The sequence below is a fragment of the Lacerta agilis genome, chromosome 8 (assembly GCF_009819535.1).
Source record: "Lacerta agilis isolate rLacAgi1 chromosome 8, rLacAgi1.pri, whole genome shotgun sequence".
NCBI classification, from domain to species: domain Eukaryota; kingdom Metazoa; phylum Chordata; class Lepidosauria; order Squamata; family Lacertidae; genus Lacerta; species Lacerta agilis.
Genome location: NC_046319.1, coordinates 70319355 through 70390382, shown reverse-complemented (window position 1 = coordinate 70390382; position 71028 = coordinate 70319355). Strand labels below are relative to the sequence as shown.

General features: G+C 45.4%; 3 protein-coding genes and 1 long non-coding RNA gene across 4 annotated transcripts; all 4 read right to left on the bottom strand.

The window, feature by feature from the left end:
- Positions 1–7580: 7580 nt before the first annotated feature.
- LOC117052354 lies at positions 7581–10221 on the bottom strand. Its single transcript, XR_004427250.1, has 3 exons — positions 10094–10221; positions 8393–8539; positions 7581–7753 (listed from the first exon to the last, which is right to left on the bottom strand). It is a non-coding gene; the product is annotated as an uncharacterized LOC117052354 (long non-coding RNA).
- A 12757-nt stretch (positions 10222–22978) lies between these two features.
- On the bottom strand, positions 22979–28528 carry LOC117052005 (protein NKG7-like). The gene is made up of 4 exons (XM_033158732.1): positions 28304–28528; positions 26144–26290; positions 24471–24587; positions 22979–23073 (listed from the first exon to the last, which is right to left on the bottom strand). The coding sequence occupies exons 1-4, from the start codon at positions 28482–28484 to the stop codon at positions 22979–22981; spliced, it is 540 nt and encodes a 179-aa protein (XP_033014623.1). The 5' UTR covers positions 28485–28528.
- Positions 28529–38993: 10465 nt separating this feature from the next.
- LOC117052353 (protein NKG7-like) lies at positions 38994–47113 on the bottom strand. Its single transcript, XM_033159207.1, has 5 exons — positions 47007–47113; positions 45630–45859; positions 42870–43019; positions 41290–41424; positions 38994–39240 (listed from the first exon to the last, which is right to left on the bottom strand). Exons 1-5 carry the CDS (start codon positions 47015–47017, stop codon positions 39200–39202), a joined length of 567 nt encoding a protein of 188 aa, XP_033015098.1. The 5' UTR covers positions 47018–47113; the 3' UTR covers positions 38994–39199.
- Positions 47114–50336: 3223 nt separating this feature from the next.
- Positions 50337–69754, bottom strand: LOC117052004. Its single transcript, XM_033158731.1, has 7 exons — positions 69667–69754; positions 67009–68340; positions 61058–61186; positions 59444–59643; positions 58054–58203; positions 51317–51451; positions 50337–50473 (listed from the first exon to the last, which is right to left on the bottom strand). The coding sequence occupies exons 2-7, from the start codon at positions 68292–68294 to the stop codon at positions 50412–50414; spliced, it is 1962 nt and encodes a 653-aa protein (XP_033014622.1). The 5' UTR covers positions 68295–68340; positions 69667–69754; the 3' UTR covers positions 50337–50411.
- Positions 69755–71028: the final 1274 nt, after the last annotated feature.

The window sequence follows — 71028 nt, the reverse complement described above, 5'->3', positions numbered from 1 at the left end:
GATGAAATTTTAGATTTAATCTCTAAACTAAAAATTGGTAAAGCACCCGGACCCGACCTAGTCCCGGCAGAAGCCATAAAATTGCACCCGGATTGGTGGGCAAAAATTCTAGCCACTCCTTTTGATGCCATTAATGCCACTGGTCTGGTACCGAAAACGTGGAAGGATGCAATCATTATTCCAATTTACAAAAAAGGGTCCCCAGATGATTTGGGGAACTACAGAAATATCAGCCTTTTGTCAATTACTGGGAAAATATATGCCCGTTTCTTGATAACCAGACTTGCTCAGTGGTCCGATGAAAAACAGCTGATTGGCCCTGAACAAGCTGGATTTAGACCAAACCATTCAACCACGGATCATGCAATAGTTTTGTATCATTTAGCCCGGAAATACTCAGCCCCAACCCAAGGCCAACTCTGTGCGGCCTTCATAGACTTGAAGGCCGTGTTCGATAGCATACCTAGAAGGCTATTATGGGAAAAACTGGCACATTGGGGAATTGATAGGAGACTTCTGTGGTTGATGATTCAACTTCATGAGGGGTCGGCTGCCAGGGTGAGGATAACTCCTGCCGGAGACCTTACAAACTCTGTACCTATCAACAGAGGAGTCCGCCAGGGGTGTATTTTAGCCCCTTTTCTTTTTAATTTATTTATCAGTGATATGAGGACACCTCTAGCTGAATCCCAACTTGTCATTCACGCCCCCCCCCCCCGCCTCACAAATTATAGATGCCCATTGCTGCTGTATGCGGAAGACGCGACGATCCTCTCCTTTTCGAGAGTTGGACTTAGGAGAGCTCTTAAAATTTTTGCTTCATATTGCAAATCTAACTTTCTTACTATAAATCAATTTAAACCCAAGGTCTTAATTTTTTCAAGATGTCGGAAAATATACAAGTGGGAATTAGACGGGAAACCTATTGAACAGGTCTATAAATTCCAATATTTGGGTGTCTACTTCCAATACAACATGGGCTGGAAAGCACATATCGCGTACATCCTAAATAAGGCCAAAGCTCTTTCGTTCGCACTTTTGCGCTTTTTCTTTTCTGAAGGAGCACTTCATGTTCCATCTGCCTTAAAGGTGTTTAAAGCTAAAGTGATCGCGACAATGGCATATGCTGCCCCGTTATGGGGAGCTTCCGTAAACCTGACTCCCTTGGCGATAGTCCAGAACCAATTCCTGAGCCCTATGTTAAAACTGCTGCAGTGTGTAAGCAATTCAGCCATCAGTTTAGAATTAAAAATCCCTTCCCTAGAAAACGACCTATGGAGGCGTATTTTTCACTATTGGTTGTCCTTGTGGCACAGGCTTCCAAATCTTTATCTTATCCAATGTCTTTGGCGAGACGAATTTGTTAATCCATGGGTAGAGAAAATCCATACAAAAATTGTGTTCTATGGATTGTCCCCATCGGACCTACTGAAATTAGATCTTGCCTCGGCCAAAAGAATTTTAACTCAAAAAATGGATGATTTTGATCGCCAGCAAAATACCATAATGGGAAATGGTACATGTTCACCGCTGAATCTTGGGTTATGTCTTACACCGCAGATTCCAGCTTACCTGTCATCTCTAACAGTCGCGGCCCATAGATTTGCTTTTACTAAAGCTCGATTTAACGTCTTTCCATCTAACGTCATGGGCAATAGGTTTACTAAAGGACAAATTTCAGTACTATGTGCATGTGACAACAAAACTATAGAATCTCTCCATCATATATTATTCTGTTGTCCCTTGCACATGGATGCCCGGACCAGATTTTTACTCCCTTTAATATCAGAAACTTTGGATGAGACCCCGGAGACTCAATTAATACACCTGCTACAAGACAATGTTCCGAACAGAACACTGCTCTTAGCAAGATATTTGATTACAGTTCTTTCGTATAAAAGGAAAAATGGTTTACTTTATGATTATTGACATCTTAATTTACTACCTGATTTATAGTAGAGATCTCCTGAATTAAACGTACTGTCACATTTATTTTAGCTAAGGAATTTATATAAATTATAATTGTATATATGTATTGAATTATTTTAGTTATTTTATCTACATATTTTGGCTTCGTTTCATTTATTTTACTCTGTTTCACTTAGTGTTGATGTATATTGTTTTGTATATGGCTTTATATTGTGGACTTTTGGTCGTAAATAAATTATCTATCTTGCTTTGAGTACTTTGTCCCTTCTCATTAATCTCCTATATGTCTAATAATTCTTTTCCTATATTATTTACTGTTTAACTATTATTGAAGATCCTCATATCTAACCTTCATCTTCTGGCTTCCTTATAATCTTTCTTTATTTTTAATACCATATTAACCAATGGTTATTACCTTTATTATTCCAATTTCCATATTCATTATTTTAGGCATTAAGTTTTTTAAAACAAAGTTATAATCGATCCTTGAATTGATCTTATGCATTGGTGAAGAAAAATTATTGCCCCCCCATCAGTCTCCAAACATCTTTCATACCTTTTTTCATAATTTTAGCTAATGCTGTAGTGTTATTACCTCTTTCCTCTGGGGTAGGATTTAACTTATCTAATACCATATTGAAATCTCCTGCCATAATCATATAGCTTTTTTTAAAAATTTCCTTAAACACTTTATCAAAAAATTCCACCTGATTTTCATTTGTTGTTGTTGTTGTTGTTCAGTTGTTCAGTCGTGTCCGACTCTTTGTCACCCCGTGGACCAAAGCACGCCAGGCACGCCTATCTTTCACTGCCTCCCGCAGTTTGGCCAAACTCATACTAGTCACTTCAAGAACACTGTCCAACCATCTCATCCTCTGTTGTCCCCTTCTCATTGTGCCCTCCATCTTTCCCAACATCAGGGTCTTTTCTAGTCTTCTCTTCTCATGAGGTGGCCAAAGTACTCATTAGTAGCTTAAATATTAATCATAGTGTATTCTTCCCCTACCACTGTTCCCTGGATTATAATGTATCTTCCCTCAGGATCTTTCTTCATTTTCAATATACTAAACCCACATCTCTTTGAAATTGTAGTTGCTACCCCTCTTGATTTTGAAGTACCATATGTTTTCTCATAATTATTTATACCTCTCAGTTTGGGTTCATTAACCCCCTCTTTTGTATGATGCGTTTCCTGGAAAAATATTATAGCTACTTTATCTTTATTCAGAAAATGACATTTTCTAACATCAGTAGGCTAAGCATAGGTGAAGGCAACCAGGATAAGCCCCTTTTCCAGGCAACATATCAACTTACCCCACGTCAGATCTCCAGAGAGATGTTCCTGCACACCGAAAGTCTCCAGCTCACAGATCAGTCCTTCAGCATTAGCAAGAGGAAATGAAATAACCTGCCTGGATGACGGTTACATTCATAGTTCAACATCAAGGCAAAAAGAGGGGAAACGAACAAAGGTTAATTCTACTGTCAGATAAGCAGACTACTTTTCACATACACTCGCGTTACCTCTCTATCCAGGCAAGCAAAGAGCATGATGGGAGAAATGTGGCTCAGAAAGTGTCCTGAGTGCCAAAGAGATGCCTCTGTCTGAGGTTCCCTGTTTCTGCTTTGTGTAGTGGATTAGGGACACATGACTCGACTGCCTGTGTCCAGGCACTGCGGTAGTCTGCAAGAGATTCCCACAGGGTGGGATTCCCTCATGAGAGGACTTAGGCTTATCCAGACGCGCTTCTGCCTGGGCTAGACGGCGCTATAAGCTGTGATTCAAACACACTAAATCCTGCTTACTATCACCACTGGACTGTGATGCGTTGTTCTCTAAAACATTCTCATCCAGAGAACTGGCAGGGGATAGACTCACTTGGCAACTACGAGCGATGGGGAGCTTCTTCTTGGGGCAGGATGCTCAGGCGGGCCTGGCATCCAAGGTGGAGGGGCCATCAAGTTGGGCATCCTTAACCTTGCTCCTAGGTGTTACACGCTTGATAGGGAGAACTTTCCTACCAATGGACAAGGCCCTTTTCTTAATCTTATTAGCTGCTTTTACAGTGCTGCTAGGAGTGCCCCTCACTGTGCCCTTACACGTGCGAGGGGGGGGGAGATACCCCCCTGCTTGGAAGCCATTGCAGGTGACATGATGACACACTGAAAGATGCTGAGTACTATCTAACCTGCTGAAGGCTGAATAAAGTAGGCAGGGTTGTGTTTTTTTAAAAAAACTAACTATTAATAATAGAATATTAGAATAAGAACTGATACAGAACCAACCAACCTAAATAATAATAATAATAATAATTTATTATTTATACCCCGCCCATCTGTCTGGGTCTCCCCAGCCACTCTGCAATAAAACTCAACCTCGCTGCTCACCGGAACACGTCCTGAACCTGGAAGAGGAGGAAACAAAGTGAGGTTTGGCTGAAGGGGTCGCCCTCTTTTCCTTGGCCCTCGCCCCTACCCCAGCCGACCGTCCATTGTCCTCCCAGGCCGGGGGCGGGACAATAGCCATCCCAATGCATGTGGGAGGCACACCCTCCCCACCTGTTGGGAAGGGAGGGCGGAAATTCCCACAGGGTGGTATTGATGTTGGCAACCTTCTTGTCATGTTTGCAGACACCTTTGTAACACAGAGTGGTCTGGTGCCAGAAGCCAGCTCCCCATAGAGCACGTCCTTGGGGATCCTGCCATCTTCCATTCTGTGATCATGACCAAGCCAGCTGCTGGCGAAATTGGACTTGCACTCTAGGAGTTGAGTTTTGTTAAGGAATGTACTGGAGCTTATCCAATTTATAGCTCACTTTACATTGTAACCATTCTTGCTTGTTTATTCATTTAATTTGTATCTTACCCTTCTTCCCAAAGCATTTGCTCCCAAAGCTTTTGTCCCTCCAGACCTGAAGGTCTGCTTTATGCAGTAGACATGACACAGACCACCCCCTATGCGCACATGCACAGTCGTGCATGCCTTGAACGTGTGGAAATGGAAGGTTGCCTGTAAATCCAAAGGCATATTTCTGTCTTTGTAATGAGGTTGCCTTTTAGGCTTTAGGCTTGGGAATCCGTGTGCTTGTGTTAAAAATATTCTTTATTAAAGCCACAAGCTGTGAGACAAACAGAAGGATCACAATAGTCATGTGCACATACAAAACATACAGAATTTGAAGGCCAAAGACTCAAAGCAAATAATGCAATTCATAGATAATTCCTTTCTGCTTGATTCATACAAGGTGCCCGTCTTTCTCATTCCTTACCTTTTTTATTATAATTTTATTTGCATCCTTACAAACGATTCAAAAGGAACATGTAAAAAAAGCAAAAGGAATAGAAAAAGAAACTACAAATGACTGATAACAAAAAACCACCCCCACATATAGACTTCTTTTTGTTTTCCATCTCTTCTGCATATCCTAAGTTGCCAAAATGTACTCTTCTTACTCTTCATCTCCTGCTCAGGACCTGCTAATCTGTTTGCATGTATATACTGATTTTTTAAAAATACCCAACATTTTCCAGTCCTTTTTATACTCTCAATCATCTTGTTCTCATACCTTACTAGTCAGACCTGCTAACTCCACATATTCCAGCATCTTGAACTGCCATTTCTAGTCAGTACAGCATTTGTTCTCCATTTTTGTGCAAGCAAAATTTGAGCTGCTGCAGTGGCATACATGAACAGATTTTTTTTTTGGGGGGGGGGGGCTTCTTTTGCTACCATTCCCAGAAGAAAGGCTTCTGGTTTCTTGGGAAATGTTCTTTTATTTTTATTTTTTTAATTCCTTATACTTATTTCCCAGAATTCCTTAATTACTTTGCACGCCCAACCCATGTGGTGAAATGACCCTTCTACCTCTTTATGCTCCCAGGTCCAAACATTTTCGCTAATCTGCTTGGCATTAAATACCATCTGTGGATCATCTTCATGCAGTTTTCCTTCAGTAAATAGCATGCAGTGTATTTCAGGTCTCTTTTCCATAATTTACCCCAGAATGCAAATTCAATTATTTTGTCCCACATCCCTTGCCCAATTAATCGTACTGGATTTCGCAAATTTGCCTTTCTTTTCCCATTCTAGCAGCAGCCTATACATTTTAGGCAATGTTTTCTCTTTAGTTCCTGAAAGTTCCCTTTCAGACTCGGAACTCTGATCTGCAAACTCAATTTTTTGTCCATCTTAAATAGTTCATTAAGTTGGTGAGTCTGAAGTCAATCCATCACTTGATTCTTTATCTCTTCCAATTTAATTCTATAAACACACTAGAAACGTCTACAGCTTCTGTGCCTTAGAAACGCCTTCAAACCTGATCCCTGGCACAGTATTCAGGTGAAAAGCCAACCCACCTGTCAGGAGAGAAAAGGAGCTGGTTAGGGCAATAGGCCGAGGAGAATAAAACACTATCTGAAATATCCAAATCACTGACCCCAGCATTACCTCGCTTCTACATCAGTGGGATCATGCCTGGATCCTGGATGTGGATGGCGCTGTGTTCTAAACCACAGAGCCTCTTGGGCTTGCCGATCAGAAGGTCGGCGGTTTGAATCCCCGCAATGGGGTGAGCTCCCGTTGCTCTGTCCCAGCTCCTGCCAACCTAGCAGTTCAAAAGCACACCAGTGCTTATAAATAGGTACCACTGTGGCAGGAAGGTACACGGCATTTCCATGTGCTCTGGTTTCCATCGTAGTGTTCCATTGCACCACAAGCGGCTTAGTCATGCTAGCCACATGACCCGGAAAGCTGTCTGTGGACAAACACCAGCTCCTTTGGCCTGAAAGCGAGATGAGTGCCACAACCCCATAGTCGCCTTTGACTGGACTTAACCATCCAGGGGTCCTTTACCTTTACCGGATCCTCAAAGCCCTGCCATTCTAATGGGCACAGATGTATTCTCTTCCACAGAACTACCGGTACATTGTGCATTTTGGATTGACATCCAATACCCTTTTTTAATGTGTTGCAGGGAGGGGAGTAATTGGGTAGTTTTAGTTTTCATTTTGATTATGTATTTTGTGATTTTATATTGTGAAGCACCCTGAGACCCACAGGCGTAGGGCTGTAAACAAATTTAATAAATAATAATAATAATAATTTTAAGACTTCTACAAGGGACTCCTCTTGCCAGACATGCCTCCATCTTTTTTCATAGGTTTTCAAATAGATGCACTGTGGGGTAATGCAAAACCAATCTGGTTTCAGTTTTAGTTTTGGAACTTTTAGTTTTGGACCTTTTTGTTTTGGAATTAAACCCATTTATCAAGAAGTGCTTTGGAGTAAAAGAATAGATTGAGATCGCCTGTGGATAAACCAAGTACTCTGTCTCCATGCATTCTATAATATAATATCATTTTTACTCAGCCAAAGTCCCTGGGAGAGTTTGTAAGGAATAAGGGCAGTGAATTCCAAATTGCTGAAGTTTGGTACAAATGCATTTCCATAGTCCAGAAGTCCTGCCGACACACTCAGGTCAAACTTGATTTAGATGTTTTTCCTGCTCTTCAAGCTGAATCTGGGAAAACCTGATTTCTTCAGAGTGTTGGTAAGAAGGGAGAAAGACATTACTGAATGTGTTTCAATGCAAAACTACATGATGCTAAACATGTAGATCAGCCCCAACTGTTTGGTAATGAAAGAATGCTGCTGGCAACTCCATGCGAAGGTAAAGACAAACATATTCAGCATTTCCCATTTGACACATACCAGTTATAAGGAATAGAGGAAAGGTGGCCAAGCCCAAGCCAAAAGACCATCCATAACTGGCCAGTGATCCCACATGCCCTGTGTAGCTGGCCATGGCAATCAGGACACAAACAGCTAGGAAGGGGAAAAAAATACATTAAGATACAAAGTTACTCGTAAATTAAATTTTGGAAGCTGACCTGGAAGCTGTAGCTAGTGAAATGCAGCGGTTGGAAGAAGTGCTCTGGTTGCCAGAAGCAGATGCTTATTATTGAATAGTGGACATAGCAGACGATACAGAGATTTCTCCAAGTAGCTCTTTATAAGTAGGCTAGAACTGAACTGAACACAGACAGCTCAGCTGGCCTGCTTTTATAGGCAGCCGGCTGGCAACATTGTAACAACAACAGCCCAGGGTTTCCTGCCTAAACTAACTGACGTGGACCTGAGTGAAAACTATATACACCAGTGTTTTTCAACCTTTTTTGGGCAAAGGCACACTTGTTTCATGAAAAAAATCACGAGGCACACCACCATTAGAAAATGTTAAAAAAATTAACTCTGTGCCTATATTGACTATATATAAAGTAATTCTCTTGAATAGGAATCAAATAAACAAATTTTTCCCACAGCACACCAGGCAACATCTCGCGGCACACTAGTGTGCCGCGGAACAGTGGTTGAAAAACACTGATATACACAACACCCCTGGTGGCCAGGGTGAGAACTTCAACACATAACACTTATGACACCCCCCCCCCCATAATACTGTACCTGCAACAATGCTGGCTATAGCTGAGGTCTTGGCCCTGGAGATGGAGCCAATCTGGAAGTCAAAATATTTGCCACAAAGACCAAGGCAAGAGATGGCTCCAGCAGTCATCCCAAGCAGCATGAAGACTCTGGTAGTATGGACAAAAACTTGAAGGAAGGAAGGGGGGGTTAAATGCATCCATGGGATTGGACAATTGCATTGCAGACATGCCTGGGATGGATAGATCCTCTGTTCCATGTCTGTTTTGCAAGTATGATGTTCCATTTCAGAATTAATCTGTATTTTTCAAGAGAATCCCCAACTTAAATAAATAAAATTAATTTAGACACAGTGGGGCACCATTTTGTGATGGTGTTCCTAATCCTACCTGCGGGGGTCAGTTCCTGAATGGAGCAAAGTGGGGCTGATACCATTGGTGGCTGATGCTTATGGGTACTGGGGGTAGGGGTGGTGGCAGGAAGTTCAACAGTAAGGCTGGCAGGTGGGGGCTGGCTGAGAACAGACTGAGCTTGGTGGGGCAATGCCCCATTTGCCCTAAGAGACCAGCCTCCTATTACTCAGCATGATGGTTATTGACCTGTTGCAACACCTGCCACGTTCCACATGTGTTCATTCTGCCCTCTCCCCCCCACTGCTGAGAGAGGCCATCAGGAGAGGTAGCTGAGGTAACATTTTGTTTTCATTTCATTTATTAGACTCATCAGTCGCTTGTCATCTGAAGGTCTCCAAGCGACTTACAGTAAAAAAAAGGAAGAAAAGAATACATAATACCTTATTATTTCATATAACATAAATAAGTGGGTCAGAACATACAAAGCACTGTTCTGACCCACTTATTAGCAAATTAACAAAACCTCCACCTCCGCCTTGTCCTAAAGTCATTGACATTGAACCAACATTTCCCCCCAGTTAACCTCTCCACCCCACCCAGAAGTCTCAAGGCCAGCTGTTGCAAATCAGGGGTAGGTGGGTCCAGTGTCCTGCAGGGATGGTCCAGCGTCTCTCTTCTCCTTTCATCATTGCCTGAGACACACACACACACACACACACACACACACACACACACACACACACATCACACGAAGTGACAGTGGGACACAGTAAGCCTGCCAAGAACACAGTGTGAATTAAGTGTGCAGTCATCCCAGGATCCTTTGCAGCATGCAGGAAGGTTGTGGTTGATAGTGATGGATAGGGATTCCCAGGGGCACCAAGTGGAATTCACATCAGAGGCCCTGCAAGGCTTCGGATGCAATTTCTGAGACCCTGTGAGGCCTACGATGCACTTTTTGGGGCCTCGCGAAGCTCCAGAAGTCGCATTGGAGGCCCCACGGTGTGGGTGCCAAGCACCCAGGCGTCCAGGGCCCCCTATATTTGGTGCCAGTGGGGACTCCTCAGCAAACAAAAGTGTGTCCTGATGGATCACCTGTTGCATATATTATAACAGAGTACATGCCGTGATTTTTGGAGATCAGATGGGAATCAGCAATATGGAGTACCATCACCCTTTTTATGCTGCCCAGCCATTTTGTGCTGGAACCCACTGCACTCACGTTAGTGCTGAATACCACACCACTAGGACTCTATCAGAAAACAAAAATCTTACTATTCACATCTGTCCCAAGTGACCTACAACCAGAATTGACCCCATAATAAACACAAAATTTCCAGAGGCCAATGCTTCTGTTGCTATCTGCTACCCAGTGGTCTGATCCCAGGGCAATGAGGAAGAGCAGAAGACTGATGAAACTGCAAACCACGGTGCCAATCTGCAGGGCCTGCATCGTGAGGATGGTCAGATCTTATGACTGCTCAGCGTAATTGGGATGACGAACCTGGGGAAGGGAGACATGCACATTATTCCACATAAATTGCAGTCTGTGTTTGGGTGTGCTTAAAATTTGCATATGTGCCGAGAGGCCTACAGCAAATTGTGCTGTCATGAAGATGTCCTCAGGTGTGCGGACTATGATAGGCAATAAATACTTCTCCATTTCAGGTTAATAATAATCAGTGCTTATTTTCTAAAAATAAATAAATGTTTTGGGGTACTGTCATTTTCCTACTCATAACAACAACAACAATAATAAATTATTATTTCGACCCCACTTATCTGGCTGGTTTCCCCAGCCATTCTGCGTGGCTCCCAACAGAATACACTATAAAAAACACAATAAAACATCTCAGAAGTTGATAGTTTTTTGTTGTTGTTTTTTAAACTATTTTACTGCAAAAGTCTGGTTCAAAACAATTGCTTTTAGTCTATTTCATCAGCTCCAGTTAGGCAAAGTACCAAAGTTTGCCAGCCTTCAGCTGTCTCACCAGGCTCACCAGGCTCAGAATCTCCACCTCCTTTCTTTAGGTGAAACTCACCACTCTGGAACAAGCCCCTGGCATGCTTTTATTCCGCAACCCACTCAATAGGGGTGGGCAGTATACCCACCTCTGATCAAAGGGTACCACCCCTCTGTGGATGGTCCTCATCTCTCCCGCCCCCCCCCCCCGCCCCTCTGCATCATTGTGCTTTCTTCTGACTTCTGAACTGCTGGATTGCTGGGGGGTAGGCTCTTTCTGGATACTGGTTCCATCAGAGATTAGAATGATTTACATATGCAATACCCTTTGATGGTCCCACTGGAGAAAGGCAGCATTGGACACCTGCTCAGGCCCACAACCTTTGCTGGGATCACATGGCTTCCTGGTCCTGCTGCTGCTCCTTCAAACCATTAACTAGGCACTGGCCTTTTCTGAGTCTGCCTTCCTTCTAGAGGCGAGATCACTGATGGCATTTCCTCACTTGAGTAGGCTAAGCATAGGTGAAGGCAACCAGGATAAGCCCCTCTTCCAGGCAACATATTTGCTTACCCCGTGTCAGATCTCCAGAGAGCTGTTTCTGCACACCGAAAGCCTCCAACTCACATCTCAGTCCTTCTCTCTGCTTCTCCTTTGCTCTGTCTTCAAAGGTTACAACACACAAACTGCTTGCAACAATAGGCCTTCAGCATTAGCAACAGGAAATGGTACAACCCACAGGGATTGCCACTTTGTTCCAGAAATGATCAAGAAGCCATTGGCCAAGAGCAAGACAAAAAGTGGGCAGAGCAACAAAGGTTAACTTCTCTGAAGTCTTATCCTGTGTTGGGGAGACCACCCCATCCCAATCTCCCATAAGGCACCAATTCTCACACGGAAAATCCACCAGTCTATTCATAAGTCATTTGCAAAAAGAGAAGTGTGAATTTTGAAAGATGTTTCGGTTTGCGTATTGTTACAGAAAGTGTGATTCAAATGCAGACTGAATCAAATCCCCACCCCTAGGGCTAACTTGGCTGTCTCTGTCCCAAACACCATCTTTCCACTCTCTGGCGAAGTTGGACTTGTACCCTAGGAATTGTGTTTTGATAGGGGACGTACTGGAGCTTATGCAATTTGTAGCTCACTTTACTTTGCATCCATTCTTGTTTGATTATCCATTCAATTTATATCTCACCCTTCCTCCCAAAGGATTTGCTCTCAAAGCATTTGCCTGCCCTCCCTCCTGACAGCGGCCCTTTTGGGCACATATGTGTGCATGCCGGGCGGAGGTGTGGTGCAGCATGGAAGGTCAACAGAACCCACTGCACTAGACCAGCCCTCACCACCAGTGCCGCCAGGCATGTGCACAGGGTGAGGAGGGTTCGCAGAGCCCATGCGCCAGCTCAGCCCTGGCTACCGGAGCCAAGCAGGGCTGTTCTGAGCCCTTCTTTGCCCGTGCAGAGAAGGCCCAGATTGGCCAATACAGCCCTTCACTGGCAAGTCCCCCCCCCCACACTGGCCGGGCAACCATTCTGTGAGGGGGCTGGGGATATGGTGACGAGACTAGGCTGAGCTCTGAGACCCAGAGACACCCTGTTGCAGGGGCGGTGGGACCTGCCCCCGCCCTCCCCCACGCTATGACTGTCTCCTGGGTCTGAAGTTCCCCATTTCTGCTTTATGCAGTGGATGAAGAGGAGGAGACACTGGCTGCTCCCCTCCCCCCCCCCGCCCACAGATTGGACCTTCATCTCCCAGCAGCCCCAGTTTTACCATCAGCCTGAGAGGCATCACTGGCAGCTATTGATCCTCATCGATACTCACTTGTTATGATAATCTACTGCTAAAGCATTTGGAAGTTCCAGAAGTGGCCTTATCCAGGGCTCATTTAAGGAGAGAGTGCTGGATGCTTGCAAAACTTTTTGCAAAGTCTGGATAGTTTCCATATATGTACTTTTTGTGACTAGGGATGAATGAAGCTCCAGATTTCAGTGCATTTCCGTTTCTCATTTGTGCAATCTTCAGTTCAGTTCAGTTGGAGAGGAGTTTGTCCAGTTTACAGGTCACTTCACTTTGTACCCTTGTAACTGATTTTTATGCATTTACTTATTCAGTTTATATCCTGTCCTTTCTCCCAAAGGAGCATGGCAAGCCCATCAACAACCACATAACCCCTTCTCTTACAATCAGTAAAAAATGCTTTCTGATTTTAGCCTAGTCTTTTTGCTTCTTATTGCCACCCACTAAAGGTTTGCAAAGTTTGTTTTGAGCCTGCACCCTTACTCATTTCAGCCAGGTAGAGCCTCACTGAGAAAGACTTCCTTCCTCAGCAAACCCACATCCTCATGAAAGCAACAAAACAACAACGAAGAAACGATGGGGGAGAGAGAGGCTTTGCTCTTTCTGGGTGCATTACTCCCTGATGTCTAAGAGCAGAACCAGGGCTGCAAACTCCTTCTTCTTCCCTCTTAATCAGACTGCCTCTAGGTTCAGGTATTTGCTTCAGGTCTAGCTTTCCCCAGGGCAGGCGTTACCTGTGTCCCACCCTTTCTAAAGAGCTCCAGCTTTGTCTCCACATATTGCAGCTCGAAGACTATAAGCTTCATGGTGACAATGTTGTGTTAAATGAAGAGAAAAATCTGCCTCTCCACTCATATGTTTTCCACTCTCATTCTATAGAGCATTCCATGAAACTCTGGAAGTATTCAGTGTTCTTTTCATTGGAAAAGTGTCATTTTGCACACATTAGTCACTGAAAGTAAAATAAAGCATTTGATTTTCTTTTCTTTTAAAATCTATTTACGTAATATTGGTAATGTCAATGTGGTGGTGGTGGTTATTTAGTTTTCCAAATACTTCCATTGGAGATAAACTTAGAAAGCTCACTTAGAGTGCCTTCAGACTGTTGCTATTTTGCAGAAGGGATTCAAATATGTACTGTACATATGTACTGGATCAAAGTGATATTTCACTGTGGCACAACCAAATCAGAATGGATGCCAAATTTTGTAAGGAGTTTAAGATAAACTGCTTATGCGGGTTGCTGTCTTGTATTTCAGAATAAATTTTTACTGAAGCGGGGGGAATGGGTGCCGAATAAAAACTAGACATAATTGAATCTCCATGTAAACTTCATGGAAGCATATCAGGATGAAAAAAGTAACATTCATCTCTGCATATTTTAGAGACACAAGAGAAGTTCTGTTGTTGCTTCTGATGTTGCAGAGAATTAGACTTCCTGTTTCTAAATCCAAACTCGTGATACTGCCCTTGTAATCAGGCTAACGTCCCAGGTCTGGGAATTTTTGCCTTTATGTAGAAATATTTTTCTTCTGAGAAAACTTTTAAAAAACGCATTGGTGGTTCTTGACTCCAATCCACATTGCACATACCTGTATAACTAGAGTCTGTTCCCTGTGTTGTGTATTCATAACATTTGCTTTGCATTCTCTTTGTATCAGGTTGGTTTTTGTTGCAACATCTAATTTATTGTCTAGTCCAGTGTTTCCCAAACTTGGGTCTCCAGCCATTTTTGGACTACTATTCCCATCATCCCTGACCACTAGTCTTGCTAGCTAGGGGTGGTGGCTGTTGTAGTCCAAGACCCAAGTTTGGGAAACACTGGTATAGTCTCTTAAGAATGTAATCTATTTGCAAAATACAGGGGGGGGGGAGATAATCTATTTTATGTAGTAACCACTGTGAACCCAGTTGTGTTTTTCTTTTGTACAGTTTTTTAGAATTCTATTCTATATTTTTTACCGAACTGTTATTTTGAAATCATAATACTGTGTGTGTGTGCATGTGTGTGTGTGTGTGTGTGTGTGTGTGTGTGTGTGCATTTTTCACTACCCCCTCAAAATGAGCAAGACAAATAGAAGACAAAATACACAGAATATGAAGGCAAGAACTCAAAGCATATAATTTAATCCATAGACCATTCTTTTCTGCTGGGTGCATTGAAAAAGCCTGGTTTACTCATTCCTTGACTTTAACCCAGCCATTGAAGGAATGATATTTTTCACAATTATTCTTAATTCTTAGATCATCATATGTTTGGCAGATACTATACTGTAGATATTCTTTAACCTCATTTTTTAAAATAAATAATAATAATAATAATAAAGTCTTTGGGGAAGGAACGATTTCCTTCTCGTGCAGGGCTAGCCACTCTGCTGTTCTCCAGATGTTGTTGGACTCCAACTCCCATCAGCCTCAGCTAGCAAGGTCATTGGTCAGGAATGGAAATCGTGGTCCACAAAAGCTTGGTGGCACGTCACTGGCTAGTCCTGTTCTACAGTATTCATGAAAAGAATTCCAATTTATTATGTAGAGACCTTGTTTCCGTTTCTTTCCACTAAAGTACATTCATTTTCCTCCAGCTTGAACTTGCCCCAGTCCAGGCTGTGTCTGTGCCCCACCCTGTCAACATAACTCTAAGTGTCAACGGAAATGGTAGCAGCCTTTTCTTCATGCTCATGCTGACACAGCAGTATCCAAGGGGAAAGACAGCCCACCTGTCAGGAGAGAAAAGGGGCTGATTACAGCAACAGGGGGAGCAGATACTGGGGGCCCTGACCCCAGCATTACCTGTCTTGCACATCAGTGGGAACACTCATCCACCAAGACCTGCCATTCTAGTGGACCAAAATATATTCCCTTCCACAGAACCACACTGATTGCACATTTTGAGACTTCCTCAAGGGACCAGTCATGGGCAGATCTGAAAGTATCTAAGAGTGAATGGATAAGCCTATCTCCCATCCGTGCCATTAATGCATAAAGCAACCCATTTTCTCATCAAACTGTAAATTATCTATTTTAAAATAAAACATAACAAGAACTAACGTGTATCTACAACATGCATATATAAACACGTACCTTAGGTCAACATATGCATTACTAAAATACATATTTTGATGTATATGTGCTGATTTTTAAAACGAGGCTTCTACTGATATCCTCCATGGGCACGTGGGATCCTAGAACTATTGGGGTAGTGTTGGATTTGATCATAGGAAGCAGCCATACAGATCACCTTGCCAACAAAGGTCCGTATAGTTAAAGCTATGGTTTTCCCAGTAGTGATGTATGGAAGTGAGAACTGGACTATAAAGAAGGCTGATCGCCAAAGAATTGATGCTTTTGAGGTCTTCCGGTTTGGTGCCGAGTCAATGGCGGACGGGAGTCCGACGGCTCCGTCCTCCGTTAGGCGATAGGGATCTCCGTGCCTGCGCCACGGGTCCCTTAAAGCCACGGGAAGAGCGTCCCGTGGACCGACGGCTTCGTGGGTCCCAGACGTGCTGTCTCCGCTCCTGATTGACCCTCGTAAGGGGGAAAATCAGGCGAGCGGAGCCCCAGCACGGGACTGAAGAAGCGACTGCCTGCGGAGGATCAAAGCAGCGATCCCGCCAGACCTGAGCACCCGGCACTTCCTACATAGAAACCTCCAAAGAAACTCTGTAAGTCAAAATATTGGATTATTTTACAAGTTTAAAGAGCACTGCTTGCAGAGGAAACTTCAAAAGGAAGCCTGTTCCCTTTGAACTGCTTGCGCGAGCATGGTAGCGCTAAAAGATTAAAGCCGCGAGTAACGGAAAAGTTTTGCGAACTCTGCCAAACTTTTTAAAAGTTGATTAAAAGTTGTTTTATGGATGATTTGAGACTCAGGAATAGTGGATATGGCAAAAGAAGACGCCGCTCGCCCTCAGGACTAGGATTCCGGGTCAGTAGCGGGCTGCAAAATATTGTTGCCATTTCTTCTTCCTGGATACTGTTTCAGTGACTGTTTACCAGTGGAGACTCTTTGACTTTTGCAGCCAGATACAAGTTATTTTAAGGACCTGGTGGTAACACTGCAAGTGAGAAACAGTTACTGACTTGGGCTACTTAAAACAGACTCTTCTTGGCTTTGAGGAATGTATAATTTTGGGAAAATTTGAACTCTTTGCCTAAAAATTGGATTACTGGACTGGTGTGGGCTCCTGGCTCAGCAGCCTCTTTGTTCTCAGAAGCTAGCTGCAGGCCACCTGGTGTTTACTTTTGGGACTGTTGGTCTTCTGCTGTGAATGTCTGAGACAGTTACCACAGCAACTGGAGTGACCTTGAGATTACAGCTACAGAGCCCACAGGGAATGGAACTTAGATCTAAAGGAACTGGCTCTGAAAAAAGAAAAGGCTCTGTTTCCTTAACTCTGCAGGAACAAATGGAGAAATTGGTTGTTAGCGTGGCAGAAATTGCAGCAGGTTTGAACAGTGTCACCGAAAGGTTGAAGCAAACACAAGAATCAGTGAACACTATTGGTGCATCAGTGAATACAACAGTTAACTCTGCAATAGAAAAACTCCAAGCTGATATAAAAGCCGATATTAAAAATTCTACTGAGACTTTGGAAAAATCAATTGGGCAAATTGAGGAGAACGTAAGAAAGAACAGAGAAGAAATTAATAAAATAGGGCTTGAGGTGACTACTCTGAAAAAAGACTCAGAGGAAATTAAAGTGGTCAGAGAAAAAATAAAAAAGGTGGAGGAAAAATTGGACAATATAGACTTGGAGCAGATAGAGAATATTGGAACACGACAGAGAACTGTTGAAGAATCTCTTGCTTTTCTGCAACTACATCAGAGAGAAGGAAACATAAGAATAAGGGGTCTTCCAGAATTGGAAGGGGAAGACCTAAAAGCCTATATTGTGCAACAATTCTCAACATATTGGGAACTAGAAGAGGTAAACGTCTCAGCACGCATAGTGAAGGCCTTCAGATTTGGACCTAGAGGTTCCAGAGGAAAGAAAAGCACTAAAACAGTCAGTGACTGTTTGCTGGTGCTACACGATAGACACGACAGAGACTTTTTTCTGGACTTACACTACAGAAACAACCTGGTGGTACAGCAGAATAAAGTAATTTTTTATAAGGATATCCCCAAATTTTTTTTGGATAAAAGAGCTCCTTATAACGACTTGGTGACTGAGTTAAGAAGAAGAAAGATCTCCTTCAGTTGGGAGTTTCCAGAAGGCCTGGCATTTACGTTTGAAGGGAAAAAGATAAGAATAAGGTCCTTGGCGGAGAAGCAAAAGTTCTTGGACAAACATCTGGAACATTTTAAAGGGACTCCATTGGATCCAGCACAGTTCTACAAGTTTCCAGAAGTATTCCCACCACCGTCGGGACTACCAGGACCAAGCCAGGATCCACCACCGTCGGGACTACCAGGACCAAGCCAGGATCCAGAACAAGATAAGAAAGGACAGGCAACTGGAGGAGAAGAATAAACAAAGAAATGGCGCTCAAGTTAATGACTTGGAATGTTCGGGGATTGAATCAGAGACCAAAGAGACGCAGAGTGTTTTATAGCATTGAAAAGAAGAATTTGGACATAATATGTTTACAGGAAACCCACATAGCCCGCCGTCATAGAAGATTATTACAGAATAAAAAACTAGGCCAAGAGTTTATATCATCGGACAAGGTCAAGAAGAGAGGAGTAGTGATTTACGCAAAGGAGAAATATAGCCCAAGACAGCTATTTAAAGATGAAGAAGGGAGATACATCGCAATTGAAATTAACGTACAAGGCGAAAAATTTTTGATTCTGGGACTTTATGCACCAAATGATGGAAAGTCGATTTTCTACAAAAAAGTACATGACCTGCTGCTGGATTATTTGGATTATAAGGTAGTTTGCCTTGGAGATTTTAATGGGGCAGTTTCCACATTAATGGACAGATCTCAAAGAACTAAATTAACCAACGACGGGAAACTCCCAAAGACTTTTTTTGAAATGGTAGACAATTTGAATTTGGTGGATGCCTGGAGATTAAAAAACCCAAGAGAAACAGAGGCAACGTATTTTAGTGAATCTCAGCAGTCATGGTCGAGGATAGACTACATCTGGATTTCGAATGAATTGGCTCCAAAAATACAAAAGGCAGAAATTGGTCCCAAAACACTTTCAGACCACAACCCGGTACAGCTAAACCTAAAAATGATTTCCAAGGACTCTTTTAGATGGAGAATGGATGACGCATTGATGAGGGATACCAAGCTAGTGGAAAGAGCAGCGAAGAAGATGAAAGAATATTTTCAAATCAACTGGAGTTCAGAAGTGGAGAAAAGGATTGCCTGGGATGCAAGTAAAGCGGTAATGAGAGGATTCCTCATAAGTGAAAAAGCAAAAAAGAAGAAACAACAAAACGTAGAAATGGAGAGATTGTTGAAATTAATCAAAGAAAAGGAAAAAGAATTAAGAGGACATCCTAGATGTACCAAAATTCAAAAAGAAATTAAATACTTGCAATCCCAATATGCGAATATTATGAATCAGGATATTGAATGGAAAGTGAAAATGATGAAACAAAGAACATTCGAATCAGCTAATAAATGTGGAAAACTACTGGCTTGGCAACTAAAGAAAAGACAAAAGGCAAATGTCATTAGCAATTTAGTAGTAAATGGAAAAAACGTAGAGAAACCGGAGGAAATCAGATGGTGTTTTCAGAGATTTTACAAGCAACTGTACAAGAGGAGAAGATAGACGAAGCAGAGATAGACCGATTTCTGGAAAAGAATGGATTGCAAAAAGTCCCAGAGGAAAAATTAACAACCCTCAACCACCCAATATCGACACAAGAGATAGAAGATGCAATAAACAATATGCAAATGGGGAAGGCCCCAGGACCGGATGGATTAACAGCAAAATATTATAAGACATTGAAAGACTGGCTATCGCAGCCGTTAAGAGAAATTTGCAATAAAATACTAGAAGGAGATAGGGCACCAGAGACGTGGAAAGAAGCCTTTATCACACTGATTCCAAAACCAGACACAGATAAGACTCTAATGAAAAATTACCGTCCAATATCCCTCTTGAATGTGGATTATAAAATTTTCGCAAATGTTTTGGCTACAAGGCTGAAAAGAGTGCTGAAAGACTATATACATAGAGACCAAGCAGGTTTCTTGCCAGGAAGACAAATAAGTAATAATACGAGAATTATTGTGGACATTTTAGAAAAACTGGAGAGAGACATAAACACAGGTGCGGCACTATTGTTTGTTGATGCAGAGAAAGCATTTGATAAAGTATCTTGGACATTCATGAAAAAGAATTTGGAAAAGATGGGAGTTGGAGAAAAATTCTTAAATGGCATTAAGGCCATTTACACAGAACAAAGAGCAAAAAATAATAGTAAACAGTGTGATATCGGAGGAGATTGAAGTTGAGAAAGGAACAAGACAAGGGTGCCCTATCTCCCCTTTACTTTTTATTACGGTCCTGGAAGTCCTCCTAAATATGATCCGAAAAGACAAACAGACAAAAGGAATTAGAGTGGGAGAGAAAGAATACAAACTACGCGCCTTCGCAGACGATTTGATGCTATCCCTGCAGGAACCGGAAAGCAGTGTCCCCAGAGCTTTGGAACTAATTGAACAATTTGGACTTGTAGCTGGCTTCAAATTGAATAAGCAGAAAACCAAAGTTTTAGGTAAAAATTTGAGTGCAGAACAGATTCAAAGAATACAAGAAGGCACTGGCCTCAATTTTGTTAAATCTGTAAAATATCTAGGTATCAATCTCACAACTAAGAATTTGAACCTGTACAAGGATAATTACGAAAAACTGTGGATGGAGATAAAGAAGGATATGGAAATATGGACAAGATTAAAACTGTCGTTAATGGGAAGAATAGCTGTGATAAAAATGAATGTCCTACCAAGGATGCTGTTTTTATTCCAAGCCATACCAATTTTGGATAAACTGGATTGCTTTAAGAAATGGCAAAAGGATTTATCAAAGTTTATATGGCAGGGCAAAAAGCCAAGAATTAAGTTTAAGATTCTAACAGACTCTAAAGAGAGAGGAGGCTTTGCCCTGCCGGACTTAAGACTTTACTTTGAAGCAGCGGCCTTTTGCTGGCTAAAGGATTGGTTCAAGCTAGAGAACGTTGATGTGTTGGACTTGGAAGGACATGATAATATGTTTGGGTGGCATGCATACCTTTGGTATGACAAGGTTAAGATCCACAGAACTTTTAAGTCTCATATAGTTAGAAAATCCTTGTATCAGGTCTGGACTAGATATAAAGACTTGTTAGAGAGAAAGACCCCTAGATGGATCTCTCCAGTGGAGGCCAAGGCCTATAAGAGACCGAACATGTCTGCAAACTGGTTAAGATATATGGACATACTGCAGCAGGAAGGGGACTCTTTTAAGCTAAAAAGCTACGATCAGGTGAAAAGTCGGGTCCCCGACTGGCTGCACTATCATCAGGTATATGAAACATTTAAGATGGACAAAAAAGTTGGTTTTCAAGTAGAAAAATCAAAACTGGAAACAGAACTGATAGAATCGAACTTTAAGAACCTTTCCAAAATGTATAATCTTTTGCTAGAGTGGCATACGAAAGATGAACTGGTTAAATCGTCAATGATAGATTGGGCGAAAGATGTAGGACATAATATTATGATGGATGACTGGGAGAGATTGTGGCAGAAAGGTATCAAATTTACTGCTTGTCATAGTTTAAGAGAAAACATAATGAAAATGGTTTACAGATGGTATTTGACACCAGTTAAGATTGCTAAGATGAATACCAAAATGTCAGATGTATGTTGGAAGTGTAAACATGCGAAAGGTACCTTTTATCATATGTGGTGGCTGTGCCCAGCGGTAAATGCTTTCTGGGATAAGATTTATAATGAGCTCAAGAAGGTAATGAAAGTTACCTTTTGTAAGAAACCAGAGGCATTTCTTCTGAGCATGACCAATGAAGAGATACCCAGTCAGGATAGAGTGTTTTTTATGTATGCCACAACAGCAGCTAGAATATTATTGGCAAGAACATGGAAAGGAGAAGAGATACCAACGGTGGAAGAATGGCAGATGAAGATGATGGAATACATGGAACTCGCAGAACTGACCAGCAGAATCCGGGACCAGAGGGAGGAGACGGTGTCACGAGAGTGGAAAAAATTTAAAGACTATCTAGTTAAATCAGCAAAATTGAATATTTGAGCAGAGATAAATTAGAGGCTTTAATAGGGTTATATTAGATAAAACTGGCAAAAGAAAATTTTTGTATGAATGATTTATTTGTTAAATAGGAGCTAAGATTTGACATTAAGATAAGATTTATAGTTGATTAAGTTTATGACTGTGTAAAGTTAAGCATATGAAAATTTGAGCAAATGTTAAATGAACAAGATACAAAGCTACCTTTAAGATGTTTTTGACTTTGAAGACAGTGGAGGGAATGGGGGAAGTCCCCCAAATTGAGAAGTTAGTAACAAGGAAAGTATAAAGATAGGTAAGGGTTAAGGTATGTATATGTTCTTTTTTCTTTTTATGTATATTGTTATTGTTATTGTTATTGTTCTATTGTTGTTTTTATGCCTTGTGTTGTTGTTGTATTTTGTTTTTCGGTGTTTTATTGGAAAATAATAAAATCTTATAAAAAAAAAAAAGAATTGATGCTTTTGAATTATGGTGCTGGAGGAGACTCTTGAGAGTCCCATGGACTGCAAGAAGAGCAAACCTATCCATTCTGAAGGAAATCAGCCCTGAGTGCTCACTGGAAGGACAGATCCTGAAGCTGAAGCTCCAAAACTTTGGCCACCTCATGAGAAGAGAAGACTCCCTAGAAAAGATCCTGATGTTAGGAAAGATTGAGGGCACAAGGAAAAGGGGACGACTGAGGTCAAGATGGTTGGACAGTGTTCTCTAAGCTACCAACATGAGTTTGACCAAACTGTGGGAGGCGGTGGAAGACAGGAGTGCCTGGTGTGCTCTGGTCCATGGGGTCACGAAGAGTCGGACACGACTAAACAACAAATATATATATACACACGTGTGTGTGTGTGTGTGTGTGTGTGTGTGTGTGCCATATATATCAATCCTGTGTGCCAACAGTTCTCGGGGTCCCAGCCAGATACTTTTTCACAACCTTCTGAGAAGCTTCTGAAGCTTGGGCATGAAAAACGTGCATGTTATACTGAGCTACAGCTTCTCCACCGATGTGCAACACTTTGGCAACATAACTGTGAAGAACATCACCATTCCATTGCAGGCACTTTGGGATCCCATGCATTACCTTGGCCTCAACCACTCTGGCTTCAGCTCAGCTAAGGGGCAGAAACTGCACTGGTTGTGCCTCTAAATTAACATTGACTAGGGTTGGGTATTGGGGCTGTGACACTGTTGGTTCTTCTGGACATCTCAGTGCCATTTCATAGGAGTCTGCTTATCCTTCAGGTGCAGTGGCACTGTGGGTAGGCAATGCCTCCAGGCACCCTCATCCGACAGGGGCCCTGGTGCTGGGGAACTGCCTGGCTGACAAGGGCGGCTTCAAGTTCACCTCGCCAGCTGGCATTTCGGATTCAAGCCTGCCTGCAAATTGGCATGCAGGCTTGGAAACAGGGGGCTTGATGGAGCAGGTTGGCCCTAATCCCAGCAACTAGTTTTTTGTTGGGTCTCCCACCCAGCCAGCCCTTTTTCATACTGTTTTCAGACCTTGCTGTGGCATTGGTGGTCACCGTACTCGGTGCAGGAATTTGTCCATCAGAGAAATCAGCACCTGCCTGTTGGTTTTTTCCTACCTCATAGCAATCGTCACAACTTTGGCAGTCTAGGCATCGGATGCTTCTTAGTCTTGGCCGGGCAGGGGAAAGGTTGTAGTCTTGGCCTACCCCTCCCCAAATGTAGGGTATCCCATTAAAGGGGTCCTAGAGGAGTTGCTTCTGGCTGTATGCCCAGGCAGGGTCTTGGACCTCAGCACTCCTCAAGGCGGTGACCCCCATGGGAGTCCCCCTATTTGATGTAAGTCAGGCATAGGCAAACTCGGCCCTCCAGATGTTTTGGGACTACAATTCCCATCATCCCTGACCACTGGTCCTGTTAGCTAGGGATGATGAGAGTTGTAGTCCCAAAACATCTGGAGGGCCGAGTTTGCCTATGCCTGATTTAAGCCATAGGAACCCTTGCTGCCGCGTTGAACCTTGGAGTCACTTCCGGCAGGCAGGTTGGAAGTAAATGGTTGACCGATGCCGATGCCAAACCTCTTGCCTCTGGTGTCAATAAAGTTGGGGCCTGGTTTGATCCCATTCAAGCTGTCCTTCATTTACTGTCATTCGGGGAGGTGGAAGGAGTGCAGAGTCTGGTCATGCAAGTCAGGCATTATGCAGTCCTTCTGGCATAGTGGGGAAGAGAGGGTGCTGATCTGCCAAAGGTCCTTTCATAGCTGTTAAGGGAGATGCAGGATGTGGTCCTATGAGATAAGTGTTCTACCCCACGGGGATTGAATTTGGACCCCCTCAGATATGTACCTTATCCTTCATCATGCTATTTAACACCTACATATATACTAATCCCATAGGTAGCACACAAAAGAAATCATGTTTCTTAATCCACAATTGTTCGTGCTCATCCTCAACATGCTGCTTTCAATCTAAATTAATTCTAGATCCTGGCATCCCACCCACAAGGGTGGGTGTGGTGTTATAAAACCTTTGACCTAATTAGGGTATCCATATTTTTGCTTCCCTGCCCACACCTCAGGTAAATGAAAAAGGAAGGCAACCCACAACATCATTGGGCAGGTATGGATGCACACACACACACACACACACACACACACACACACCTGCTTTATCTGTGTTCAAATGGACACACTGTAGAGCAGCCCCAAACTGTTCTGAGTTAAATAATGCAGCAGGCAACTCTACGCGAAGGTAAACCTTTAAATAAAGATGTACATTTCCAGCATTTCCCATTCAACAAATACTCACAAGTTATAAGAAACAGAGGAAAGGAAGCCCAACCCAAGCCAAAAGACCATCCATAAGAACTGGTCAGTGTTGCCGTACGCCCTGTGAAGGTGGCCATGGCAATCAGGACGCAACCAGCTAGGAAGAAAAAATACATAAGGATATCAAGTTACTTGTAAATTAAATCATTGATGCTGAGCTGGAAGCTGCAGCTAGTGCAAAATGGAGAGGATCAACTACTCACTGGGGTGGAATATGACTGACATATATACTGCTGCTCAAAGAAATGCACTGGCTGCCAATCAGCCCCTGTGCAAGGTTCAAAATTAGTGTACAAAGCCCTATATAGCTATGGGCCAGTGTGACTAAAACATCATCTCACCCCCTACATCCCAAGCTGACCACTGTGCGCTGCAAGAAATGGCATCCTGCAGGTCCCACCCTGTCTGGAGGACCGTTCCACATGGTGTCAAAATTGGTTCTTTAGTGTGGTGGCACCTACACTTTGGAACTCCTTCCCTTTATATATCAGACAGGCACCTTCTCTATTGTCTTTCTGGTGCATGCTAAAGATGTCCTGCTTTCAACAAACGTGCTAAAATCTTTATCCCAGCTGGTATTTGTTCTGAATCTGAGTTGATTGTGGATTATTGGCTGCTGTTCTGAACAGTTTTTTATATTTATGGTTGCTATTTTTCAAATTGTTTTCAAATGCAATTGTTTGGCTGTTTTAATATATGTATCAGTTACATATAATGAAAAAGTAAAGGTGTCATCACCATGCAGTTCACTTGGACACAGACAGGTGGCAATGTGAAATAAAGTGTGATAAACAGTGGTGGATGGGTGGCTCAGGCGAGGGACCGCCACAATATGCTGCAGCCATTTCTGAGCAGCAGCCCTGCTCTGCTGGCCACCTTTCTGCCTTGCTCCTCCTGCCAGCCAAGCTGTTCATTCTACTGTTGTGTGGAGGCATAGGTAGAAAAAGGAAGGTTTGGGGAGCATGCCTTGCTGAAGAAGGGGGACGTAGTTTTTGTTGGGTGAAATCCACTTCTCCTTGCAGTGCTGCTTTTGAAGCTCCTCTATACAGCTCTTTTCCATCTCCAGCATTGCAGTTGGAAAACAGCCACTCTGGGGAGGCTTTGAAGATCCTTTGTGATCCTCTTCTTCTCCTTTGCACCATAATATTGGAGGTGCAAAGAAGAAAGGGGGGGATCATGAAGGGTTTTATGAACTGGCTCTTCTCCTTCGCACCTCTGACATTGATGGGAATGGAAGCGGAAAGAAGTATTTAGGGAGATCACTAAGCTCTTTTCTAGGCTCCTACTTTCAACCTCTGATGTTGCAGGTGTTGCAGAAAGAAGCATCAGAAGTTCACCCTCCTGAGAGGCCTACAGAAGATTCATACCTTCCAGATGAACTGGATATGCAGTAGTGGCTCCACCACTCTCTAAATACCTAGGATGGAGAGTAAGGGTTTGAATTGTACCTTTCATCATGTCAATACATTTCAGTGGGTCTACTCTGAATACGACTTTGTTGGATTCCAGCAACAGGATTCCATGTGGACTTTTCCTTTCAGCTCAAGTTTTCTTGCTGTGGGATTTGTTCAGGCACAGTCTACAGCTTTGATTTTGGGGGCTTGAGGGGCTTGAGGTGACTGTGGAATCAGATGCATATGACCCCGAGGATACCTGCAACAAGGCTGGCTATGGCTGAGGTCCTGGCTCGGGAGAGGAAGCCGAACTGGAAGTCAAAAAATGTTCCACAAAGAATAATGCAAGAGACGGCTCCAGCGATCATCCCGAAGAACATGAATGCTCGGGTGACGTGGAAGTAATCTTTCAGGAAGGAAAGAAAGAAAGAAAGAAAGAAAGAAAGAAAGAAAGAAAGAAAGAAGATGGTTAAATGTAGCAATGCAAACTGCTTATGTAACACATTCCCATGGGGATAGAGAATCAGTTTTGCATATGCTGTGTCCTATTTGTATTTAAATTCATATTTAAATACAGTGGGGGCACCATTTTCTGGTGGTGCTTCTACTCCTGCCTGCTGGGTCAGTCCTGAAAGTAGTTTTGCAGGGCTGTTACCAGTGGTGGCTGCTGCCTTTGGGTGCTGGTAGGGCAGATGGCAGGGAGACCAACAGTAGGCAATGCCAAAGGCTATGACAAGGCAGAGCCAACCCCTGGCAGAAGGGGGTTTGCAGTGGCCCATATGCCCTAACAGGCCAGGCCCCTATTACTCAGCACCATGATTATTTTATTTATTTATGAATATCCATACCCCACCTACTAACCAAAGTTCTTGAGGCAGCTTACAATAAGTTCAAAACACTATTTTTAAAAAGGCAGCGGTGCAATCATCAAAACAGAGTCTACCCGAACCCCAGTTCTCTAGCATTCCAAGAAATGCCAGCCTGCAGCTGCATCGCCTGGCTGTTGAAGCAGCTAGGCGTTATTTCCAAACAGGTCAGTATGTCCTCACTGGGTGGCTACTGTTGTCTCTCACAGCCCCAGCCCTCCTGGCAGATGCAGGAGTTGCTGGTTCATGTACTTGACATTTCAAGCACTACAGCAGTTCGTTTGACGGATCCATGTGCATCCCTTCTGTGCAAGGAAGGAATTTTTGACTTGAAGGAGCAGTGCAGTGTCTTTTGGCTGAATCCCAGGCAACCCCTTGGGCAGCATTCGCCACAGATTTCATACTCTAAGTCAGGGAAGGAAAACACTTCCTGGCAGAGAAGCAGCTGTGTTCCAAAGGAGATGTGGGAACTCGCATCCTCACGCCCTCGCCAGCTCCTTGTTTACACTCCAAACATGGCCAGAAGCTCATTGTGACTGCGCCAAGTCTCCCCATAACCCTCCCCATTGCAGTGAAGGCGTCCTGTCATTGGTGATGTTTCAGTCATGACGCAGCAATGCTGGTGTACTTGCAGGTGGCAGCTACCACAAGAAGGAAGCTACAGAAGAAGAAGCACTTTCTGTTTTGCCTCAAGTGCCGAAACCTCTCAGTCTGGCCCCACATATATTATACCAGGCATAGGCAAACTCGGCCCTCCAGATGTTTTGGGACTACAATGCCCATCATCCCTAGCTAACAGGACCAGTGGTCAGGGATGATGGTAGTTGTAGTTTCAAAATATCTGGAGGGTCGAGTTTGCCCAAGCCTGCATTATACCATAGTAAAGGCAGCGATGGGACTCACTGCTGCAGATTACTGTCACCTATTTCTTTGCTTCCCACAGCAGCCATTTCATGCTGGCCCCCACAGCACCTTTATCAAAATATGATTCCCAGCACCTAACACAGAGTAAATATGTTATCCCTAGTCACGCCAGACATTCAGGGAGTTGAAGAATGATCAAGCGCCCCACACACTGCTGCATGCCTTAGAAATGAAGATCAGTTCAATCTGCTTTCGAATATCTTAAGTACTCCTAGCAGAAGACAGAGAAGATCTTACCTGACACAACCATCCCCAAAGCTTGGCAATTAGGTATGCACATATTCCAGAGGCCCAAATTGTAATTGCTGGTGACCACCCAGTAGTCTGGGCCCAGGACAATGAACTACCATCACCTTTTATTTTTATTTTGCTGCCCAAAGCAGCCATTTTGTGCTGGCACCCAGGGTACCTTTATCAAAATATGAGTCCCAGCATCTAATATTTTATCCTCCCCACCCCCACAAAAAAGGACAGGATAAATATCTCTAGTTACACTGGACTTTCAGGGAGTTTCAGAAGGATCAACTGTCCCACCACACAGCTGCATACCTTAGAAATCAAGATCGGTTCAATCTGCATTAGAATACTGCACCTTAAGTTCTCCTAGCACAAGACAGAGAAGATATTACCTTGTACTAGATCCATCGAATATGACAAACAAGTATAGCTCGGACTGAAAGGACCACAAGCTTTCCAGAGGCCAAAGTGCACATTGCCACTTTGCACCCAGTAGTCTGAGCCCAGGGCAATGAGGAGGAGAAGAAGGCTGATGAAAGCACAAACCACAGCGCTGATCTGTAGGATATGCATTGTGAGAACGGTCAGATCTGTGACTGAGGAGCACAATTGGGATGATGAACCTGGGGAAAGGAGACATTCACATTATTCCACATCAGCTGCAGGCTATGATTAGGTTTTTCTGTAAATTTTCAGCACATGTCCTGAGAGGCCTACAGCAGATTCATACCTTCCAACATTTCTCCGATGAAAATAGGGGTGCCCTATGCAATACTACTACTACTATTATTATTGCTACTACTACCACTACTAATAATGTTTATACATTGCCCATTTGACTGTTTTCTCCCAGTCACTCTGGGCAGCTTCCAACATATATACAGGGCTGCCTTCAGATGTCTTATAAAGGTTATGGTTACTTATCCCCTCGGCTCGGGTTCATACCCTCCAACATCTCTCCAGTGAAAATAGGAACATCCTACCATACCCTTCAGCATTTCTCTGATGAAAATAGGGACGTCCTAAGGGAAAGCAGGACATTCCAGGATTGGGTACAATTCTTTGTGTTTGGATAAGTGAATTTGTGGATAATGAGCAGACGGACAGCAAGATGTAGTTCACTGAACTCCTTCAAATATCTCTGAGCTATACTGGAAAGTAGTTTTCATGGTTGCTGAGTGAACTAAAGATGAATTAAGTTTATTTTGGGGTAGAACTTTGAGCAATTTATAGTTCATCATCACTTTCATCCACCCACACAGCAGGAGGTGCAGACTCTTAACTTCCTTTAAACAAAACAAAAAAGTCAATGGGATAGCTATAAAGAAAGCTGAAAATCAAAATGTGGAGGCAATGTTCTTATTATAACCTATTTATCCTAGTGGCGATAGCCACATCTCATTGATAAGATTTTTCATGCATTTTTGAACCACTTTTGTCCAACTCAACGTTCAAAGCAGAAAATCTAAACCTACAAGTGTGTGAGAGACATTCTCGTGACTTTGCTTTAGATCATGCTCACTGGTCACAATCCATCAATAAATAGGTACCGCTCCAGTGGGAAGGTAAATGGCATTTCCATGCGCTGCTCTGGTTCACCAGAAGCGGCTTAGTCATGCTGGCCACATGACCCGGAAGCTGTACACCGGCTCCCTCAGCCAGTAACGCGAGATGAGCACCGCAACCCCAGAGTCAGACACAACTGGACCTAATGGTCAGGGGTCCCTTTACCTTTACCTTTACCTTTACACATTTTGCACTCATTTGCCCCCTAAAGGATATATTTTTGAACTGAAACTGCACCACAAAATTAAAAGATGTTTTTAATCCAGCTAATAGCTGTGCTCCAATCTGCGTATAAGTCCAGGTCTGGTTCACTTTAAAATGCAGATTGAACAAATTTCTCCTTTTCACGTGTTATAGGTCGTATCCAATGCACCCACGTTTTACTCAAAGCAGAGGCTTTGAGATTAATGAGCCTAGCTGAGATGTTCATTCATTACATTCCCTCCAACCTTCCTCTCTTGAAAATCGGGATGCCTGTCTTTTGGTGCCACGCTCTTGTGGCAGCCAGCTGACTCATGCAAGAGAGGACACCACTGCAAGTGCCAGCACTGGCTTCAAGCACCGGGTCATCCTCCACTTCGAGCTCAGCAGTCGTGGTGCTGGAGGGGGCAAACGGGGCATTCTGGGATCAAATCACAAGCTGAATTGGTTTCTGTAATTCCGGGATGTCCCGGGAAAATCGGGACAATTTAAGTGTATGTCATTTCAATCAATCAACCTACTCTGACAAGGACTAGTGTTGGATACAACCCTATCCTGCCAGTTTGCATATCTCCCCTTTTAAAATAAATATGCAAAGTAACTCAGAGCAAAACAGTGCCCCACCAAATCAATTTTCACAGCAAAATACGCTTCATAGAAATATCTACGAACCCAGAAATATGGGACCCCCAACAGAGCTATGCCAAAGTTTTGTGATCATGTTGCAGCACCAACCAATCACTTTTCATTGCCTCTCAAATTGAGTATCTGATGCATCAATCCAGGCTTCATAGTTAACACCCCAAAACCTAGCATTGTCCAATTCACTACAAATCATTTTGCAGTAGAATCCCTGTGTTTTGCAGCACCCACAAAACTGAGTAACGAATACAATGGCAAAACTTTGGAGTTAATTAAGGCAACGTTGGATTTGGGGTGACCAGTAAGGCCCTCCCACTGGGCAAGTCAGCCACACAATTTTGGGTGCTGCCAAACATGGGGGTTTGTGCTGCAAAACAAATTACAAAAATTTGGCTCAGACAATGGGCTTATCCACAATTCCTCTTGTCCTGTTACTTCCCCCCCCCCCCGGAAGACGGCTCTCGTATTTTCCCCAGATTGCCATTGGTTCGGATCTACTGCTAGAGAGCAGGTTTTCCCTTAGGAAGGAGTGGAGCAAGGAGGAAACTGTTCAGACCCTTGCCTAGAAAGCTGCTAGGACCTGTACTTTCTAGGCACAGCACAAGCGGAAGTGTGGATGGGCCCAATGTTAAATGTGGTATTAAATAGGAAGCCCAGTTTGGTATATCAGTTACTTTGTATGGAGGTTGGGGGTTGCAAAATGTTGCAAAACGATTGCAAACCAGTGGCTCAGGTTTGGAGTGAATTCAGGCAATGTTGGATTTTGGGGTGTTACCTAGGAACCCCGGTTTGATATATTAGCTACTCTGTTTTGCAGGCACCTTCAGCTATTTAAAAAAAATACCCCTTTCTCCCACAGAAATCTAGAGATTTATCATCTCACCTGGCTCAGAATCACTTCCTCCTTTCTCCAGGTGAAGCCAGCACTCTGGAACAAGTCCCTGGAATGCTTTGACTCCACCACCCTTTTAAAGGGGGTAGGAAGGGATTGGCATCGCCTCTCAAAGGGCACCGCCCCTCTGTGGAAGGCTCACATCTCTCTCTGCTGAGCTTTGTGTTCTTTTGCTTCCTTCATATATTCTCTGAATGGCTGAGCTTCATCTGCTGGTTTCTGCAGACCAAACCACCACTAAAGACAAAGGAGGATGCCAGCCTATGAATTAGCACCATCCCTCGCCAACCAGCTGGCACACCTATGCCCTCCAAAAGAAAAGTTGTTTCCAGATCTAACTGCTTCCCCTCCCCCCTGTTGTAGCCTCACTTCTCTACTATGTTCAACTGAGTTAAGACTAATCACCATTGCCAATGGACAGGGAAGTTTCCCTTGCCAGCACCACCCCATTGTTGAATATCGCTTTTTTGCCAGAATCACTGGTCTCTACTTATTAGTGGACGTGGGTGGCACTGTGGTCTAAACCACTGAGCCTCTTGGACTTGCCAATCAGAAGGTCAGCGGTTCGAATCCCCGCAACGGAATGAGCTCCCATTGCTCTGTTACAGTTCCTGCCAAACTAGCAGTTCGAAAGGATGCCAGTGCAAGTAGATAAATAGGTACCGCTGTGGCAGGAAGGTAAACGATGTTTCCGTGCACTCTGGTTTCCATCACGGTGTTGCGACAGAAGCGGTTTAGTCATGCGGGCCACATGACCCGGAAAACTGTCTATGGACAAACGCTGGCTCCATTGGCCTGAAAGCGAGATGAGCGGCACAACCCCATAGTTGCCTTTGACTGGACTTAACCATCCAGGGGTCTTTTACCTTTTACCTTTACAGTGGAACCCTGGGTTACGCACACCCTGGGTTGCAGACATTCGAGTTAAGAACGCCCGCAACCTGGAAGCGTTTCCGGAGTGAGCGCAACCCCCGGATGCGCAGAAGTGCTCAAATAGTGCTACTTCCGGTTTTTCCTTCCCCCCCCCCCATGCATTCGGGATACACATGCCCGCATTATGGACAGCGACCCAGAATGGATCGTGTGCGTAACCTGGGGTTCCACTGTACTTATTAGGACCTTTAAACAGTAAGAAACTGCAAAGTTGAATATGACAAGAAAGTGGTACATCCAGCATTGGTCCATAGCCCTAATGGAAAAATTGACAAAACGTGTTAGAAAATATATACAGTGCTACCCCGTGTTACGCACGTGATCCGTTCTGGATCGCGCTACGTAACACAGGCGTGCGTAACGCAAACACCCCCCAAAAAAAGTTTGCGAGTTTTTGCGCTTCTGCACATACGAACCCGCGCATTGCACACGCTCCTCGGAGGATTTCTGGGTCACGGACGTCCATGAATGGTGCCTTAGTTTTCTCCCAGAGAAAACCTGACTTGATTCAGCCCTCAAGACTCAGAAGGGCCTAAGGAGTGGGGACAAGTTTTATAGCATATGTATCATATCATGAAACTCTTCCAAACATAATAATAATAATAATAATAATAATAATAATAATAATAATAATAATAATTATAATAAATTTATTTATACCCCGCCCATCAGGCTGGGTTTCCCCAACCACTCTGGGTGGCTTCCAAAAGAATGTTAAAAGACAATAATCTATGAAACATTAAAAGCTTCCCTAATCAGGGCTGCTTTCAGATGTCTCCTAAAAGTCTGGTAGTTGGTTTTCTCTTTGACATCTGGTGGGAGGGTGTTCCACAGGGTGGGTGCCACTACCGAAAAGGCCCTCTGCCTGGTTCCCTGTAACTTGGCTTCTCAACCGCCAGAAGTGTCCAGGCAGAACGATGGGGGTGGAGACGCTCCTTCAGGTATACTGGACCGAGGCTGTTTAGGGCTTTAAAGGTCAGCACCAACACTTTTAACTGTGCTCGGAAACGTACTGGGAGCCAATGTAGGTCTTTCAAGACCGGTGTTATGTGGTCTCGGCGGCTGCTCCCAGTCACCAGTCTAGCTACTGCATTCTGGATTAGTTTTAGTTTCCAGGTCACCTTCAAAGGTAGCCCCACATAGAGCGCATTGCAGTAGCGCAAGCGGGAGATAACCAGAGCATGCACCACTCTGGCGAGACAGTCTGTGGGCAGGTAGGGTCTCAGCCTGTGTACCAGATGGAGCTGGTAGACAGCTGCCCTGGACACAGAATTAACCTGCGCCTCCATGGACAGCTGTGAGTCCAGAATGACTCCCAGGCTTCGCACCTGGTCCTTCAGGGGCACAGTTACCCCAATCAGGAACAGGGAGTCCTCCACACCTGCCCACCTCCTGTCCCCCAAAAACAGTACTTCTTTCTTGTCAGGATTCAACCTCAATCTGTTAGCCGCCATCCATCCTCCAACCGCCTCCATATCACCATTTTGTTTTGCTTTTAAAAAATGTTTTTTTATATATACCACTTAATTATTCGCATTTCTAAGCAGTGTATATAGCGGTAAATGCAACCAACTAGAAATGAGATAATCAAATAGTAAAAAAAATAAAAAAATAAAGTATTAGTCATGCACCTGAGGTTCAGAAAGGAGGATGCCTGTCTAATCTCAATTGGGAGGGAGTGTCATAAGTTTGGGACCACGACAATGAATCTACTGCTTCCACGAGTTAAGATTCATACATCTTTGCCATTAGGGGCCACCAACAGAGATTCTTCCAAAGATCTCAGTCATTCGACTGAGATATAAGGGATCAGGTAGCCCTGGACACCTTGGCGACAAAGACTTATTTAAGCATCTTATAACTGTAGCACATCCTGCTGTCGCTAAACACTGGACAACAACAAACCAATGGACTCAACTACATTAGTAAAGAGACAATATTTTGAATGTGCTATAAACATGAAACACCAGGTGGCACCAGGGAGCAGGAAATTTTTATGCACGATTTCCCATAGGGTTTCTTCTTTTATTATAACAATCTAATTTCTGACTTATTTATAGTGGGTTTTTTCCTGTGTGTAGATCCACCCATTGAATGTGAACGTATATGTGATCAGCAGAACATGGTCAAAATTTCCCTGTCGACAATTAATTCACATAGGTCAACAAAAAATGTGGTGAGGCTAGTGCACATTGGGCATTGGAGTTGGGACCAGTGCATGCACCCTTTTGCCTCTGCACAGTTCTTTTCATTATCTAAAGAGCAGCCAGAGTGGGTTGACGCATGTACGTAATGAGATCACAGAAGGCAGGGAAGGCGGAGTTTTATCCTTTGCTCCCCTGTTGCGATCCCAATTAACTTCACTCCTCCGAAGCTGCTATTTGCATGGGGGCAAAGAGCACCAACTGGTGCCAAGGAAGGTTGCCTGTTTTACGTTTCTAATGGCATTCAAAGAAGCTGTTTGCTTTTACTTTTTTTAAAAAATACTCTGTTTGATCCTGTTTCATGCAGAATGAACCCAATTTGAAAAAGGTACCTGAGTGAAGCATTTTACCAGAATAAATGAAACAACCATGCTACAAAATGACATGATGTCTTGTCGTGGTGGGGCATTTGTTTCTTTGGCACCCGTCATTTTTTATTTTGCTGGATTCCTTTGTGGATGGGCATTTTGAAGCAGTCGATGCAAGTCTGATACAAAGGCAGGTTTTTGTTGCATTTGTATGGTTGTGTGGCCCCTGCTTCCCTGTCATGCCCAACACCCTCAGCCACATGGAAATTCCAGGGGCCACCTTTTAACAGGGAGTCTGTTTCCTTGTGCAGATAAAGTACAGAGAGATCTGGTCCAAAGGTGCCAACGTTATTTTCAACAGCGTAAGATTTCCTGTAAAGGGGATTCATTTGCAGGAGTGGTGTAGAGACAGCAAACATTTGTACAAGAAACAGGTGTGTCGTCTTTGAATGGGGAGAGAGGAGCTTGAAACATTTTCATTTTCCCTATCACTTTTCTTTTCTTTACGCTACTGTCTTTCTTTTACAGCTGTTCTTGGATGAGGCTTTACAAAACTCTGTATGCATTCATTTCACCTGCTTTTCAGTGTTGTGTTTGCACAGTGTTTAACCCTACAACACATCACATAGTCTATGAACCAAACATGCGCTTGGGTCTTTGTCTGAACATGCAAAGGCTCTGAATGTGCCTAAGGCAGGGTCACACAACACAAGCCCAACTTTCAACAGCATGGCATGTGTTGCATTTCCTGCTCTCTGCCCACCTGCCCAATTTCCAACTTGATCAGTGATGTGCTGTAAAGATCATTCACGTGAATATGGGAAGGGTCCTTTGTACAATCGGACTCCTTGCTTTATTGGAGTCCCTGTTGGTAGAGGAGGGTCAGGGTTTCCGAAACTTGCTAGCTAGGGGTGATGAGCGTTGTAGTCCAAAAGCAGCTAAACCTAGGAATTTTGCTCCATTTGGTGGCCATTTGTTACTTATATGACAGAAAAATAATGAAAATGGCAAGAAAATGTGCCTTTATTTGGTATTCATAACATACTTTTAAAAATAATTTTAATTAAATTTCACATTTTTCCAATGTTATATTATAATAAAAATCATAATTCACAAATCCCAAATTATCCTCCCCCCCCCCGACTTCTCTCAACCTCCTTCTCTGGTTTATTTTAACATATTATTAATTCCTGCATATTTTCTTTACATTCATTTTTTGTACATTTAATCTTATTTATATAAATTTTGTTGCTTGTAAGTGGTTAGTCAAAACCTGCTAGTGAGTTCAGTTCTTTGCATTGCTTCGGGTATTCACAACGTTTGTTTTGCATTCTCTTTGTATCAGGTTGGTTTTTGTTGTAACATCTAATTTATTGTCCAGTGTTTCCCAACCTTGGGTCTCCAGCTGTATTTGGACTACAATTCCCGTCATTCCTGACCACTGGTCTTGCCAGCTAGGATGATGGGGGTTGTAGTCCAAAAAAAACCAGCTGGAGGCCCAAGTTTGGGAAAACCTGGTCTAAACTTTCCTAATTGTGCCACTGTGCTGAGGGAGGGTGAAGAGCACCAGGAGGGAACCAGAGTTGAAAATGTGCCATGTCTCGCTCCCACCCCACCCCCCATGAACTTTGGAAAGATTTGGAGTTGTAGTCCAAAAGCAGCTGGAGACCCAAGTTTGGGAAACCCTGTAGAGGGTTCTACTTCATGGAATAACACAGGGAAGCTTGAGGTCTGGGGGAGGGAGCATCAAACCTAAGAACATAGGGGATGGGACTTGCACGTCCTCCATGTAGGCCTTCTCCACAGAGTTTTGGATTGAGATACCAAGTCCCAAGAGTAATTTAAAGAGTCATTTTTAAAAGAGTAAGATCTGTAGTTGTTAGTGGTCCCAACACCCACTGAGAAATTGAAGAATGGACAACATATTAATGAATATTACTTGGAGTGGGGGGAGCAAAAAAGAGAGAAGAAGGGAGAAGAAGGGAGGGCCCTCTTGCTGAATTTTCCTGAGCGGGGCGGAATGTTCTGCAACTGTCTGAGGGAAGGAGGAGAGCTAAGGAAGGCAACTCTCAAAGAATTGCTCAGAATATTCATTCTTGAGGATTTTATTTTTCAGCTCTGTCCTAAAACCCTTCTCTGCCATCTGGGTCAGTTCTGAAGATACCCCTTCCCTGAAAAGAAAAGAGAAACGCAGTTTCTCAACTTCTTGCTTCGAAAGTGAGAATTTATTTGAAGATCGTGGTGGATCTGGCACAAGCTGGAAAAGTAACACTTCGTCCTTTACAGGACGCAGGTGCATTCTGCCAAATGAGATTTGTCAATTTGCTTAGCATGTGAATTAGTGGACTCTTGTGATGTCCTGTTTGTTTGTTTGTTAAATTTCTATACTGTCCTTCATCCAAGGATCACAGGGTGACTTACAATATAAAAACACAATGATACATAGCATAGCAAGCAATCGAATAAAACCCCAATAACCCCCCAACACACACACACACACGCACACACACACACACACACACACAGTTTAAAAGGCCTGAGAGAAGAGGAATGTCTTTGCTTGGTGCCTAAAGATATATAATGAAGAAGCCAGGCAAGCCTCCCTGGGGAGAGCATTCCACAAGCCGAGAGCCACGGCAGAAAAGGTCCGTTCTCATGTTGCTACCTGCCGAACCTCACGTGAAGGAAGCATACAAAGAAGGGCCTCGGATGGTGATCACAGGGTCTGTCAGAATCAGACCCCATCGCTACTGGCATCTAGTGGCAACAAGCAAAAGTTGGCAGTCGCAGGAAAAAAAATATCTAGAATGGAAGCAAGCGAAAAATGGTTCCTAGGGCTGCATGCCACTAAGTAAACTTCCCGGTTGCTTGTTTTAGTATGAACTGAAAACTACTGATAGGGAATAGACAAATCTGTCCATTTCAGTTTCTTGACATTTCTCATTTTTCTGATCACCACATTCCCGTATCCCATTTATGATTTTTTAAAGACTAGCCCTAACAAAAATTCATTTACATTTTAGTGTGTGTTTCTCCCAATAAGCACATTTTTCTAGGCAATTTTGCTTCATATACATATCCTTGCAAGCAGTTCCCCTAAGTAATAGAATGCCTTTTAATGTTATTTTCATGAATACTTGTCTTTTTATATACTGGATATGCTCCGTTTTGTACACCTTTTCGGGGCAGGGGAATTGCATCATGAAACTGAGAGAAGTGCAGATTTCTTTTCAGATGTGCTAATTATAGAACTTAATATTCAAATGAGAACTGAAACAACTTCTTTCCCCCACCCACTAACTACTGCATTCAGTAGGTGACATTGACCTTTAAGCTTTGGAGGTTTATTTTGCACAAGATGAGAAACCAGACACAAAAACCACACCTGGAGACAACAGGTTAACCTCACCCATAGGAGGGTGACCTTGACTATAGCTGTTTGCAGGGAGAAACCTGTTTATTTGGAGGCTGCTGTTGCCTCAGTATTGTCCTTGCCTGACACCTGGAAATAGCAAGTGCTATATGTCAAAACTGTTGCTTCACAGGTAAGCTACTTTGGTCCTCTTTCTTTCAGTGGTGCATTTCCTCCTTTGGGGCAATGCATAAGGGGCACCGTGCCTCTAACACCCAGTGATAATGTGAAAGTGAGATTAAATCACAAGACGGCACAGGCACCAGCCAATAGATACCCTCCGTGGTCAGTGTTTTTACCAGGTTCTTGCAGATTACCAAAACTTACTCCCAGTACAGAAAACAGCGCAGTTCTACTGAATGCAGTGAGGACGTTTTTCAAACCATCACTAATGCTCCAAAAATGTTCACGTTTCTTCAGTCCCATCTTCTGCAGTATAGACATGCCAAAAAGGAGGCAAACCAAATGAGGAGTGAAGCAAGGCACTTTATTTATCACGTCGGTTTTTTGGTTTTTTATCTCGCTCATTCTCTACGGAGACGTGTTTCTCCTCCCTGGTTTTTCGACCCATACAACCATCTTGCGAGGTAGGTCAGGCTGAGAGATGGTGGCTGAACTCATGCCACCCAGGAGGCAAGTATCTGAACTTGGGTCTCCCCAGACAAAGTCCAACACTCTGTTTATATCGCATTATATTTGCAGGGGAAATCATCACAACGAGTTAGCACTGAAAATAGCCTTTTTAATCTCAAGAGTGGATAAGTCAAGGTCTAGTAACATATGCAGGTCAGCTATAGTTTGCACAAGCAGGTCAGCCCCTGGCTTCCAGTTGAATTGTGGAGGCAAACCATCCTTTAAGCAAGTCACAGTTTGCCAAACCACGGCAAGCCATGGTTTGTTCATGGGAATTGGGGCAATCTGATGTAAGTCAAACCATGGTCTGACCATTACATTTGCACTGAGACAACCAAGACACTTTCCACCATTGTGCCCTACTCCATCATAATACCCAGAATATGGCTATACTTAACCAAGAGAAATATCCCACGTCTGAGATTTCATGATAGGAGAGCAGCCATGCTTTTATTGGCAGTTCTTCTGGTCCCTGTGGCAGAGTTGGGCCCCCAGACTTAGTAGGTAGTTGTTTTGTGACTCAATATTTGTAGTACAGCTAGGAGGAAGAAAGTGGGAGGGAGGGGGAGAGAGAGAGAGAGAGATTTTAGCTCCTAAAATACAAAACACCTCAGATCCTGATAGGAATCCAATTCCTCATGCTTCTCTGGTCATCATATCATTTGATGAGCAGAGAGGAGTGGAAAAAAAAATCCCTCCTCAGCTAGTCTGCACAGCTCAAACACCCACTTTCTGGTGCTTGTTTCTTAAAGTCCCCCCATTCCCCAGTCATGCTGCAAAACAAATTGTGTACTTCCCGGGACAATCAGCAGGTCCAGGAGAAGTAAATTATCAACCTGAGTGGGAGCAAAATTCTGGATTTCATCCCTTAATATGGTGTGATGTGTCCACATGGTGTGTGTTTTTCTGAGCTCTGTCTCCCCACCCCCATTTTTACCACTGGAAAATTAGAATTTTCTCTTTTAGGATTATAACTGAATTGCTGGGTTTTGTTTTGTTTTTTGCTAGCTTTTGAAATACTGTTTCAACTTCCCTTTTCTTTACTCTTTCCAGTATAAATATAGATATGACAATCTACATATTTGGCAATCCCAATTCCTCTTCACTGCAAAGACATAGAATCATAGAATCCTAGAGTTGGAAGAGACCACAAGGGCCATCCAGTCCAACCCCCTGCCATTAAGCAGGAAACACCATCAAAGCATTCCTGACAGATGGCTGTCATGTAAGACTCAGATCCTCTCCCCTGCACCTGATTCCTCCATTCTCTGCAGCGTGTGAAAGAAATTCAGAGTGTGAAACTCTGAGCAATGTCTGGCAAATGTACACACCCAATAAATAAATAAACACTAACTCGTGAAAGAAAGGAGTTTGTATAAGCCCATCGGTTTTATGAGATCCCTGAGCTAAGTTCAGACTTAGTCAATTATTAATTCAGTTCTCTACATTTCTGCAGCAATCTGATATTTTCTGTTTTAAAGAAAACCTCATGAAAACCACCCAGCTTTTTAGTGCAATTTTTCACAACTAAATATATTGTTGTGCAGACTGGAAAGTGAATTTTGTACGTTCCTTTCACTACCGGTAATACAGTGGTACCTTGGGTTACAGATGCTTCAGGTTACAGACGCTTCAGGTTACAGACTCTGCTAACCCAGAAATAGTACCTCGGGTTAAGAACTTTGCTTCAGGATGAGAACAGAAATCGTGCGGCGGCAGCGCAGCGACAGCGGGAGGCCCCATTAACTAAAGTGGTGCTTCAGGTTAAGAACAGTTTCAGGTTAAGAACAGACCTCCAGAATGAATTAAGTTCTTAACCCGAGGTACCACTGTATAGTCATTTTGCTGCATTTTTATTTTTATTTTGCAAACATTGGTTGTAGAACTGCATCACAAAAGTGCGAATTTCGAAGGGCTTCCATTCTCATATTGGTTTGGAAAGTGTGATGATGATGATGATGATGATTTATTTATATCCCGCCCATCTGGCTGGGTTTCCCCAGCCACTCTGGGTGGCTTCCAACCGGATATTAAAAACAATACAGCATCAAACATTAAAAATCTTCCCTAAACAGGGCTGCCTTCAGATGTCTTTTAAAAGTAAAATAGTTGCTTATTGCCTTGACATCTGCTGGAGGGCGTTCCACAGGGCGGGTGCCACTACTGAGAAGGCCCTCTGCCTGGTTGCCTGCAACCTCACTTCTCACAGGGAGGGAACTGCCAGAAGGCCCTTGGAGCTGGACCTCAGTGTCCAGGCTGGATGATGGGAGTGGAGGCGCTCCTTCAGGTATACAGGACCGAGGCCGTTTAGTATATTGGTAGTTTTGCCTTTAATGTGAACTGAATCAAATTTATTCCCTGTCCCAACTTGCAGGGAGGTTTTCTTTAAATAAAAAAGGGAGTGATTCCTCCAAAAATGGTATTGTTCCCTTGCAGTCTGGACCAGAACCATCCAGAATGTCTACCATCTGATTCTCCTCCTTTTCTAGACTCAACTCTAGCCTTTCCCCCTCTCATAGTTAAGAAGTGACAAGGCTAAGGCCACACCTGCAGAATGTTTGGAGCCCATGTGCAAAGCTCGACTCACCTGTAATGAGCTGCATAGGAATGGAAGCCCAGCCCAAGCCATAGGACGAACCAAATACGAGTGAATAATTGGTGTAAGGTTGTGAGTGCCTTTGCACATATGTAAATATCGCCATACCAATCAAGATTAAGAAAGCTGGGGGCAAAAAAGGAGATTTTAAAAATGAGAATATATTTTTATGATGTCTTCAGATGACTTAAACAAAACAACATAATTGCATAGGAAGAAAATAATATAAAACACTAACATACAAAAAAAAACCCACCAAAAAAACCCAACCCACATACCCAACAGTCACAGGTCACAGTCCATCAAAGGCCTGGAAATAAAGGTAAGAATTTACCTGAAGAAGATCCTGGCAAGAGGTGTATAATATAATAATAAAATATAACAACAACAACAACAACAACAACAACAACAACAACAACAACAACAACAACAACTTATATCTGGCCAGGCCTCCCCAGCCACTCTGGGCAGTTTCCAACAGAGTATTAAAAACACAATCAAACATCAAACATTGTAAAGTTCCCTAAACAGGGCTGCCTTGAGATGTTTTCTAAAAGTCAGTTAGTTTTTTATTTCCTTGACATCTGATGGGAGGCCGTTCCACAGGGCGGGCGCCACTACTGAGAAGGCCCTCTGCCTGATGTAGCCAGAACTGACACACACCAGGGCAATCTGGGGATGGGGAAGTTTAGGTTGGTGCAGGAAGCACTCCCGTGGTGACAGAGGATGACAAGGAGATGGAGAGCAGTGCACAGGAACCGGAACATCAGAACCCATCACCAGAGCCAGAGGGGACCCTGTCTCCACAAATATGGCAGGCTCAGAGGCGTAGGGAGCAGCGAGTGGGGCACTCCAGAAGGCTGAGGCAGGCAAGGGCCCACAGCCCAGCTCCCTAGCTGGCCAGGTGGGGCTCGCTAGCTCTGGGAGGAGGTGGGTGATTCCTCAGCTGGCGTAGGCTTGGAACAGTTGAGGATCCCATGCCTTGCCAAACCCAAATGCTGCAATCAGCATGCAAGGCATAAAATGGCAGCAGAGCTGGGGTGCTGTGTCTGCTCAACTGTCCATTGTTGATGGACCACAGCTTGGGTGCTCCAGGATGTCTGTGGGACTGTGCTTCGGTTTGGACTTTGGACCTGTGGGGACTGGGGATTTGACATATTTGCCACCAGGTAGGCCAGGGTTTCAGGACAGGAGTCTTCATTCTTGGGTCCCCAGGTATTGTTGGCCTACAACAAGTCCTGTCCTACCCAGGCAGCTTTGCCAATGGTCAACGATGGTGGGAGCTGTTGTCATCCAGGGACTCAAGGTTGAAGAATCTTGACTAGCTAGCAGTAGCTCTTTGGGATTCCCAGGAAAGGAGCCTTCTTTCTCAACTGTACTGGAGATCATAGAATCATAGAGTTGGAAGAGACCACAAGGGCCATCCAGTCCAACCCCCTGCCAAGCAGGAAACACCATCAAAGCTGATGGAGATGGTGGGGATTGAACCCGGGAGCTTCTGTATGCAAAGCAGGTGCTCTACCACTGAGCCACATGGGCCCTTCTGGAATAAGAACACACACTGGGGTTACCTGACATGAGGCTGAAGGTGACGGCGGCTCTCAGCAGGGATATGTTGAATAGCAGGTCACGTTCAAAGGAGATGCAGACACACAACAGAGAAAAGAAGCTGCAGAAACACGCAATCACCAGGAAGGCTCGGGTGAAGTGGATATGTATGGCTGTGGTTCAGAAAAGGAAGCATTAGGAAGGGCAAGGGTTCTGGGTAGAGTTACTTGGTGGTCACCGACAAAGTAGTGCCACCGAAATCGGTGCACCTGAGTTAGTCATGTCCATGAATTTTAGTGGATCTACTCTGAGTAGGCTAGCGGTCGACGCAACCCATTCTTTCTCCCAGTTTAAAGAAGAAAGTTAACGTAAGAATTTAAGAGGAGTCTTGTTGGATCAACCCAATGGCCTATCTAGTCCAGCATCCTCTTTGCCGCAGTCCCTATGGGCACTGGCGGAGGAAGGGGGTGCGTTGGATGTGGTCCGCCCCAGGTGTCATCCCTGAGGGGGGTGACATCGCCGTCCCGTCCCCTGGGATGCTCACCACGCCCCCACGGGTGGCTAGTGTTAGGATTCTTTTCCCGTGCTGCAGTCATGGGATTGTTTGGATCACATGACTGTGTATGTTTTCATTCCACATTGTGGGAAGTCACAGAGACAGGATGTTTGTATTACTGTGTTTCCATGATGTAGGACATTTGTCCTTTGTTCTTTCTCTTTGCTGTCTGATGCTGAAGAGGAAGGAGTGGAGATACGATGCTCCAAGTGTGTATATGTAAATAAATGTAGTTTAGCCAAATGCTGCGCTACTGAGTCTGTTACGCTGACTGCCTATACTCTGCTGATCCTGAAGTGTGCTGATGCCTCTAAGGTATCAGTTGCTGTGATGTTCGGGTTGGAGAAAGATTTTGAATCTCCCGAATGAATGACCAGGAGGGAGAGAACATGCCAGTCGGGCATGTGTCTTTGTCAGACTCCTACTCATGTGTAGGACCACCCCGGGTGTCATCCCTGAGGGAGGTGACATCGCCCCCCCACCTCCCTGGGATGCTTGCCCCGCCCCTGGGGGTGGCTAGCCCCACCCCCGGGGGCACAGCATTGCACCCTCCGGGTGCTGGAGCAGCTAGCTCCACTTCTGTCTATGGGAAGTCTATAATCAGGATGTGAGCACAATGACCCTGTCCAAATGCTGTTCCCCAAGGACTGGTATTCGAAGGCAGGCACGGTGCCTCTGATCTTGGAGGCTTGAATGCAGTCATCATGATGAGTACCCCTTGTCAGCCACACCCTCGACAAATTTGTCTTACCCCCCCCCCGCGTTTTGACAAACTTGATCAAGCGTTTTGACAAACTTGATGTCGCTTTTGTAACATTAACTGGTAGAAACAGCACTTTGGGGGTACATGACTTTCCCCCAAAGAATTCTGGGAACTGTAGCTTTGCTGCTCACTACAGTTCCCAGGATTCTCTAGATGAAGCCATGTGCTTTCAACATATGGTGTGGGTGTCATCCATGACTCACAACATGGTCGTTCTGTTCGTAGAATCCTAGGGCTGATGGGGTTTTGTAGGCCATCGAGGCTGGCTACATGCCATATATTTCAAACACATGATTTCCCCCAAAGAATTCTTGGCACTGTAGTTTAAGTGCCACAGAGCTATGGTTCCCAGAAAGTACCCTTAACTAACTACATCTTTTGCACAAAGGTGAAAGATGTTGCAGCTATCATTATGGTACGAGAACATTTGGAATACATAGGTACTGGCTCCCTGGGCACCTGAGAAACCACAAAATTCCCCATGAAGGGGCCGGGCACCCACAAATTTTGATGCCCGGGCCATGCACACTGCATGCCACCCACGGCCCCAGGCAGCCACAGTTGCAGGCCCAAGTTGGCACTCCTGTTGGAATCTGGCAATTGCTGCAGAAACAATTTGAGGGTCTCCAATCAACTGGAAAATGCATTTCTACGTCATGTGGTGGAGGCCTTTATTTCTTACACTATTTCAAAATATCTTCATAACCCTCTACCTCTTTTAATGTATGAAATATGGGCATCTTTAAGATTTATTTATTTTTTTAGTTCTACTCCCCATTGCTGCAGCTAGGGGTACTAGACCTCTAGTGTTGAGCTGGAGTCTTCAGGGTTGCCTTCTCTCCTCCAAGTGGCAGGTGGAGAGCAAGCTTCCGCCCAGCAGGTGCTGGCTGCAAATTGTTGCATAGACTCCCTGCCAGAGCGGGTGGGGGGTCCTGCTCCCCTCCCTCCTTCCCCCTCTCTCTGTTAAGTTTCATCTCTGCAAATGGTCTCAGTGACTGTGGTCAATGTTTAATGACATCATGTAGGCCCACCCCATGACATCACCAGTGGGACACCTCTAAGTACTCAGCTATACAGCTGCAAATTGAACGTTTTAAGTGCATTATACAAATGTGATACTGGATGGTGATGGTGAGCTTATGGGAAATTCAATATATATTTAAAAACCATTTTTTATAGCCTAGGTCTCAGGTTTGGGCTCTGAAATCTCAGGGTCTGGGATGCTCCTGACCTGGCAACCCTTGCCATAGCCCTGTATGTTGATACTAACTAAGCAATCTTACATGCCATTATTTATTGTCTTTTATTGTATTGTACTTTATATATAGTAGAATCTGGAGGCCTATACATTGAGTGGAAACACCACTGTCTATTCCTAACTTAAAGGCAGGTCCAGATACTTGGAAACCTGGCTTTGACATGCTTGCATTTTATAGAAAGATACAGAAGTGGAAAAGACCTTACCGAGTAGATTGAACCAATACATGGTGCAATCTGGACCTACGCAGATAGTCCAGAGGCCACTGTGTACCATGCCTTTTTTGGTACTTTGCAGTACCCAATAGGGAGTACTCAGGGAAATAAACTCCAACAGCAAGCTTCCAGCAGAGCAGATTGCGCTGCTGATCCGCAGCGGTTCCATCAAGAGATCGAGGCGTGCTAGCATTCTTAAGGACATCGTGGAAGTGGGCCTGCTGCGTGGAGGACAGGAGAGGAAGCATGACCATCAGGGACATGAAAAGGTGCAAGGCGAAAGGAAGGTGCAGTCGGACATGGTTGGGGCAGTCGGACATGGTTGGTAGATAAGGAGCGACAGACACATTTCTGGGTGAGTTTGAGTAGATCAGTAAGGATTTCCCTTTCCCAACACAGCAAGGACTATAGAACTCCACCCACCCACCCTGCAAATTAGGTTGCTGAAAAAAGAACTCCGGGGGGGGGGGCAGGGACTCAGTTACATTAGTCAGAAAACAGCGGTTTCATTGTGTTATAAACATGCAACAAGTTGGTACCTTGGTTCTTTGTACTCACAACTTAGAAACCAAACACTGCAAACCCGGAAGTAAGTGTTTCAGTTTGCGAACTTTTTCGGAAGCCAAACGTGCTCCATTTTGAGTGTTACACTTCTGTTTTGAGTGCCACGCTTCCATTTTGAGTGTTATGCTGAGGTCTGTCTGTTTTCACTATTTATTTTGCGTTTTTGCTGCTCTTTTTGTTTTGTTTTTGTGACTGTGGAACCTAGTTCAGCTACTGATTGATTGCTTGATTGTGTGACTGCAGTACATTGTTTATTGCTTTCATTTTATGGATCAATGGTCTTGTTAGATAGTAAAATTTGTGTTAGATTGCTGTTTTAGGCGTTGTTTTTAAAAGTCTGGAACGGATGAATCCATTTTGCATTACTTTCTATGGGAAAGCATGCCTTGGTTTTGGAACGCTTTGGTTTAGGAGCAGACTTCCAGAACGGATTAAGTTTTGAGAACCAAAGGTACCACTGTATGGCGTTTCTATAGGCTTTTTTTCTTTTGCTATGATTTAATTTCTCAGTTATTTATAGCACCACCCCCCTGTGTGTAGATCAGGCACCCCCAAACTCAGCCCTACACATGTTTTGGGACTACAACTCCCATCATCCCTAGCTAACAGGACCAGTGGTCAGGGATGATGGGAATTGTAGTCCCAAAACTACAAGGCACTGAGTTTGGGGGTGCCTGGTGTAGATCCACCCCGGGACTCTTGTCTTTCAATTTCCTCATGCCTTTCCAATGAAATTGGGCAACACTTGGTGGCACAATATCCCACCCGTATAGCACCCTCCCCGCAATAGGATCTCAGCCTCACCTTTGTGCCATTTTTCGCTGTCCTTTGTAATGAGGATGAGATGGAGAAACATCTACTTCTTCTGAAATTCATCTGGTTGCCTAGGCGACTCGGGTGCTCCAGATGCTTCCAATCCATGTGAATTCTGACCTATCAGATTCTTGGGGCTTTCCATCCTCAAAGATTCTAGCCAATTGGTTCTATATTGTCCAGCAACAGGAAAGGTTGTTGTTGTTTTGTAATTTTGTGAAGAAAACCTTACATCTTTCCATGCAATTTTGCATCCTTACATGAAGCAGAATCCAGCCTAATTCATGGTGCTGCTAAAATAGGACAGCATTTGTTTTAATCCATGGGTAATTGATTTCCAGGTTCCAATTCATCCAGGTGGGCAAAAAGAGGACAATTGAGACCACAGATTTGCATAACATTTGCTTATCCTGGCAGGAGGTCCTGTTGCTGGACAGCGAAACGTTTGTTGACCTGCTGTGCAGGGTTTGTCCCAAGGCACTTAAGCACTTGCAGAAGCATGGTGTGGACCCCCCCCCACATGCCAGAATAGTTTCTGTTCCTCTTTGCCCACACCCTGACCTTCTCAGTGGCACTGAAGGTCCAGGACACCTTCCTCAGTGAGTGGGGGCATCAAGGTGCTGTTTTGTGTGGGGCTGCTATTGATACACTTGGCTCTGGGCTCCTCAGAAAAAAACAACTATGTAACTGTACAGGACTAGTAGAGACCCTGGAGAAGCATCTCAGTACCCCGGCTTACCTCCTGTGAAGAAGATGCATCCATGGATGAGGTGCATGAGGTCTCAGGCTGTAACTTGGAAAGTGAATGCAGAGCTCAGCTGAATGAGAAGTAGGCCCCTCAGCATGAATTTCAGTACGGATCAGAGCTTCCATCGTGCCTTCCTTAGCCAGGAGGGTGGATGTCATTCTGTGGTGTGCTTCAGGTACCAAAATGTATTGGGCAGGCAGGCAATAGCAGCAGGGAAGGAGATCCCATCCTCCCTACTTTCTCATCCAAGGTAGCTGGTGTAGCGCAAGTGGGATATTCAGACATATTAAACTTTTGTTCTTGCCCTGCATAGCATAGACAGAAAACCTGGTATTTTAAGAATGCTTTTCTGGTTCTCCTTTAAGATAACCTTTTTGACTTTTCCTCCCCAACCTTTTTGACTTTTCCTCCCTTAATTGTCTCCATCTGAAGGAAAGAGATGTTACCCAGGTCCCAATGTGGATTTATGGCATCAAGTGGTAAATCAGATACCGCTGGGGTAAAAGGGGTCCTGGGCTGTAAAGATCAAGCAATGCCAATCAATTTGGGATTCAGGGTGTCTGTAAATTGACATTCTCACAGCTGCAGTAATTGTTTGACAGGTGTGAGGGATGACTCGGGTATCTATCCATTGGTTCAAGGAGATTAGAGAACTCTTAGGATGGGGGGGGGGGAACGGAACCCCGTGTGGTCAATTAGTGTATCTATTCCGCGTCTGGAGGTGCTAATTGTCAGACTATTGTGGAGACTTTTGTCAGACCCGGATGGGCCATTAGTGACCCCTTAGGCAGTTTGCAGCCTGCCTGAAAAAACAGCCATGCGTCTCAGCTGGAGGACAGAGATTTCTTTTGATTTTAGCTGTGTTCTTATTTTGAGAGTATATGAGCTAATTATATTTTACAACGTTTTATGATTGTACTCTTTTTCAAGAACCGTGTAACCCTTGTTTTTTTTTTAGTGTTTTGCTCAGGGCCGGGTTAAGGAGATCGGCCACCGTGGTGCGGCGATCCCTCCGGCGCCCCCCGCATGCTGCCTCTCCGCCGCCTCCCTCCCGCGCTTGCTGCCCCTCGGTAGGGGGGGTGAGCGAGCGGGGGATGAGAGGTGTGGCGCTGGAGCGGCGCGGGGCTCTGCGCGCCCTTCCAGTGCTTCCGGGACGGGAGGCGAGGGCGGCTGGCTCACGCACCTGCGCTCCGCCGGGCAGCCGGAGGGCGTGGCCGGCCAGCTCCCTTGCTCCGCCGGGCAGCCGGAGGGCGCTGTCAGCGGAGCTGGAGGGCGGAGGCGCCCTCCAGGCCATTGCACCCTCGCGCGCCGCACCACCAGCCCCAATGGACGAGACGGCCCTGGTTTTACTTTATAATAAATTCTGAAATGTATTTCTTGTTTGTCTTACTTGCCTTTGACTAAGAGAAGCTGAGTCCAGAGTCTAACCACCTCGGCCCCTACCAAGATATTGTGTTCTGTTTGTTGGTTTCACAGTAAAATGGACCAAGGTGTGCAAACTGGATAAAGGTAGAAGTGTGTCTCCCAAAACTTCTATCAGGTGCACAGACTGGGAGTGGTGGCAGCCTACTGTAAGTGTTTGTCTTGCCAAAAGATATTGCAAGCCTCCTCTGGGTTATCTAAGCTCTACCGGTGTTGGAGCGGTGGATAATTGCAGGGGGGGGGGGTTGCGAGATCTTCTACAGCTGGTCAGTTTCAGAATGCCAGCAGCTGGGCAAAACCAAAGCAATGGTTTAATGCTGGGGTGCTGACTTGGAGCCTACTAACATTCTGAGGGCTACAACTCGTATCATCCATGATGGTTGGCCGTGCTGACTAAGGTTGATGGAAACTGGATTCCAACGGCATCTGCAGAGCTCCAGGTTAGCCACCCCTAGTTTAACATGGTAGGCTAACTAACACCATAGTTCATGAATAACCACCAAGCCAGGGATATGAAACTATGCTTCGCAGTTGGTTTGCAAATCATAGTTTGGGTAAACTCTGAACCATGGTTTGGGAACATTTCTTCACTTACAAATTCTTCTGTTTAGGAGAGCATTCAGGGACTCTCGGGGAAGGCAGGTGATGGAAGCCATACAAGCTATTGCAATCCTGTACATATGCAACAGAAATAATGGTTTGTGATCGAAATCATGGTTAGTGCAAATGAGGGTTTGGCAGTATGACCTAAACCTGAGGCTCTGAAAGTAGCAGGACCAACAGTTCCTCACTTCTGCTATATGACATGGCATCACCAAGCTAGGAAGCTGAAGACAAGAATGACAACAGTTTGGACCAGAGTTACCAGTTGTTTTTTAATGGATCGAGGCTTTCAGCAGCTCCACAATGTGTACTGAAGCTCTTATTCGACTGCTTTGCTTCCATCCCAGGAAAAGCCCCTTCTCCAAACGTTTCATTTGCATCACCATACAATAATCCTTACAACAACCGCCGTGTAAGGTAGGCTAGTGTCATTATTGCAGGCAATGAGGATGAGTCACCCAGTGAGTGCATGGCTGCACTGAAATCTGAACCATGGGATTCCAGCTCAGCTTCTTTGCCTCAAATGATGAGCATTTCTTAAAGAGTTTTTCACACAAGACCAGTCCCCACCTCTCACACGTCAGTTCTTTAAACATTGCATAGCCATGGTGGGTGCCGAAATCTTAGCGGCTCACAGCCAGTTGCTGGCATTTGTGCATCTTGTAGGCACACATGTAAAATATACCTGCACATTGGAGGAGAGAAAATAAGGTGTAATATAATATAATATAATAATATAGCAGTTGGTTAGAGCATGGTGCTGATTATGCCAAGGTTGTAGGTTCAATCCCTGTAAGGGGAAGCAGCATATTCCTGTATTGCAGGGGATTGATAATCCTCAAAGTCCCTTCCAACTCTATGATTCTATAATGCATTTCCCATTGGACACAACATAGCAGAATCCTAGCAAAAGTCAATGCAAAACTAGCATGACAAAGTGAACTGAATTTTATTTATTTATCCATCAAATTTATATCCCATCTTTCTCCTGCAAGCGCTCCCAAACGTATATTGATTCAAACAGATGCACATAAAGCAAATCAAGTAATAAAAATATAGAAACAGAGCAATGCTAATGGGTTCCACTGGATTTAAAAAGTGAGAGTTCAACCCTCACAACCCAGGGAGTTCTGGGAACCAACCCAACCCTGTGATCATCTTCTGAGGCCCTTCCTTGTGTGCCTCCTCCACAAAAGGTCCAGAGGGGAGCAACGCAAGAACGGGGCCTTTTCTGCAGTGGCTCCCTGATTGTGTAACGCTCTCCCTGGGGAGGCTCACCTGGCACCTTCATTACATATCTTTAGAAGACAGGCAAAAATGTTTCTCCTTAATCAGGCCTTTGGCTAATTGAATAACCTATGGCCTTTTAAAGTGTGTCTGTGTGTGTTGGGGGTTATTGTTTTCGTTTGTGACTATGTAATGTTCTTCTATGTTTTTAATATTGTGAACCACCCTGTGATCCTTGGAATGGGCCATTCCTTTCATTCTCACCCATTTTTCTTGGCCCCCCCCCCAAAAAAAACATCACCTGCAAAGAAAGTCATTAGGAGGGCAACCCAGCCCAAGATGTAAGACCAGGAGAAACGCCACTCGCCAAATCGCTTGCCAAGGAAGTTGACCGTGACCCCGGTGTAGATTCCCATCGCCAGAAGGACAAAGAGCGCTGCGACATGGGAAGGAGGGAAGAAGAGTTAACGTGATGAACAGATGAACCAACAACAAGAATGTGAAGAGAGTCCTGTTGGATCACGCCAAAGGTCCATCTAGTCCACAGAGGGGCCAACCAGATACTCAATGGAATTTTGTAAGCAGGATCTGAGTGCAACACGGCTCTCTTCCAACTTGCAGTTCCCAGTGGCTGGCATGCATTCATTCATTCATACCCCAGCTTTCTTCCAAGGAGCTCACGGTGACATAACATACTTCTCCTCCCCTCCCTCAATTTTATCCTCACAATGACCCTGCAAGGTTGGTTAAGGTGAGAGCGAGTGACTGTCGCAAGTTCACCCAGTGAGCTTCATGCCTGAGCGGGGATTGGCACCCTGGTCTTCCCAGGTCCCGGTCCAGCACACCCCAAACACAACACTACGTTGGCTCTTAAAGAGGCATCTCCTGTCTCGTGTCCTATGAATATTAGACATATATGTCCATAGGCAATGTATACCTATATGAGCTATCTGTTCATGTGTTGCAAGAGTTGTCATATCTTCTATCCATTGATTAAAGGGGGCGGGCATAGATCCCGTGGATCAATAATAGTCCTGTAGCGTTATTACCCCGCTTTCCCTCCACCCCTTCACCAGCAAGCAGGGGGAATAGCGGGGTTTATCCCTTTTTACTTTTACTTTTGCCTGTACCCAGCCCTCCAGCCGGGTCACAGGAGGTATCTTGCTGCCACCACCCCCTGGGTCGGGACCTGGCTGTCGCTACAGGCCAAAGCGCGGGGGCCGCTTTCCCTGTACTCCCGCAGACAGCCTCCCCCCGGCTCAGACAGAGCCACAAATAGTAAACTAACGGTAGAATAGCCGATTGGTAAGGACTGGAATAGCCAAGCAAACAATGGAGGAAACAAAACACGAGAACAAAAGTTCTCTAAAATATCTTTTACTTAAGGATTAGTAAAACACAAAAGGCACAGTTTTCACAAAACAAGGCACAAACTTAAAACAACAAAACATCTAATTAACTAGACTCAATACACATACTTGATCCCTCTCCTTCAGGCAGGGTTAGATACTCAACTGCTTAGCATCTGAAAGAGCTGGCAAAAGTCCTCAATCGCTCCCCCAGGACATAATGGTTAATGGGGAGGGAAAGTCCGTCAACGCCTCAGCTCTTCAGCAATGATGTTCCGGCAGTAGGCAAGCTCCAAGCTCTGAAGCTCTCCCCAGCTCCCCCCCTTGACACAGCCCAGCCTAGATAAGGAGTTAGCCCACGCGGTCCCTTTCCCCAATACCCAATAAGGGACCTGGCCTCCACCCCCGCTGGCCAATTACTGCCCTAAGATCGTTAGTCACAGCTGTCACTGATAAAAGGGCAGCTGTGAGTCTGGGCTGTTACCTCCTGAATTACTCATCAGCCTAACAAGCACCAGTTGGCCCCAACCCCATTCTCGTCAGGCCAGGGTGCCTCTCTGAGGCCAAAACTTGCATATCTCTCGAGATCTTCTTAAAGGCACCCCCTTTTTACATTCCTTAAAGGCATCCTCCCTTGTACAGTGATACCCACGATTCTAATTACCCCAAGACCTTTATTTCCAAAACCAGGGATTTGGTATTTCCCTACACCCTCCCTCCTAAAAGGAAATTTGGGGTTCCAGGCCCCAAATTTCCCTTCTTAATACTACTGAGGTAAATAGTCACCCAGTACCTTTTGGAGCAAACAACCACTCCACAGATTTATGAAAACAACTTAGAGTATCAGCTGCCACGTTCGCCTTTCCAGGAATATGGGTCGCTGTGAACTGGCAATCTTGCAACACCCAACTCCCTTGCAGCAATTTGTGATTGAAATTCTTTATCCTCTCTAACCAGCAATTCTACAGACTGTCGTTCTATCAGCTTTGGAAACTGCTTGACCTCGGCTAAGCATCCGGCTTGCTTGTACTCGGCCAACAAATCCACAGGCCCTGGAGGGCCCCTTTCCAGGCTGCTCGAATAAGCTGGCACCCCCGCCATCCCAGGAGTCACGAATAGCTTTAAGGCATTCACGTGGTACTCCCTGGGCTTGGCGTGCAGTTCTTTACATTCTACTACATAGCGAACAGCACTGAGCCTTTGCTTTACTACACCAGGCCCTTCCCACTTTGTAGCCAGCTTGTGTGGTCGTACCGGTCTCAAAATCAACACACTATCCCCAACCGAAAAACTCTCCTCTCTAGCTTTCCCATCATAACCACACTCCTGCTGACCTCCTAGCTGGGTCGGGGCCTCCCCCTCCCTCCTAGGTTGGGCAACCAAACTTTCTCCCCCTTCGGATGACTCAGCTGTTTCACGTTCCCCAGATGTCTCATTCCCAGGCGTGGGAAGCTTTTCCCCCCGCCCTTCAGCAGTTTCAAGCCCTCCTTCCTCAAGAGTAATGGGCCCCATGCTCCCCCCTCCTTCTCGACTCTGGAAGCATGAGGAATCCTCCTCCTCCCTCCCCTCCTCTTGAGTAGTAGGGACTGCACAAGATGAACTTTCCTTCCCCTCCTCCATAGAGAAAAAGGGTAATTCTTGCAACGTTTCTACTGAGGTTACATTAAGAAGCCGCCTCCCACCTCCCTCCAGAGTCTCGGCCCCAGGGGTTGCTTCCACAGAGCAGTCCTCCAGCTCGTTCTTCACAAAGACCTTGTACGCCAAGTCGTTTCCCACCAGGACCTCCGCTGGGCACGCATGGGGCTCGTGGACCAAAACTAGCTGTGGCCCTTCGTACCCCTTATACTCCACCTGTACCATGGCAGTTAGTTGGTCGAATGGGGAGGCTCCATACGGGCTAATCTTCATTCTCTGGGGCTGCAGCTGACCCAGCGACACCAGTTCTTTGGACACGCTCATAACGTCTGCCCCAGAGTCTCGATAAGCCAATGCCCGTATGCCATTTACCCAGATGGGTGCAGTAAACTGCGCTTGAGCCCACTCCCTATGGGGGACGGTCACACCCTTGGTCTCGGCCAGGTGCACGCCCGGTACCGATGCAGACGCCAAGGTCCCGGCTGCTGGCGGCTGGCTCGGCGCAGGTGGGGAAACGCCCTCGCTCAACGCCCTTGCCTGGTTCTTTGCCTGCTGCAGCCTTGCGGCTTCCACGTCCCAGTCCTCCTTCTGTTGGAAGGCCCTTATCGCAGGGGTAGATGTTACTACAGCCCCTTTCTTCTTCGCCCATTCCACACATTCGTTTTTTATGTGGCCAGGCCGTTTACAAAAAAAACACAGTCCAGAACTGGGATTTACTTTCCCTTTGTCAGCCCCTCCCGTCGATGACCCTTTCCCAGGAGACGCTGCCTTAGTCCCTTCGCCTCCAGCGGACGTTCCTGCTTTCACGCCAGCCCCAGGGGTGATGGTACGCCCCCCTCCCGGCTGATGTTTAAACATTGTGGCGGCGCGATTCTGCCTGAACGTTTCCGCCAACCTGGCCGCTTCATCTAGAGTCCTCGGGGCTTGATCTGCCACCAAACTAGCCAACTCGGGAGACAACGCTTTATAGTACTGCTCCCTCAGGATCAGCTGGTACATATCTTCCAAAGTTCGTATACCTTCCGCAGCCACCCACAACTCAAAGTTTTGCAACATTTTGTCTGCCAACAATGTCAGACTTTCATTCGGACCAGGTCTCTCCACCTCCCTGAACCTTCTCCGGTAGGTGTCTGCGTTAAAACAGTACCGGCGAGATACAAGTTCTTTGAAGTGGGGGTAATTGTTACATTTCGAGGCCGGAAGACGCCCCAAGAGTTCTAAGAGCTCCCCCGAGAGCAAAGTCCTGAGCAGCACCACATACATGTCCAGCGGTACCCCCTGGTCTTGGCATGAGCGTTCAAACAACGTTAGATAGCTCAAAACGTCAGTGGGGGGCACGTACTTGGGCAGGAGACGAAAATCCACGTCCCTCGAGCTCCAAACCCTCGGGCGATATGGGGGACCCACTGGCCCCTGATAATACTCCTCCTCCTCCCCTGGGTAATACGACGGCCCCCTTAATTCTGTCCAGCCCCGGACTCGGGGCGGCGGTTCAGCATAGCTTGGCTGGCCTGCTTCGGCCCCTCTGGGACTGGTGGGGTATTGGGGCGCAGGTCGCTGTTTCTCTGCGCTCCTCTCCAAACACCTCACCTCCTCCGTTGCTGGAATCAGCTCCTCTCTGAGGCTCCTGGCTTCCGTGGTCAGCACTGGCTCTGGGCTCCTAGGTTGCTCCATCCGCTGGAAGAACGGGCGCCCCGCCTCAAAACCACTTTCCCGGGAACGCCTCGGTGTAGACTGGCTGCCCTCCTCCGAGCGCGCCTTGATTTCACTGCTCACAAAACGTCCTTTACTCTCCGACAAGCTGCGCGCGTGGAAGCCTCCCCGCTGCTCATCTCGTCTCCACACCGGCTGGAACAGAAGCGGGTCTCTCGGCCGGACTCCCGCCTGGGCACTTGGGGTTGTTAACTCCTCGAGTCCCGGCAGTTCTATCTCCCTGGCCCCTGCTTCACTGCTCCTTTCGACGTGTGTGGTCAAAAGCTGGCTTGGGACCGATGCTCTCACCGGCACCCTTTGAAACCACTGCTCTTCTTTTACATCTTTCAGTTGGTGCGACGGAGTTCCTCTCAAATCCAAGCCTCGCAAGGCCAGAGAGAGCTCTCCAGAATCTCTGCCTGCTGCCATTTCCTAACTAGCAAAATAACAAACCGCTTGCCCCTTGTTCGGAAAATGTGCCACAAAACAACGTTTCCTAATTCACTCCCGTTTGCTTGGTCTTTTCCCACCGCTTTGCCACCATGTAGCGTTATTACCCCGCTTTCCCTCCACCCCTTCACCAGCAAGCAGGGGGAATAGCGGGGTTTATCCCTTTTTACTTTTACTTTTGCCTGTACCCAGCCCTCCGGCCGGGTCACAGGAGGTATCTTGCTGCCACCACCCCCTGGGTCGGGACCTGGCTGTCGCTACAGGCCAAAGCGCGGGGGCCGCTTTCCCTGTACTCCCGCAGACAGCCTCCCCCCGGCTCAGACAGAGCCACAAATAGTAAACTAACGGTAGAATAGCCGATTGGTAAGGACTGGAATAGCCAAGCAAACAATGGAGGAAACAAAACACGAGAACAAAAGTTCTCTAAAATATCTTTTACTTAAGGATTAGTAAAACACAAAAGGCACAGTTTTCACAAAACAAGGCACAAACTTAAAACAACAAAACATCTAATTAACTAGACTCAATACACATACTTGATCCCTCTCCTTCAGGCAGGGTTAGATACTCAACTGCTTAGCATCTGAAAGAGCTGGCAAAAGTCCTCAATCGCTCCCCCAGGACATAATGGTTAATGGGGAGGGAAAGTCTGCCTCAGCTCTTCAGCAATGATGTTCCGGCAGTAGGCAAGCTGCAAGCTGCAAGCTGCAAGCTGCAAGCTGCAAGCTGCAAGCTGCAAGCTGCAAGCTGCAAGCTGCAAGCTCCAAGCTCCAAGCTCCAAGCTCCAAGCTCTGAAGCTCTCCCCAGCTCCCCCCCTTGACACAGCCCAGCCTAGATAAGGAGTTAGCCCACGCGGTCCCTTTCCCCAATACCCAATAAGGGACCTGGCCTCCACCCCCGCTGGCCAATTACTGCCCTAAGATCGTTAGTCACAGCTGTCACTGATAAAAGGGCAGCTGTGAGTCTGGGCTGTTACCTCCTGAATTACTCATCAGCCTAACAAGCACCAGTTGGCCCCAACCCCATTCTCGTCAGGCCAGGGTGCCTCTCTGAGGCCAAAACTTGCATATCTCTCGAGATCTTCTTAAAGGCACCCCCTTTTTACATTCCTTAAAGGCATCCTCCCTTGTACAGTGATACCCACGATTCTAATTACCCCAAGACCTTTATTTCCAAAACCAGGGATTTGGTATTTCCCTACAAGTCCTTTCAGCTGTAGTTTGGGCACAAAGAATCCATTTACATTGACCAATTGCAATGCATTTATTTTTTAAGCCTAGTAGGTTATATATAAAGAAATGTATATATATATTTAGAATATATATTTCACTTATATACCTTTGTTTTAGGCAAGCATGGAATTATGGTGGCTGGTTTTAAATATTTTTATTTTGTATTTTTTATGCATTTTGTTTCCTTTTGCATTTTTGTTTCCTGTCTCTTGCATTTTTATTTTTTCACTTAGATGTTTAATTGAAATACCTTCACACACACACACTGCTTTATTCTGGGGGGTACGTATGGATACGCTTACCCCTAAACATTCTGTGAATCTAAGTTTGGCCTCATTGAGGGGCAGTATTTCAATGAGTAGGAAAATGAGTGCCCCTAAACATTTGTTTTTTGGGGGGAAGCACTGTGTGTGTGTGTACACACACCTACATACATTATGTGTGTGCATATGTGTGTGTGTATATATATATATCTTTGTCTGAAATTCCCCCCCTTGCCTCCTTCTCCACCCCCACCCCCACCTCATCTTGGGGGCCCAGGTGTGGCACATGGGCCCTCACCTGAGTACTCCTGTGTTTTTCCACCTGAAATCACAGCACCTGCCTCTAGGCATCTGCGCTGCTTCAAGTTGTGCAGCTTGGAGAAATCGGGCAATCTGTGCGAGAGGAGAGGTACTTACTGGAAACAAAGAACAGGACGCCGGCCGCAAAGGATCTGTTGAAGCGCTGGAAAGTGGAGAACTGGGCAAAGGAAAAGATCCCAGTGATGATGCCGGCAAAGCAAGAGAGGGCAGAGAGGATCATGAAGGCCCGGGTGGCATTCCAGTAGGCTGCAGGGAATAAGACTGAGAGAAGCTCATATAAAGGTGCCAGAAGCAGGCGAGAGCTACTGAATACAGTACTATTCCTAGCTAAATGCTTGCTGAGTTGGGGTGAGCAGAATAGGAATGGCCCACAATAATATTATGAATAATTATTTAATTTCTATACCATCCTTTCATTTGAGGATGGCAGGACAGTTTATAATATAAAAACACGCAAATACATTACATAGTAATAAACAAACAAAAACACAACACACAGAGAGAGCTTAAAAGGACATAGTTTGTTCAATTAGCCAAAGGCCCGGGAGAAGAGGAATGCTTTTGTTGCCTGGCATCTAAACATATGTAAAGGTGGCACCAGGTGAGCTTCCCTGGGGAGCGCATTCCACAAGTGGGGAGCCGCCCGTTCTTGCATTGTCACCCTCCACAGCTGTGGTGGAGAAGGCACCCAGAGAAGTGCCTCCATTTATGATTGCAGGGTCTGGGTAGGTTCATACGGAGAGAGGCAGTCCTTGTGTTATTGCAGTCCTAACCACCGCTTTGAACTGGGCCCGGAAACTAATAGGCAGCCAGTGGAGTTAGGTCAGGATCTGCATTATATGCTCAAACCATTTTGCCCCTGGCTGCTGAATTCTGCAGCTGAAGATTGCAAACTGTCTTCAGAGGCAGCCCCGTATATAACACATTGCAGCAATCTAGCCTAGAGGTTATGGTGCACTGAATGGCCATGACTGGACCCCTCAACTACAAGTTTTACACCCCCAAGTACTAGGAGAGGGGGTGCCACCAACTGGGGCTGCCTGGTTGGTGTTTACCCATGACGCAGCCTTTTTCCCTGCCAGCTCCCCAGCATAGCTGTCAACCTTTCCCTTTTTTGTGGGAAATTCCCTTATTATAGCAGTGGGGAACAGCAGAGAGGGTTGACAGCTATGCTCCCCAGTTGTGGAGTGTCCTCCCTAGCAAAGTGCCCATCTCTATCATCATTAACTTTCGGGAGGAATTTGAACACGTTTCTGTTCATCCAGGGCATTTGGTGTCTTAATTTGTCTTTCAAAGCCGCCCAAATTGGGGGCCATCACTGCATCCTGTGGCAGTGAGTTCCACGGTTTAACAATGCGCTGCCTGATTAACGTAGGTCCAACCCTGAGCAGAGCTTAGCTTGTGAAACCATCAGATCATCGTCACTAAACTTCTTCAATGTGTGTTGGAGCTCCACACGCACACAAGGCTCCAAGCTGTCTCTTACCAATGCTCTCCAGCTGCATGTAGCATTTGCCAGGGGAGCAATATCTCCAGAGTCCCTGGTGAGCAAAGGTGCCTGCCAATCGGTACTGCATCCAGTAGTCGGTCACTGTCGACACCACCAAGAGGATGTTCCCCAGAGAGGCACAGAACAAGCCCCCACCCATGAAGCTGTACATCCTCGTCCAATTCTGAGAGCAGCAGCTGGAAAGAATAGGAGTGTGGCTTAGCGATTAGAGGGCAAGATCTGGGTTGCTGTTGGAAAGGCGAGCCTGGTGTAGCGGTTAGAGCAGGCACCCCCAAACTCGGCCCTCCAGATGTTTTGGGACTACAATTCCCAACATCCCTGACCACTGGTCCTGTTAGTCAGGGATGATGGGAGTTGTAGTCCCAAAACATCTGGAGGGCGAGTTTGGGGGTGCCTGGGTTAGTGTGCTGGGCTAGGACCTGGGAGACCAGGGTTCAAATCCCAGCTCAGCCATGAACCCTTGGGCAAGCTGAGATAGAAATGCAGAAAATATATAAGCAAGGGGGCAGGGGTGAGAAATTGCAGCTAGGAATGATGCAAGAGATGTTCTGAGGAGGGGGGAGGTGGAAGAGGTAGAATTGTAACGTTGGAAGGGACCCAAAGGTTCATCTAGTCCAACCCCCCCCCCCAATGCAAGACACTCAGCTAAAGCAGCCATGACCAATGGCCGTCCAACCTCTGCTTTAAAACCTCCAGGAAATGAAAGTCAACCACCACTAGAGGGAGATTTTTCCACTGTCGAACAGCTCTTATTGTCAGGAAGTTTTTTTTCCTGATGTTTAGTCGGAATCTCCTTTCTTGTAACTTGAAGCCATCAGTTCGTCCTACCTTCCAGAGCAAAAGAAAACAAGCATGCTTCCCCTTCTATGTGACAGCCCTCGAGATATTTGAAGATGGCTATCAAATCTCCTCCCCAGTCTCCTCTTGATCATCTTGGTTGCCATCCTCTGCATGTGTTCCAGTTTGTCAACATCCTTTCTTAAATTCTGGTGCCCAGAATTGGACATAGTACCCCAGGTGTGCTCTGACAAAGGCAGAATAGAGTGGGACTCTTACTTCCCTTGGACAGGACACTATACTTCTGTTGATGCAGCCTAGAATAGCATTAGCTTTCTTTGCTGCTGCATCACACTGTTGACGCATGGCGTGCTCTGGTCCATGGGGTCATGAGGAGTCGGACACAACTAAACAACAACTAATGAGTCATGTTGACTTGAGGGGTTGACAATCACAGCATCAACGCAACTGGGAAGCACCAGGTGGTCGCAGTTCAATAAGAACACGAGAGACTCATTGAATCCGGCAAGTGGCCCACCCAGCCCAACACCCCGCTCCCGCAGTGGCCAACCAGATGCCTATGGGGAGGCGACACCAAAAGCAGGAGCTGAGCACAACAGCACTCCCCATGCTTGCATCCGATTCCCTTAAGACAGCCTGTCCCAAGCTTGTGTCAGCACCTCTCATCGCTCCTGCCCTCTGGCCCTGCCGCAGAAGACAGACTACAACTCCCATCGGCCATGGGGTTGCAAAGTCCCCAGTTTGGGGTAGGTTGTGTTGTGGGTGGTCTCAGCATCCATCCCTCTTGCCTACCTGCAGACCCCAGGAGCCTCTTTCCTCGCCGCTCGTCCCTCTCGCCTTGGCTGAGCCGAGCCCCCTTTTTTCGAAGCACCTCCGACAGCTACATGTTGCTGACTTGGCCCAAACGTCTCCAGCACCTTACTGAAAATGACCAATGATGGGGAGCCGGGGTGGGAGTGGAGGATACAGATGACGAGAGATGCTGTTGGTTCGAGAAGGGAAATGTGCACAGGCAGCAAACTCCTTTCTGGCACACTGAATGCAGTAAAACCTGCTGACTCTCCAGCTCTGGGACCAGGGCCAGAGCTAGAGGAAGGCCTCAGGTTCAGAGACCCCATGCAGATTGCCTTGCAGAGTGGAAATAAAATAGAATTTAAGCCACCAGCTTGCATTTGATCCCCTTACATTTAGGAACTGCACAGCGGAAGATCAAGAGGCTCTCACACATTATTTCCTTCAGCCTGCTAGCAGTTTCTTTTCATATCGGGACTGTATAGTGTCCATGGAATTTTTCTGAGCAGAAGACAATGCTAGTCCCACTCAGAGAAGACCTATCGAAATGAATAAACACAGTTCGTTTGGGTCCATTAATTTCAACAGGTTTGCTCCAAGTAGAACTTAGGTGGCTGCAACCAGTGGTCCCGATGAATGAAAAGCTGAAATTAAGATTGGGAAAGAGGAAAAAACAAAATTGACAAGAGCTGTCAAGCCCTAGAGCTGCATCATAGGGTGAGGCAGTAGGCCCCCATTTCCCCCTCAGGAATTCAGGGTGCCAAATGGGCTACAGGAATGTCCACCAAATAGAATATATTTTCCATGTAAAATATCAATTTTAGTTATTTTACTGATTCCCCTGCTCCTCTGGCTAATGTGTTTCTTTTTTTTACACTTTTTGTTAAGACTGCCTGTTGGGTATATTGAATTTCAAAATTTGCTTTGTAGCAGCTTAATTTGATGAAGATGATAATTTTATTATTTATAGGCTGCCCATCTGACCGGGCTTCCCCAGCCATTCTGGGCAGCTTTCAAATAAATAGTAAAAGCGCACACACAAAAACACCCTGACATTAAAAAAAAAAAAACTTTCCTGCACGGGGCTCCCTTCAGGTGTCTTCTAAAAGTCAGCTGTTTATTTCCTTGACATCCAATGAGAGGGCCATGTCAAGCTTTTGTTAGGTATAAACTAAGTAGAGGCCTGTCAGGGATGTTTTAGTTGAGATTCTTGCATTTCAGGGGATTGGAACCCATGACTATTCTATCATTCTGCGAGACCAATAATTATTTCAAGATGTAGTGCTGCGATGGGTCACAAGGGGGAACTAGTGGGTTATATTTTACTGGAACATCCACTGCAAACCCTCTCAAATCAGGGCAGAGTATGCATTACCTTTCAGTCTGGCTCCTGTGCACTCCCGGCTGCTGCCTGTTGAATCCTGTGTACATGTGACTTTGCCTATGATGCAGAGCCATCCTGTCCTTGAGAAGTTCTGCCTTTTCCCTCAAAGCTTCAATCCAAAAGGAAAACTTAAGCCACATTCACTTTACACTTAAGCTGAATTGTATACCGGTACATTTAAAACAGCCATTGCACACGACTGATATTTTGTTGCACAGGGGCAAGTCAAGCAGGTAACGCACATTGGTAAAGACACCCCTGCCTGCTCTTCTGGTGTGTGTGTGCGCAACAGCATGAAAATGCAACATGAAATGCAGCGGAGAGCAACCTGTGCTTTAAGCTGTTAATGTGTATGTAGCCCAGGATTATGGGACGCAGGTGGCGCTGTGGTCTAAACCACTCAACCACTAGGGCTTGCTGATCAGGAAGTCGGCAGTTCGAATCCATGTGACGGAGTGAGCTCCCATTGCTCTGTCCCAGCTCCTGCCAACCTAGCAGTTCGAAAGCACGCCAGTACAAGTAGATAAATAGGTACCGCCACAGCAGGAAGGTAAACGGAGTTTCTGTGCGCTCTGGTTTCTGTCATATTGTCCCGTTGTGCCAGAAGTGGTTTGGTCATGCTGGCCACATGACCCAGAAAGCTGTGGACAAACGCCAGCTCCCTAGGCCTGAAAGCAAGATAAGCAACGCAACCCCATAGTCGCCTGACTGGACTTAACCGTCCAGGAGTCCTTTACCTTTTTACCTATAAACCCCTGTTTATAGAGTATGGATGGGGGAGAAATTAGATTCCGTTCAGTTAAAATGTGTGTGGAAATTATAGCGAGGCAGAATTTGGCCCATTTCGAGAAACCAGAGCTGCCCGACTGTGGAACTGTCGGGGTGTGGCTCAGCTTGCATTGAAGGCTGATGTGTCTGTGTGGGAAAGTAGAGATTGAGAGGAACCTCCCAGTTTCCTAGACTGCCTTTTAACCTGTGCTGGCCTTCATTCAGATTAGATACTCTCAGGACTGCAGGCCTAAATTCCTCCTTGCTTCTTCTCCAGGCCTTCCTCATGAGAGGCGGGTATCTGTTTTGGATCTCTTGCCCACTGAGATGCAACAGCAAGCCTAGCCTTTTAGCTTTCTTATCCATGCTAAAGCCTGTTTCTCCAGCAGAGACCAAGTAATCAGTTCAGCTTTTGCCAGCGTTTTAACTCCAACACCAACAGGAACAAACTGCCATGGGAGTTGGTAGACTCTCTTGCAGTGGAGTTGTTTAAGCAAAGGCTCAATAGGCACACATGTCAGGTGGTGCCTACGAATTCTACGAGGGGCATGTGTGCATGTATACATATACATACATACATACACATACACACACACAGAGAAACTTTAAATTCTTACAGCAAAACAGCTGTGACTCTTACGTTGCAGGGGGTTGGACTGGATGACCCTCAGGGTCCCTTCCAATTCCACAACTGTATTATTTTCACCTTCAATAGTTGCTCTGACAAAAATAACGCCGTTTCCAACGTGGCAGGCACAGAGCTTTGACAACAGAAATGCTCCGAAGGGCTTCGTTCGTTTTGGCAAAGCAAAAATCTTTTGCTGCAAGTATTTAAAATTTCTGTTCTGTTAAGTTACTGTTATAACATACTGTTTTAGTGATTAATTGCACTCTACCAGGATGCAGAACAAACTTGTCTCAATTGCTGATACTTTCATGACTATCCACTTGGTGGCTCATTTTTGTTTTAAGTGAGAAACGTGGAAAGTTGCACCCAACTTAAAGTGATGTGCGATTCTGCCCAAAACAAAGGTCAAGAAAACTTTTTTGTGCAAAAAGGAAAACAAATTCATCTATTTCAGTCAGAAGATTGGAAAAAATTTGCCCAACAAAGCAGCTCAGTTGGATGTCATTCTAGAGTGAATGTTTTGAATAATTTATTTTATGTAACTGTTGGTGGAAAATCCGGTCCTTTTTATTTTCATTTTCTTCTTTTTGTGGTTTTGCTTTGGTGTTTTCTCTTTATTCCCTGTTTTTTTTTAAAGATCAGTTTCTTTTATCTTATTGCATTATGAAAAAGCTTTTATAAAAAAAAAAAAAACCTTTTGAAAGTGTTGTCTAGCCACCCACAGCCTAAGTCAAGGGTGTGCCATGAATAAACATGAAAGCAACATAATGTTGCTCCTGGAGAGAATTGTACAGAATAAAAAAGCATGACTGACCCCATCTAAACTCTGGTTCTCTTTTAAAAACACAAAAAACGTGGCTTCCACTCCTGATCTTCTCAAGTGAGGAATCCCGGATAATCTTCCCAGATGACTCAGAACTCATGTGCATAAAGCAATTGGTTTGAACAAGTAACTACTCAGAAATAAATCCAAGAATCAATGGGCTCAACTCCTAAGTCAGTCTGTATCCGAATATAGCCCTGGTGTTCTCACTCATGAGTTTCCATTCCAATTTTTAAAAAATGGTATCCCTTGCCAAGCTCACTTAGGGAGGGAGGCGAGTGATAGAACCACACCTGCTTTGTTGAAGGAAAAAAAAGCCCACTCTAAAGTGCTGTTAACTTCCTCTTTATTGCAACGAATTCAGGAAAAACCTCATGCAACTGAAACAAACGGACACAGTGATCTATGTAGCTTGAAAGGGTGAGAAGGTTGAGCCCACAGAAATTGAACTACCCAGTATTTGGAAGCAATGATGTGGTCTAAATCACAAACTCACCAGAAGCATTTGTCTCAGGCTTTCCTAAGTAACCCAGGTTCACTATATACTATATACGAATTTTTCAAAACAAAACAAAACCTTCCTAGAAAGCCCCGACATAAACCTTAAGTGTTTTTAGACCACTAGTTTAATGCATCTAGCCATGGTACTAAGTTACCTTCACCATCTTAGAGCAGAAACACCTGTGCCGGGAAAATGGGTGATGTGTAGAGTTTTTGGGACGGTGCTGAGAAAGCAGGTGAGGAACTGCATGTCTGAATGCTTCTTCTGCATTAAATAAACCTCCCTACCTGTTAAAAACTGGCACATTAGAGAGAAGACTGGGTTAGACTCCTCTATTCAATATGCAGGACTTGTTTTCCGACAGGAAGGGTTTTAGTTTTCACACAGGAAAGCTATTCGTGCATAGGATCCCCTTATCTGGAGTCTGGAATGGCAGTGTCTCAGAATCATGAGATTTATCTGCACACAGGCTCCGATTTTTCCCATTCTGGATTTCTAAATCGAAACTTCGCAATGCTCATTGTCTGCAAAACAGCGGATTCCCTTCAATGTAACAGTTATTAAATCAGCAAAGTTCCCTTTGCTTTCTTCTTTCTTTGTAGCTTGTTCTTAATTTAAATGCAAACAGAACCAAAACATTAATGCTTTATAGTTAGGATGAACTAAACAGCTGCAACCCAGTCAAAAATGTAAAGTTGTGGCAAAATTCTGCCCTGGACTGCTGAGGCTCCCATTGCAATTCTTTAGTCTTCAATGGGATGCAAATTGTGCCGTCCATTAGCTTCATTACTGGGTTTTCCCAACAGAATCTGACTACAATGTCAGAGTTGCAGTTCACGTTACAACTGCAATGGGAATCGCAAAGCGAAATGGTACCTCTGCCGCAAGTCACACCCACACAATGGGCAGATCCACATCATATATATTTGATGCACACCCAACAAGTTTTAGGTCAGTGTTTCGCAAACTTGGGTCTCCAGCTGCTTTTGGACTACAACTCCCATCATCCCTGCCCCCTGGGTCCTACAAGCAAGCAATGATGGGAGTTGTAGTCCAAAAGCAGCTGGAGACCCAAGTTTGGCCTACACTGTTTTAGGCAGATGAGTTTCCCCCCAAAGAATCATGGGAAGTGTAGTTTAAAGATGGTGCGGACTATAGCTCTGTGAAGGGAAAACTGCTATTCCCAGGATTCTTTGGATGGGGGAGCCATATTCTTTAAATGTGCACTGGGTATACTTCAGGTGCAATGCTGCAGACCTGCCCAAGCTGTTAATGTTTAGAATGGCTGGACACATGTGCCCTGTGAATCCCACAAATGGGGCAGGAGGACAAGCTCACTAGGGTCTGCCCACCTCCAACAGCTCTCTGGGAGTTTTGGGGGGTGACTGTGTGAAGTGGGGCTCAATCCAATAGGGTCCCTGCACAAGTACGAAAGTCTGATTTCCCAGGGTTCTTGCCAGGAGGTTTTGCCACTTCAGGCAGCTGCCCTTGAACTTAAAGCGGGCAATAATGGATCTAGGGAACAGATCGTGTGTGCTCATCCCAGCACTCCAAATGCATCCAACCCAAGTCATACCCAACAGGGGACTCACTGAAATTAATACACCACGTTAGACCCATTAATTCCAGTGTGTCTACTTTTGAGTAGAAGTTTAAGTACAACACCCATGATGGGTGTGGAATTTCCAGTTTGCAATACCAGCTGAATTAAGGCCACTGGTGGCCGCCATGCTGTCAATCAGTATTTCTGGCACTCAATCGCTTCCTCTGCCCCCTTTCCCCAGAGCACTGTGTGCTGTGCTTTGCTCTGCTCCCTCAAGGAGAGCCAGCTACGTTCTCTCAGGACTGCCCCTCCTCATCCAGTATCAGTGGATCAACAGCTATGCCCCCGGCGAGATCTGCGTTGCCTTTGGAGCTGGACTTCTCTGGCACATCCGAATAAAGGTTCTTCAGGTAGCTGAAAAACTTGTCTTGCTTGCTGCTCCAATCTGCAGCACATTCCTTCCCCCTGGCATCTGACGCTCCCTGGTCCTTCACATCAGACCCTGGAAGGGGAGAAGTCAAGAGCTCCGGTCTGGGTGGATGGGATGCATCATCGCTTATTTCGCCAGAGTCGGATTTGTCATCCTGGTGGGAAGCATCCGGAGCACCCTCCGTAGCAGCGGCGACTGCTGGCTCACTCTCATATTCAGCCTCCCAGTCTTCCCCGTCCTCCAGAGCTGCGGATTTGGCCAGTGCAGCATCCACAGCCTTGCCTACGAAACCAGCAGAATCCCCAGTGCCTTGGGTCTTCTGCCCCTCACTCTCAGGGGTGCCAAACATACGTCTTTTTGCTTCTGGGGCATCCTGCGCATTCTGCCAACGGCTCCCTTCCTGGTTCCTTTTCATGCTGCTAGCGCTGGACCCAAAAGAAGACCCTTCTCTCCTCCACCCTTGTGGCCCTGACTTCCAAGAGCTTGATCCAACAGCGCCTTGCTTCCGGTTGCCCCAAGCCCTGTCAAAATCCTGCCGCTTGTCTTGCCAACGACCCCCATTTCCATGCTCACCACCTCCTCCTCTTTGGTTCTCCCTCCAGCCTGTGTGGGGCCGGGCTCTATTCCAACCCCCCGCTGCGTGTGGCTGGCTGTAGTCAGACCTGCTGCTTCCACCATTTCTTTGGGCAGCACTGTTCCAATGGCGCCCTTCATTTTGTTGCTCTAGGACCCCACCGTTTGGCCCTCTGTGTCCGCCATATCCTCCAGGAGCCGCTCCGCACTGCTGGGCTCCGCTAGGCTGTTGCTGCACGCTGGCAGAGCCTGGCACACAACAGCAGGCCGACCGGTGGCAGGAGCTCACGGCGCACTGAGCTGGTGGCTCGTGACATGTGGAGAAAGAGGCCTGAGCGCCATCGTGAACGGGTGCTGAAGGAAGGATACACTGTGCCCCCCTGGCAGCATTAATGAGGACATAGAGGACGTCCAAGCGCACGGGCACCGTGAGGGAAAAGAGGTTGCTTGGTGCGGATGTGCGGCCCAGGGAGAAATGCTGGAGGCTGGAGAGCCTGGAAGAGGTGGGCTCATTGGAGGATGAGCTAGATGACACCAGAACTGGGTTTCTCTCTGGGGAGCGGCTAATCACTCTGTCATCAGCCATGAGGTCTGCCTGTGTGATCCCAGCACGGGTAGCAGGTATGTAGAAACTGCAAAGGATGAAACAAGAAGCCAAGTTTAGGAGTCTCCCCTTATTTGCTAGGGCAAATAATTATAATAGCAGGAATCCCAATTCTCTGCCCCCTATTCTCTGACGGGCAGTGACCATGAGACCCCCAGTTGCGGGTCTGATTCAGGCCCATTCAGCAAATTCTTCTGCCCACCTCATGCTGAAGATGGTGGGAGAATAGTTTCGGCGGTGGGAGGATAATGAAAAAAGGGTAAAGTAGTACTGGACGGGAGCCTGTCATCTTAATGGGGAAACAAATCGTCATCACACTGACCAGAAATAGGATAACCTCTCAGTCCCCAAAGAGGTTAGACACCCATCCTGCAAAGACAACTTGAGAGTAAGTCCCACTGCGCTCAATGGGACTTACTCCTGAGTAAACATGTCAAGGAGTTCAGTGTAAACATCGCTCTACCTGCAAAGACAACTCATCCCAATATGAACCTAGGTTGCTGGGAAATCATGTTTAATTCCCCTGCATGCAGAAAACAAAAATAAGCAGACCATTAGGCTCTCCTACTCCACAATATCTGTGTTGAAGGAGGCAAAAGATTGAGTTGGCAAAGATGGAAAAGCTTTGGAATTTTGTTTGGAATACATTTAGATACCACCAAGTTATTTTTAAGAAACTCTATTGCGTTGTTGTTTTTTAATTGTATCTTTGTATTGTATTTCAACAATTTGTATGCTGCTTAATCACAGTTGTCTCCAAGTGGTGTATGTAGCAAGAGAGACACACATGCATATGAGGTACGTGTGTGCGCACAAATCATTTTTATCCCACTGGAACTAATGGCACAGAAACCAACGCATGCAATAAATAGTAAAGAAAACGCCTTTAGGCATGCACTGAGCGTCTTTCCTCTTAGGTTTGTCTTTGCAAGCAGTCCACGGGGAAGGAGAGGGTCCTAGCTAACATTAAATTTGCAAGCTACAGTACTTTGAACCTCAGCATCCCCACCCCCCTTCCTTACAGTGCATTCCCACGCCTGTGGCTATTCCCAAAATGCCTACGTGCAAAAGGCATCTAAAGCCTTGCACCGTGGTCTTTCTTTCCTTTAAAGCAGCCGCTGCGCTGCTGGAGCAAAGTGTCTGCGAAGAGCCGTGCAGGCATCAAATTTGCTGGCTTGCAGAGGACAGGAGCCCGGGTAAGACAGGGGCACAGAAGGGTCGCTCTGCGTATTTCGATAAAAGGTTTTTAGAACGGATGTTTTCCTCCCCCCGAAGAGCCCCTGCTTGGGGACACAAACCCAGCTAGGGTACCTTCCTCCCATGCACCCGGCTGCAAACGGTTCCCGCGCTTTACCTGCAATCCGCTTTGCTGTCTCGCGCCCAACAGCGGCTCCTGCTGCACGAGGACCCGGGCAAAAGAACGCCCGGGCATGCGCAGTTGCTCTCGCTGAAGGGTGGCGCCCAGAGACTTCATTTCTATGCATAGAGGGTGAGGACCTATTGGAGCGCTGGAATTAGCCTACGGAGGGAGGGGCCTAGAAATTTAGGAGAAGGGGCGGAGCTTCAAGAGGCACAGCGCGAAAAGGCGGGAAGAGCGCGAAAACGCGGGAGGTGGCTGCATACTTATTATTATCAGCATTGATAGTGGTGCTAATAACGTTTATCATTAGTATTAACAATGCTGCTAGTGCTACTACTAGTATAGGGATGTAGTAGCATTAATAATATACTAGCACTGCTAGTATAGTAGTCCATAGTAATGTATTAACATTCGTAATACTCTGTCCTTTTTTTTTCTTTCTAAGAAAAATGTTTAGTGGTACTCTTATTTTGACTCAAGAAAACCACCATTTTATAGTTCAAATCAGGAAAAATAAATACAGTAAATGGACAAAAGTACAAAGATTCACAAAATGTTTAGGGGTATGCATTCCCCCAGAAAAAAGTACTGGTAATACTACTCTAGAAATACTACTATGCTACTAGTATAGTACAGTAGTAGTACTAATGCCAATGCAACACTGCTAGTAGTACAGTAATGTTATAAAATACACGTGGGTAGATAGGAGGAAAAAATCAGGATGTTTTAGGGATACTCCCCCCTCCTGTTGACCAGCTTCTAGCCCCTGCTTCCACATTCCTCCTAACAAACATGGCTCCTGTGCATTTAAAAGCAGCATGGCAGGCTGAAGTTCATTAGGTAGAGCTTCCACCCCACCCCACCCCCCTCACTTTTCCTCCTGCATAAAGTCAGGGATGAGCGTGGGGAGTTTCACTGGCCGAAGTTCTACCACAAAGGGCATAGGAGCATTGAGAGAAGGTTGTGCATCCTTTTAATTCATTGCATTGGGGTAGGGAATGTTTGCTTCATGCCTTTGACGAGAGGGAAGGGAATTATTGTGCTTACTCAAATGTATTTATTTTTCCCTTTTTTACCAAATCACGTTGCGAAAATTAAGGTGCGCATTAGATTCGATGGCACATTTACTTGTTGTTCAGTTGTGTCCGACTCTTCGTGACCCCATGGACCAGAGCACGCCAGGCACCCCTATCCTCCACTGCCTCCCGCAGTTTGGCCAAACTCATGCCAGTCGCTTCGAGAACACTGTCCAACCATCTCACCCTCTGTCGTCCCCTTCTCCTTGTGCCTTCAATCTTTCCCAGCATCAGGGTCTTTTCTAGGGAGTCTTCTCTTCTCACGAGGTGGCCAAAGTAC

Coding starts and splice junctions, on each gene's coding strand:
- LOC117052004 (XM_033158731.1), bottom strand. CDS start 68,294: ATGGCTGATGACAGAGTGATTAGCCGCTCCCCAGAGAGAAACCCAGTT. Junction 61,187..67,008: donor ATACTGGATGAGGAGGGGCA/GTCCTGAGAGAA, acceptor GGTCATTTTCAG/TAAGGTGCTGGAGACGTTTG. Junction 50,474..51,316: donor CCTAATGACTTTCTTTGCAG/GTGATGTTTTTT, acceptor TCCAATGTGCAG/GTATATTTTACATGTGTGCC.
- LOC117052005 (XM_033158732.1), bottom strand. CDS start 28,484: ATGCATATCCTACAGATCAGCGCTGTGGTTTGTGCTTTCATCAGCCTT. Junction 26,291..28,303: donor TTCGATGGATCTAGTACAAG/GTAATATCTTCT, acceptor CCTTCCTGAAAG/ATTACTTCCACGTCACCCGA. Junction 24,588..26,143: donor CATAGCCAGCCTTGTTGCAG/GTATCCTCGGGG, acceptor TTTTCTTCCTAG/CTGGTTGCGTCCTGATTGCC.
- LOC117052353 (XM_033159207.1), bottom strand. Junction 43,020..45,629: donor GTATTGGTTCAATCTACTCG/GTAAGGTCTTTT, acceptor TCTGAACCACAG/CCATACATATCCACTTCACC. Junction 39,241..41,289: donor TCCTATGCAGCTCATTACAG/GTGAGTCGAGCT, acceptor TCTTCCTCCTAG/CTGTACTACAAATATTGAGT.